Below are 71,075 nucleotides of genomic sequence, written 5' to 3'. Positions count from 1 at the left end.
TGTCACTGACAGTCATGGCCTGGTGCCCTGGAGTGTTTCTTGGCAATGCCAGTCATTTCCCACTGGACTCACTTGGCCCCATTTCCTACTCCTGAAACAAATCATCCCCAATTACTGCCTCAGCTGAATGGAGTATCTGAGTTGGTCAAGACAATTTGACTATATCTAGAGCCAAAAGCACAGAGCCTAATGACTCATCTCCAATTTTTTAAGTCCAATAATAAAAGATACTCTGATTAAAGAGTTTATTATAGGTTAAGTTTAGTGCAATATTAATTAATGCACTAAAGTTCTGTGCTCCCACTTCTCTCTGCCTATAAAGAGCTGTTGCTGTACATTCCTCAGAGAGATTTTATTTTGATATGATACAGAAAAGAATAACCATAAGAATTTGAAAGGAACTTAGAGGTCATATTGTCTCTCCTCGTTCACACTGCATTTTATTTGTATTTTACAGTTGATGAAACTGAGGCTCAGAGAAGCAAAGTTATATTTTCCAGACTCTATAACAGGCTTGTAGAAGAGCTAGAAACCAGTTCTTCTGACGCAGTGGTTTGAAGCTCTACAATATTTACTACAGGATAATTAAATGATCCTATTTGACAACATAACTTTCAAGTACAATAGTTTGTAAATTTCAGAAGAAATGTCCAGAGAATGTGTATCAGAAGGAGCTTTCAGAAGCGTCCAGTCCCACTTCCCAGTATGTCAGGAATCCCACTAGAGCTCACAGAGAGAGGATATTAGAGTAATGCAGCTGTTGCGACTGTGACCCCAGTCATTGAACAATCCTGACTGGCGGCAGCTTCCATATGGTGACTCAGGAACTCAGCCTCCTTTTATCTGTGGCCTCCTCTTCCCAGGGTTTTCACCCTTTACATGCAGGAGGAGCATAGGGAAAAAACAAATGGAGAAAGAGTCTTAATCTTGGTCTTGAGAGAATACATCTCAATTGTTCTCAGTGAGAAATATTCACACGGCCCTATCGAGTTGCAAGAGAGGCTGGCAAGTGTAGTCCACGGCTGGACAGCTGCCTCTGTAGACTGTGGAAGGAGGCTTGATCTCTGACTTAGGCAGCTCCCATCAGCCAAATGCAACCTCCTGGGGAAAAGTGCAGGTGTAATTAGAATCCAACACCGGTACTCCAGTTTGTAAAGGGGATTTCATGCATGCTCAGTTGCTTAGTTATGTAACTCTTTGCCACCCCATGGACTGTAGCCCACCCAGCTCCTCTGTCCATGGAATTTCACAGGCAAGAATATTGGAGTGGGTTGCCATTTCCTCCAGGGGATCTTCCCCTCCCAGGGATCAAAGCCACGTCTCTTGTGTCTCCTGAATTGGCAGGTGGATTCTTTACCCCTGAGCCACCTGGAAGGCACCAATAGCATCTGCTACAATTTACCCTTTGTACCACTCAGAGCCAGTTGTTTCTCATGTTATTGTCATTCCATCTGGTTGCAGGTCTTCCGGCATTCTGGTTGGTGCAATTTCTGGTACTTATAAGAGGAGAATTGTTGGAACAAATTACAACTTTGGTGTTGCAGGCTGTCCTCAGTTTAAAAGTAGTAGTTGTTCTGATCTACTTGTTTGCACAGCTTTGTTATGCTTTGGGGAACTGCTTGAGCCTAGTTTCAGAAGCACTGTCTCCATCTTCTGATGGATGCTGCTGGTGTACCCAATCTTATGATTTGGTAGGTCTGACCAAACTCAGCTTGTGGTGGGCAGCTCTTGTTTCATAGTGATTTGATGTCTCATAATCAGATAGTTACTTCTAGGTTGCAATAATGTGTCAGACGCTGTTTTGTGAATGGTGTATAGTTGTCTGCTACAGGTAACACAGCCTTCCCAAGGACCCTAGAGATCTGCACTGCAATTCTCACATCTAGGGTTCTCAAGTATATTACACAGCATCTTTATCTACCACAGATACATCAAATACCCTAGAATTTTGGGGGTCATGTGGCCCCAAAGGCAGTGTTTCTTATACCATAACCTAGATCCACTACAGAGTCCTTTTGTATTCTAAGTCCCACTTAAACTGGTAGACTTCACGTTGCAAGCTCAGTTGCTCAGTCATGTCCAACTCTTTGCAACCTCATGGACTGTAGCCCACCCTGCTCCTCTGCCCAAAGGATTTTCCAGGCAAGGATAGTAGAATGGGTTGCCATTTCCTCCTCTAGGGGATCTTTCCGACCCAGGGATCAAAACTGTCTCCCGCATTGGCAAGCCGATTCTTTACCACTGAGCCATCTGGGAAGCCCAGTAAACTTCCTCATCACCCATTAAATAGCTATCTGTTTTCATTTACAACTTTTGATTTTGAAATAACTACAGACTCCCAAGAAGTGGCAAAGACAGTACAAGCAAGCATTCCTGTGTACCAAGCTTCCCCCTGTTTTCCTCATGCATGTTAAATACCCAGAGCCATTGCAGAATTCAATTCAGCTTCTTATTCCTTTATTTTGTCCTGGTTCTCTGCAGGTAAAAACCTTAGCAATGGCACCACGCAGCAAGCCAAGCAGTAACGACAGTTCACTCACTACCGATGACGGGGTTCTCATTGCCATCTAGTGGATAAGCACTCCAACGCCAAACCTACATCCAGTTGGCTTCCTAGGACCATTCCTCTCACTAGCTGTCTTGAATCACTTTCTCTGTGAAAGGAATCTGAGGTGGGACTCCTTACTTAAAAGATCTTAAGGAGAAACCTTTTAGGGAGTGAAAAAAGTAGGAGACAGCAGGGGATGAAGTTCAGTAAAGATATGGCTTTAGGAAAAGTTAGTCTCAGCTTGATCCCATGGGAAGACCTGAATCATGAATTGCTCCACTCAGAGGCGTCATGTCATGCGTTAGTCGCTCAGTTGTGTCCAACTCTTTGTGATCTTGTGGACTGTAGCCCACCAGGCTCCTCTGTCCATGGGATTCTCCAGGTAAGAATACTGGAGTGGGTTGCCATTCCCTTCATCCAGGGGATCTTCCCAACCCAGGGAGCGAACTGGGGTTTCCGTCATTGCAGGCGAATTCTTTGCCATCTGAGCCATCAGAGGTGAAGGCTGCTAATCCTTTCATTACTCAGCCTTTGTCCACGGCCTTCCCTTGGGTGGGGAGGTGTAAGTTACCGCCATTATCTCCAGGTGAGGAGGCTCCTGCAAGCCAAGGGCAAGTCCACACGAAAGGACAAAGGCCTGAGCCAGGAGCAGCCAACACCCCCAGCACCTGGGGGATGGATGCACACCATGTGAAGGGGCATACGGGCAGGGCCTCTAACAGCATCTTCTGTCCCTCCCTGAGGCGATGATACAGGTTCAAAGCTGAGTGATGAGAAGGAGGCAGCCACGGGAAAATCTTGGGAAGATCATTCCAGGTAGTTCTGAGATGAGAACTAACTTGGCATGTTTGAAGTGCAGAAAGGCCATTGCCAGTGGAATGGGGTGACAGAGGCGAGGCTGGAGAGACTGAGCTTGTAAATTTGACAGAGCAGTGCGACACGGGCAGCAGCTGGGCTTTATTCTGACTTCCGCTTCCTCAAGACACTTTACATCTTTAAGGCATGTTAATAATGTTATTTGTTTTTGTACTGAGAAAATCTGAGCGGTGTGATTAGAAACATTATTCCTTACTACTCAGCCATAAAAAATAATTAAATAATGCTATGTGCAGCAATATGGATGGACCTAGAGATTATCGCACTAAGCAAAGTCAGAAAAAGAAAGTCAAATACCATAGGCTATCACTTATATGTGGAATCTAAAAATGACACGAATGAACTTATTTACGAAACAGAGTCACAGACATAAGGAGCAGACTTCTGGTTGCCAGAGGTGGAGGGGGCCTGGGGGAGGGATGGATTAGGAGTTTGGGGTTAGCAGTGCAAACTATTGTATAGAGAATGGATAAAAAGGTGCTACTGTACAGCACAGAGGCCTATATTCAATATTCTGTGATAAACCATAATGGAAAAGAATATGAAAAAGAATGTACATATATGGGGATATATATATAACTGAGTCACTTTGCTATATAGCAGAAATGAACACATTGTAAATCAGCTAATACTTCAATGAAATTTTTTTTAGAGAAATGTCATTCCTGCTTTTATTAAAAATACACACCCCCACATCAGCTCATAGCTCATTTCAAATGTATCAGATCTTAGATATGAATGTATGAGCTCTTAAATATCATTGCTTTCATGAATTTTTATAAGTCAACACAGCAGATCCAATCTTGACCTTGCGTGGCTTATTTATTCCTTCTAATCAGGCTATACTTAAATGAACTACCTTTGAAAGGGAAAGCAGATTAGTCACACTAAATGGTTTTCTTAAAATACTTCACCATAAAAAATAAAAAACAACTGCACCTCCTGGTACTCCTACACCACACACTGATTTCCTTTCTGCGTTATCACCTGTCTTTCTAGTAAAAGTGTTTTATAACTTTTCTTGGAGGTTAAAATGGCTCTAATAGGGACTTCCCTGGTGGTCCAGTGGTTAGGACTCAGTCCTTTCACTCCCAAGGGCTGGGATTTGATCCCTGGCTGAGGAGTTATCCCACAAGCTGTGCATGGAAAAAAAAAAAATAAGTTCTAATAGTGCCTTACTGACCTGATTTATAAAGGTAACTTACTAAGTGCAGCTAAACTCATTTCCAGGATAGGTTGACCACGTGCTCAAGCCTTGCTTGTGTGCTTCATTCACTTCAATATAAACCACCTCGATAGAGGTCCCTATTCCCCATCTGCATAGCTTTGATCCTAACTGGGGCTTCTTACCTGGATTTATGTTCAAACCGGTTTATTTCTCTCTTAATTCATTCAATTCATCCTTTGAACTATTGCCAGATTAGTTTTTCTCAAACTCTGTCATGATCATTAATAGTAATCTATTTCAACTACTGGTTTGGAATTTAAAGTCCTCAATAAGCTGGATCCTATTTCCTAAGATTACCTTTATTTCCCAGCAGGAAACTTTTCTCTGCCCAGGATATCCTCACATATTCTGTAAACATAGTGATTTTTCCTCATTGCCTCTGTTTCTGCTTTTCCCATGTGTGGAAAGTCCTTTCTAGTTCTCACTGGCTCACATCTGACCCATTGCTCAAATCCAGCATCCTGCTGGAACCTGCTCTGATTTCTCTGACACTCTAAAGCTTAACTCTTCTCTGGAGGGTAGCACCAGCTGAGGCCTGATCATCTAGTCATCACTTAGGATAAAATGCACCTGTGATTGCTTGAGAACCCCCCACCCCCCATGACCTTTGTCTCCTAATACCAGGAAGAAAATGAACCTTGCTGTACTTGCAAGATATTCTCTTAAATCCCCAGAAAAGACCAAAGAATGCACAAGTTAATTTTCCTGATCAAAGAAAGAACAGAGTTGCCACAGCTCATTGCTAGGGGTAATTAAATATATCTTGTGTGACTTCACTGAAAGAGGACTTTTGGAAATTAGTGCTTGTTGTCCCTTGGACTTCACCCCATGTGCCTTTTTGCTTTGCTGATTTTGCTCTGTATCTGTAACTGAGCAGAGAACCCTATGGGCCTTCCTGGAACAGACTCCTCACAACATGTCCTCTGCCTGCCTCTTGTCTGTAGAAAAAAATGTAGCCTCTGAGGCCTTTGAATTCCAAAGAAGCACTTTACCGATGGTTTTTAATTTGTCCCTAGAAAAAGACATGGTTTTCTGTCTAAATGTGTTATCCCTTAGTTTCTTTTTTTTTTTTTTTCAGTTTTCAAATTTTTACATATCAGGTGTAATTTCAATGCAAAGCCCTGAGGGTAGACCCAAAGGGTTTAAGGCTCCCTTTTGTGAATAAAATGCTCTATCTGTAAATTTGCTAGTTACAGAAGCATTGAAGAATTTCTACCTCTGATTTCTATAGTATCACAATATCTCTAATAGGCAATGACAAAGATTTCCTTTATTTAAAAAGTGCAAACCAACAAAACATTAAAAAAAAAAAAGCTTTTTTTTATTTTTTATTTTTGAGCAACACAGGAGAGACCTCTTCTGGTCAAGAAGCAGAAGGCTTAGGCAGAGACCCAACTTGGAAAAGGTTAAGGTGGAGAGAATTGGTGTTGGAGAAAAAAGAATATGAAATAGGTTTCATAGAAGAGTTGGCAGTTGTGTTGAATATGAAACTCTTGACAGCAGAATAGAAAGGAGTGCCTTCCACATGTGGGGAGCAGTGTCTGCAAAATACAGCAGTGTTAGCTGCAGATAATTTGCAAAGATATGAAGATGTAAATAAGAATCATAACTCCACCTTTCAGAACTCATATTGTAAACATTCTGATGTTCTGGCTTCCAGCACTGTTATCTGGTCATAGGCATTCTTCTTATCCACACAAATTGATACATCCTGACTTTTTAATCCAGCCTTCTATCCCACATATTTTGCCACATTCTCCTTTTTTTTCATTTTAACAGTTTTTCTGTTTTTGTGCAGCATGTGCAACCAGGGATCAAACCTGCACCCCCTACAGTGGAGGTGCAGATTCCTCACCACTGGACCACCAGGGCAGTCCCATTTTAACAGTTTTTAATGAAAGTTGCTAATGAGTCTTGCGTTTTCTCAATTGTTTCTTCCTTACGTCTGGCGAGATTTTGGATCGTTTTCCGTCTTTGTCCGGCTTTTGTCTAGTGACAAGCACCTTGCCGGGCTGAATGCCCTCGTGGACAGTTGTACCATTAGCTTCCTCTTGCTGCACTCAGTGTCGGTGACATACTTCTTCCCATAAGCTCGGGCTGTGTTGCCAGTTTGCTGCTCTTTGCAGGGCCCTCGCAAAATCTGAACTTTTTCATCCTTTCAGATAAGCACGGATCGAATACTGCTCTTCTGTCTCAGCTCTTTTGGAAAGAGGGGAAGACATAATCTTCCTGTGAACGTGGGGAAGTGCACTGATGTGACTTTTCTGGTTCTTGCTTTGATGAGAAGCCACAAAAGAATTGAACTTCATTTTGGCTGCTGGTGCTTCAGCAGCGGTCATTGTTTTGGGCACATTCTTAAAAGAAGAAAGACGCTTTCTGACAGGCAGTCTTCTAGTGGTAAATCACGTGAAAAGCCAGAGAAGTCGTAGTGAAGACTTTGGAACTGGCCCCTGTATTGCCAGGGCCCCAGTTGTGCACTGAGGTGCGCAGAGCTCGGGGAGTGCAGTGCTGGCCCCATTCCAGCCACTGCTCACCTTCTCTCCAGACACCCCTGTGTGGGACACACCTATTCACCTGCTCCTGGCGGCCCCTTCGCCTGCTGGAAGCTAATGAGCAATGGGCAAATATGATCACCTATATTCTCAATATGTGTAAAATATATCCCTTGGCATTTTTGACCATGGAAATCTCAGAGATTTACCAGTCACGGGGATTAACCCACCTGGGCCAAGATGCAGCATGATAATCTGCTCTCTTGGGGAGAAATCCAGAGTTTTAAATTAAACCACAGTGGAATAGGGAATCTTTTAAAGCATATTTATTTATTTGGCTGAGCCACGTTTTTTACTGAGGCATGTGGGCTCATAGTTGCAGCATGTGGGATCTAATTCCCTGACCAGGGATTGAACCAGGGGGCCCTCCTCATTAGGAGCTCAGAGTCTTAGCCACTGGGCCACCAGGGAAGTCCCTGGAATTTTTAAAGAAGGAAGCCATAGGCACAAATTACAGTTTACATTTAAGAGAGTGAAATTAGATGAGGAATAATCTGAAAGAGAAGCACTTACCAGGATGTAATTTAGAGGGTCACACAAAATTAGAGAAAATTAAGTAGAACAGAATAATTGATACTGTTGGGTGATGAGACTGTCACTGAGCCAGGTACCCTAAAGTGCCTAAAGGAATTTAGATAGAAGGCTTATTATAAGAATAGAGCTTTCGCCAGAGAGGTCTGCAAAAACATGAGCAAGGTATGGTGGGGGAAATGCTCGAGATCTCTATCCACTCTATGTCATATTGTTTCTGCATGGCCCAACAAACATTTACAGAACGTTTGCTTTTCTGTCTCCATGTCAATTACCTTCCTCCTCTTTGAAGCCCAGACCACTATTCTCAAATCCTCTTCTGTCTTTAGCTGAAGATGATATATAAAGTGAGGGTTTCAGTCATTTTGGTGAGTTACTCAGTTTTCCCGGGTCTCTCCCATGTACACATGTTATTTAACGTTTGTTTGATTTTCTCCTGTTAATCTGTCTCATGTCAATTCAATTCTTAAACCCACCAGAAGAACCTAGAAGAATAGAGGAAAATTTTTTCCTCCCCAACAAATGTTGATGGACATTTGTTTCTACCTTTTGGCTATAATAAATAATGCTGCTGTGAACATTGGTGTACAAATATTTGTTGAAGTCACTGCTTTTAATTCTTTGGGGCATATGACTAGAATTGAAATTGCTGGATCATAAGGTAATTCTGTGTGTAATTATTTGAGAAACCACTATACTGTCTTCCACAGCAGTGCATCATTTTTACACATAGTCATTCTTATTTCTTAAGTTATGTGAATCAATTCTTTGCTGTAGGATATTGATACTTGAATACACTGAACCAATATGGAAAGTATATCTCAGCTAAAATTATATGATGCATCATAAAGTTGTCTACCAAACACTTCTAATAACCATATTGGTTAGTTACCAGTCTCTTATAGCCTTAGGGGTATGTGTGTTGGTGAGGGAGGCAGAGAGAAAGGTGTTGGGGCAATCAGAAAAGTAGCAAAAATAATCCCACATCCTCCAACTCTATCTCAGTTTGGTTTACCTGACACTGAGTTCTGGAAGAGATGAATAATAAGGATGGAATGAGGAGGAAAAAAAGGTAGAGGAGTGTAGTGAAGATAGATGGTGGTTCTGGATCAGTCTGTTGTTTCTTAACTACTTTCTCTGAAATTAATTTCAGTGAGACAGTTTTCCTTGCTCCTCTACTTCATCTCAGGTGTTCTCAGAGACTATTTTCTTTCTAAGCTATAACAATGTAAAAAATTTTGCAGTTGCCTTATAGCCTTTGAATAAATTAAACCTGTAGGTGAAATATTTATGGAAGAGAGAGAGGGAGAGACTGAACTACTTGATTATTTTATTCTTCGATCAGATCAATCGCCTCCTGAAGCCATGGGAAATCACAGTGCTTTGGTACCTGGAGAGAGAGGAATGCAGAGGCATATCTGCAATTTTTATTTCTGGTGGGCCTTTCTTCAAGACAACTTTACGATCTTCCCCATGGCAAAGCCTTTCACTGTGATCCAAAAACAGAGAGTCTTCCAAAGGGCCAGCATGGATCCCACATGCTTCTGCGTGCTAGGAGGAAGAAAAAAATCTGCTGTATATCACACCAAAAATCACTTTATTAAGATGGAAGTTGCCCAGTAGTTTTTCTGTTACTGTCAAGAAGGAATCTCTAGTGCGCAGAGCAATAACCCTTTTTTAAAAAAAAGCAGTGCTAACTGGTGTCTTCCAACCAACAGGAAGAGCCAGTGGTATGGGCTGCAGACTCTAAACTTGGAGTCAGGTCACTGATCTTTAGCTTCACTACTTTTGTGTCCTTGTACAAGTCATTTATGCACTGTGGGACTCAGTTTTCTCAAATACAAAATGGGAATTATTAAACAATTCTTTGAGTGTTGAATAAAACATTATATGTGAATGAAAAATCTTTTGCTGACTTTCAAAGCTCTTTCTAGGGCTTCCCTGGTGGCTCAATGGTAAAGAATCTGCCTGCCAGTGCAGGAGACTTGGGTTCAATCCCTATGTCAGGAAGATCCCTGAGAAGGAAATGGCAACTCACTCAGGTATTCTTGCCTGGGAAATCCCATGCACAGGGGAGCCTGGTGGACTACTGTCCATGGGATTGCAAAGAGTCGGACACCACTGAGCAACGAAACAACAACACAAAGTAAAATAAGCTGCAGAGTATGCAGAGGCTGCTGCAACTGCGGTTGGATAGGTAACAGTTACTTATTATCTGTAGTAAGAGGTTATTATCTGAATTGTACATCTATTTCTGATTCTCTGATATTGCTGAATAAAGTCTGGCCTGGTCTTGGGGTGCAGCCCCCTCTCTCCTACGCTGTGCTCTTGTTTTTATGTTGTTAAATAGCTATTTCATCTCCTATAGGAAAAATCGTACAATGGAAGAAAAGCAAAGCTAGCATTTACTCAGCGCACATTCACTTCATTATAATTCTAGTTTAGTTTTCACTTTTACTCTGTAAGATAGATGCTCCATACACCAGTTGTTAATTACACTTTAAAACTCTTAGGAACACTGTCAACTAAATTGCAGAAGTGAAATAACAATGAAAAATTTATGCTAAATTATAGCTCTAAAGAGTAAGGTCAAGAATAATAGAAATGTTTCATATATAATATTCATATTTTATAATATCATCTGTTTTGGTAAAGTATATTCTTATTCAACATTAATTGCTTATTGATTAGAAATGTGGAAATTAGTTACATACACACATTTCTTCCTAGGAATCGTAACTTGAAACTTCTTGTTGTCTGATTATTACAGAATATTATATTCTCTTTTAAAGAAACAACTTACCTTTTCACAAGTGAATGGTCAATCTGAATTTGGAAAATGTTTTGAAACTGCTGAGTATTGAATAGAAGCACTGAGTGAACAAGGAGTCTTATCTATAAATCTAGCCAAATTGTTCACATAGCTTTCAACCTGAGTATGCAGTACAGCTGTAAAAACACTCTCTGTGAAGAACAGACTTGTGGTTGCCAAGGGGGAGGAGAAGTAGGGGAGAGTTGGATTGGGAGTTTGGGATTATCAGATGCAAACTATTAGAATATATAGATGGATAAACAAGGTCCTACAGTATGGCACAGAGAGATATATTCAATCTCCTGTAATAAACCATTAATGGAAAAGAATATAAAAAAGAATGTGGGTATATATATATATATATATACATAAAACTGAATCACTTTGCTGTACAGCAGAAATTAACACATTGAAAATGAAATATACTTCAATAAAAAAATACACACTCTGTACTACAGCCTTTAAATTAATGGTGCCTACGACTGATGAACTTAACAACTGTGAGTTGGCATTATGTAGAAAAAGTGTAGACATATATTTCTGATATCTTTTGGTTTATCTATTTTAAGTTTATAATTGGGGTATTCGAGTAAGGTATTGCTGTTTAACTTTTGTTTACAAGTTTATGTGGCAGGTGCACCAAACAACTTTTGCTAGAATGGTGGTTGTCAAGGCCTGGGAAGAGGAAGAAATGAGACAAAGGGTACAAACTTTCAGTTTTAGGAAGAGTAAGTTCTAAGGGCTAATGTTCAACACAGTGACTATAGTTAATAAAATGGTACTGTATACTTGAGAGCTGCTGAGAGTAGATCTGAGGCATTCTTACTACAAGGAAAAAAGTTAGCTAGGGGAGATGATGAATGTGTTAATTCTCTTGATCTTGGTAATCAGATCAGATCAGTCACTCAGTCATGTCCGACTCTTTGCGACCCCTTTGCCAGGACTCCCTGTCCATCACCACCTCCTGGAGTTCACCCAGACTCACTGTCCATCGAGTCAGTGATGCCATCCAGCCATCTCATCCTCTGTCGTCCCCTTCTCCTCCTGCCCCCAATCCCTCCCAGCATCAGAGTCTTTTCCAATGAGTCAACTCTTCGCATGAGGTGGCCAAAGTACTGGAGTTTCAGCTTCAGCATCATTCCTTCCAAAGAAATCCCAGGGCTGATCTCCTTCAGAATGGACTGGTTGGATCTCCTTGCAGTCCAAGGGACTCTCAAGAGTCTTCTCCAACACCACAGTTCAAAAGCATCAATTCTTCGGCGCTCAGCCTTCTTCACAGTCCAACTCTCATATCCATACATGACCACAGGAAAAACCATAGCCTTGACTAGATGAACCTTTGTTGGCAAAGTAATGTCTCTGCCTTTGAATATGCTATCTAGGTTGGTCATAACTTCCCTTCCAAGGAGTAAGTGTCTTATAATTTCATGGCTGCAGACACTATCTGTAGTGATTTTGGAGCCCAGAAAAATCAAGTCTGACACTGTTTCCCCATCTATTTCCCATGAAGTGGTGGGACCGGATGCCATGATCTTCATTTTCTGAATGTTGAGTTTTAAGCCAACTTTTTCACTCTCCACTTTCACCTTCATCAAGAGGCTTTTAGTTCCTCTTCACTTTCTGCCATAAGGGTGGTGTCATCTGCATATCTGAGGTTATTGATATTTCTCCCAGCAATCTTGATTCCAGCTTGTGTTTCTTCCAGCCCAGCGTTTCTCATGATGTACTCTGCATATAAGTTAAATAAACAGGATGACAATATACAGCCTTGACGAACTCCTTTTCCTATTTGGAACCAGTCTGTTGTTCCATGTCCAGTTCTAACTGTTGCTTCCTGACCTGCATACAAATTTCTCAAGAGGCAGATCAGGTGGTCTGGTATTCCCATCTCTTTCAGAATTTTCCACAGTTTATTGTGATCCACACAGTCAAAGGCTTTGGCATAGTCAATAAAGCAGAAATAGATGTTTTTCTGGAACTCTCTTGCTTTTTCCATGATCCAGAGGATGTTGGCAATTTGATCTCTGGTTCTTTTGCCTTTTCTAAAACCAGCTTGAACATCACGAAGTTCACGGTTCACATATTGCTGAAGCCTGGCTTGGAGAATTTTGAGCATTACTTTACTAGCATGTGAGATGAGTGCAATTGCGCGGTAGTTTGAGCATTCTTTGGCATTGCCTTTCCTTGGGATTGGAATGAAAACTGACCTTTTCCAGTCCTGTGGCCACTGCTGAATTTTCCAAATTTGCTGACATATTGAGTGCAGCACTTTCACAGCATCATCTTTCAGGATTTGGAATAGCTCAACTGGAATTCCATCACCTCCACTAGAAGCATCAGGCTGTACACCTAACAATTTTATTTATTTTTGGCAGCACTGGGTCTTCCTTGCTCATGTGGACTTTCTCCAGTTGCAGTGTGTGGACTTATTGTGGTGGCTTCTCTTGTTGCAGGTACTGGCTCTAGGTGCATGGGCTGAGCTGCCCCATGGCATATGGAATCATCTTGGACCGGTGATCCAACCTGTGTCCCATTCACAGGCAGGCAGATTCCTAACCACTAGAGGGAAGCTCCTATTTTTAGATTTTTTAAAATAAACTAGCCCTTTGCAATGGCAACCCACTCCAGTACTCTTGCCTGGAAATCCCATGGACGGAGGAGCCTGGTGGGCTGCAGTCCATGGGGTTGCAGAGTCGGACACGACTGAGCGACTTCACTTTCACTTTTCACTTTCATGCACTGGAGAAGGAAATGGCAACCCACTCTAGTGTTCTTGCCTGGAGAATCCTAGGGATGGCGGAGCCTGTGGGCTGCCGTCTATGGGGTCGCACAGAGTTGGACACGACTGAAGCAACTTAGCAGCAGCAGCAGCAGCCCTTTGCTGTATATGCTATAAATATTTCCCCGAGTTGCCCTCAAATTTTGTTGTTGTTGTTGAGGTATAGTTGATGTACAATATTACGTAAGTTTCTGCTGTACAACATAGTGATTCACAATTTTCCATAGTTTTTTTCGGCCACACCACACAGCATGAGGAACTTCCCCAACCAGGGATCAAACCCGTGCCTCTTGCGGTGGAAGTAAGACTCTTAACCACTAGACTACCAGGGAAGTCCTATGTTGTATACTTTAAATATACACAATCATATTTGTCTATTGTTCCTCAATAAAGCTGAACAAATGAAAAATAAATTTCAAAACACTGTAGAGCTGTATGCTTATTCACAGATATATTACATACTATAGTTTTTCTAAAAATTATGAATATTTATAGGAAAATACCTTCAGATTCACATTCCTGAATTTCATGTTCTGTTTCCAAGGCATTACATAATGTCTTGGGATCATCCCTTGCTTTAAGGAAAATCGTGGCAAATGAATCTCACACCTGAAGATTAAGAAAGCAAGAAGAAAGGGTGTCTTGTGAACTAAATACAATTGCTTTAGCATCATTTGAGGGAATGGAAGCAGTTGTGTCTGTGAGGTTTGGAGCCCTGCATCTGCAGGACGGAGCTCTCACTGCCTTGAGACTCACCTATTAACAGTAGATAACCGACCCATTAAATCCCCACGTGTCACCAAGAGTCCACTCTGGATAGCATTACTCTAACTGCATGCTGTCCTTTACAATTTGCTCATGTTCATTCTAGCCTTATTTTAAGGGGAAAAAACAGCACACCATGATTTAGCTCAGGCCTATGCTCCGGCTAAAGGGATCTCTGGCCAGTCACAAAAATCAGTAACTAATTTAGCTTCTGAATGTAGTACATGCTCTACACTCAGGACAGTCTTGCTTTCTCTAGCACACACAGTTTTGTTCTGGAACATAAAGTTTTCTATATAGATACCAAGGGGAAGCACAGAGTTGGCGTCCCCATGAATGTAACTCCCAGACTGAAAACAAACAAAACCACCGGAAAACCCCAAACCGTTAAGTCCTCACTTATTAGCAAGCTTATCTGAATTCTCATCAGAACAGTTGTTGGGGAGTCTAGGTAGGATCGGACAAGTGTCTTTGCCTGAAGCCATCACTTCCAGCAGTGACAGGAATCCTCATCTGGAACTTCACTAGCCTACTAATTCTGACGACAGCGCTGCCTCAGATGTCACAATGTTTTGCTACCTTCATAGCGACCCAGAGCAATTGCTTCCGCAGCTGATTAAGAATGTGGGGCTTAGAGCCATTTTCAGTGTTTTTTAAATACTCCTTGAGTGTATCATCATTCTTATCATGAGCACTTAAAAAATAAGTATGTTTGCAGACTTACTACAACTTTGACAAAGATACTAGGAAATATAGTGGACTAAGCAATTATTACTCACAAATAATCACTTCGTATTTTCCTCTTTATATATTGCACATAGCTGCTATTATTTAGATACCTGTGAGTGTAAATCAAACTTGCCTTAACCCAAACCAATCTAACCCATTTTATCTCCTAGGTTTTGAGTTGCGTCACAGAGTATTTTAGGTAAAAAAAAAAACTCATTCTAGTAAAGATTATGAGTGAGGATGAGCACCTAAATTACTAAGCCAGAGACACAGAGGGCTATTACTGTTAATCCTACTAGCCAGCAAGTAGAAGAATGTTCGGCTGAGCAGGAAGAATGACTGTAATGTACGCTGGTATGGTGACACTATTAAGGGAATACATTTCTAGCAAGTTTGTAACATTCCTAGATCTGGATAATCAGAAAGGTTTAGAGAAGAGTAATGTTAATAAACAAAACTTTAAACCTTAAAAACTGAAGCACTGGTTTCTATACCATTAGGATGTAATACAATCCAGAAATCTGTGTAGTCTGCAAATGTTAAGAAAATAAGGAAAACAAGCTAGGAAGCAGGGTGGGGGAGAAATGAACCATCCACTAAAGATGAAGTAGCCTGAGATGTTAATATCCTTCAAAAACTGTAACTTCCACTAGAAAACTTGGTAATATTTACAAGGATACATGACATTTAGATTTCTGAGTGTTATCTTACCTAATATACCAGACCTTTAAAATCACCTCACACAAAGTAATCCCAGGAACTGCGGTGATCATTTTACAATATATAAAAATACTGAACCACTATGCTGTACACCCGAAACTAATTTAATACTGTAAGTCAATTATACTTCAATTAGAAAAAAAATTCTTCAAATAAATAAATAGAAGGTTAAAAAAAACCTTTAGGGACAATATTTAAATACTTACCTATTTAAAATGCTTCTTTCCTTGGTTATGGCAATTTTATGAAAGAAAATTTGAGATTAAAAAATAAAATCACTCAAAACTCATTGACTTCCAGAATTCCAATTTTATTTCTGCATTCTTTATGAATAAAATGTAACCAATAACCATTTTCCTCTTCCTTCCCTGCTTAGATCCAAATTCAATGATTATGTGTTTCAAAAATTACTGAAAGAGGTCAAGTACATTATTGCAAAGAATAGATAATAACTGCTTCCTACATATTTTTGCTTACTCTGTAAACTGTAGTCAACTCTTGGGCCACCTTAAGTAAACTACCTTTATTTTCTTAAATAAAAATGAATAATTTTAAACATCATGCAGAAGAAACATTTTTAATACCTAACTTCCTTAACATAAGGTAAAACTGTCTTAGGCAGGCCACCACTGGGAATTTCTGAAATGTCACTGTAATTATGCATGTATGGATTATATTCAGTATTTAAATATATGACCAAAGTAACTAATAAGTCAAAAACAAAGTTAAAGTTACAAACTGATACTTCTTTGAAAAGCTTCTGATGTTTATTTACTTCGGAACAAACACATGAGTGGGAAGAGCCACTAGTATAAACCTATGTTTTGTTTCTATCATTAAAAGCCTAAGAGTTCTTAAAACACAGAAAAACTAAACTTGAATGCATTTGTAATAGCTTAACAATTTATGTCTTAATAGGATCTTTTAATGGAATGTTTTGAAACCAATCATAGTTCATTGCAAAGACAAATCAGAAAAACTTTTGAACGGCATGTTATAATGATCTGGACAAAATTGATTATCACCTAGTAATAATTAGCACATGCAATAGATTAAGAAATTAAATCTTCCACTATATACTTTTAAATATTTTGTCAGACATGAGAAAGTTTTAAATGTTCTTATCACATTCATCTCCCACATATTCAATTTTATTTAAAACAAGGTAACAGTTCTCTCCAGATTTTTGTGTTTATCAGTGCAAAGTAAAATAATCTCAGTAGAAATGGTTTATTACAATGTTATCTTAGAAAGGTCTATTCCTCAAAATGTACTAAAACATGTCCAAATCGTGAGAATGATCAACCTCAATGGCTTCCTCTGCATCCAACTTTGTTTCTCCATGTCCTTCCTGTGATTCATCAAGAGAGGCCAGGGCCTCGTTAGTGTCACTTGCAAACGTCTCTCGTGATGTATCATCATCTTCTTGAAAATTTAGGTTTTTAATGGCTTGTTTCATCTTTTTCCCCATCACTTGAATTCTTCTCTTCCTAGCAGCTTTTTTATTTTCATATTCCTTTTGATTTTCAAGGTAGAAAATGTCCTACAATAAAGGAACAACTTTAGTAAACAAGAACTACTGTTTATTAAAACTACCATATCCTTAAATCCTATTATGTTGCCTTCACAACAGTGTGAAAATTCACAATTTTTTCAAGTGTCTACTTACCTTTAAGTGGAGCATAGTAGCAGTATTTTCATTTTATATGAAAATACATCCAAACATCTTGATAAAAACAATTCTAACTAGTACAATGCCTGGCAATACTAAATTAAATTATGAAGTCTCCCCTTTCCCTCCAAATACAGCAAACCTTATTAAAGAGGAAATGTCATTCCCATGAGTTATATACTTAAATAAAACAAACCACGGTTTGGCCTAAAGAAATGTCTTTTTATCACATTGTTAATGTATTACAACAAATGCAGACAATAGATAATCTGAGAAGTTTTTCTTCTCCCATCCACAAGTTAAGAACCTAGTGCATACTACTTTAAGAGGGAGATCGTTATAGATGGACTTTAAAAAAATATAGCAAATTAACCTCTAACTATTCTTACTCTTTTTATCTTCACAAACTTTGTATTCTCTAGAAAAAAAATTATAAGGCCACAAACTAAAATAAAATCAAATGAGAAAAAGTTGAAAACAAGCCCACTCAGTTCAGTTCTGGCTTCCAAATTCTACAGACTGTGATTGTTAATAAGAGTGACTTAAAGAGTGACGATAAGAGTGACTAAAAGAAAAATTATAACACCATTATTTGAATGCAATATGAAATTACCTGCAATAAAATTATATTTACCTTCAGATTTTTCTTTCTAGTAACAAAGGTAGTCAATCCATATACAACAGAAAATTTGGAAAAAACAGAAAACAAAAAAATCTTAAAAGCCAAAACATTTCTAACCCCTCACAATAGACCAAAGCACTAGTAACATTTTGGTGTTTTAACTACCAATCTATTGTCCCATGACTCTTTTTCTTTAAAAATCTGTACTCTGCCTTTCAGCTATTATTTTATTTTCTAATTTTCTTAGAATTGCTTCACAAAAATAGAGGCTACACAATAGTTGTTTTAAGAATGTCCTTGTAAGTCAACATTTCCCTATTATTGGATACTATTAAAAATGTTTCCAGTGTTTATTATAATGCAATGTTTCTGACAGTTTACGATAAAAATCTACAAACATTAAATTCCCTTCTCCACGGCAAGTTAGAAAAACTGAATTTCAAAGACCGGTGATTCAGTGGAAACAACATGGGTCTGAAGGCAGAGTCCTCTGTGATCCCAGACCTGTCCTTTTCCTGCCTTCATCTGCAGAGCAGGGTGACACCCAATCGCAGGCTGTCAAGAGTAAGTCCTGTAAATACTGGCCTTAGTGCCAGGCTCACGGTACATAAATGTTCTTTTCTTCTCTCCTTCTGGAAACTGTTTGTCCAGATTTAGTTACCAAGAAAAAGCTTTTTTAGATATCATTTTATTTAACTCTTTTATAGTAATATTAAACAGGCAGGGCACATATTAAAATCCTCACTTTATAGATGAAAAAATCAAGGCTGGGGGAGACAGTAAGCAATCTTCTCACAGTCTACAATTGCTAAATGGCAAAATTAAGATTAAAACCTAGACTTTGAATCTTAGACTTTCCTTTTCATCACATCATACTTTATCTTTCAAAAGAGTGACATTTTGCTATCAAACAAAACTTGAGAAGAATGTTCCTTCTAAGTACACACTTCTGGCCAGGGGTAATATTAGGGGAGGAGGGAGAACATTAAGGTATTAATATAAGCTCTGTTCTATCACTCAAAAGTTGTGTTCCCAAGGAAATCCACTTTGTTACAAATTCATGTTATCAAAATAACTGTCCAATGAGGGAAAAAAGCACTTAAAGAATACAGATTCCAAATGTGCAACAACGGGAACATTTCTTGTAGGAATTTCAATAACATATTTTTTAAAAAATGACCAAAAGTGAATAGTGAGGGGAAAAAAAACTGAGCAGATGCAAAATATGCCCACATGGAGCATCAGCTAAAGAGAAAAGGTTTCTAATTTTGTGTCACCATTAGCCTTATATTAAAACAGTTAAAGCACATCTCTATGACCTTTATCACCCACTGGTATAATAAAGAGAATACAAAATTTCTCAAATACTGTAGCTGTGTTGCACGAGTACCACCTGCTTCCTATGTAAGAAGCCAGTTTTTTATTTTGATTAGATGTGCTAAATGCCAAGTCATGTTCTTTAATTAACAAATTAAAAGATACCAAATTCTGAGCTATGAAAAACCCACACTGTTTAGTTTTTTCCATATGACACTCTAGTAATACAAAAATGATTAAGAATACTAAAGTGCCCAGCTTCCTGTTTATCAGAAATATAGGAGATAGAGAAACAAACAAAACAAATATGCACGAGCGGACAATCACCAGAATGTGGTACACTCTGTAAGAGCAATCTTGGACTCATCAAAAGGTCTAATCATAGAGGAAAATGTAGGACTAAAAAGATATAACAAAAAGGATGTGGAAATCTGTTAGATAGGATCCTGGTTCGGGGGGAAAAAAGCTAGAAAATACATTCCTGGGACAATTCATTAAACCAGAATAAGTTCTACATAGATAATGGGATGATGCTATGAAATTATCATTTTTATTTCTCTTAGGTGTGGTTATGGAGGATATTGTAAAATCAGAGATATCAAAGGAACATTTCATGCAAAGATGGGCTCGATAAAGGACAGAAATGGTATGGACCTAACAGAAGCAGAAGATATTAAGAAGAGATGGCAAGAATACACAGAAGAACTGTACAAAAAAGATCTTCACCACCCAGATAATCACGATGGTGTGATCACTGACCTAGAGCCAGACATCCTGGAATGTGAAGTCAAGTGGGCCTTAGAAAGCATCACTACGAACAAAGCTAGTGGAGGTGATAGAATTCCAGTTGAGCTATTCCAAATCCTGAAAGATGATGCTGTGAAAGTGCTGCACTCAATATGCCAGCAAATTTGGAAAATTCAGCAGTGGCCACAGGACTGGAAAAGGTCAGTTTTCATTCCAATCCCAAAGAAAGGCGATGCCAAAGAATGCTCAAACTACCTGCACAATTGCACTCATCTCACATGCTAGTAAAGTAATGCTTAAAATTCTCCAAGCCAGGCTTCAGCAATATGTGAACTGTGAACTTCCTGATGTTCAAGCTGGTTTTAGAAAAGGCAGAGGAACCAGAGATCAAATTGCCAACATCCGCTGGATCATGGAAAAAGCAAGAGAGTTCCAGAAAAGCATCTATTTCTGCTTTATTGACTATGCCAAAGCCTTTGACTGTGTGGATCACAATAAACTGTGGAAAATTCTGAAAGAGATGGGAATACCAGACCACCTGATCTGCTTCTTGAGAAATTTGTATGCAGGTCAGGAAGCAACAGTTAGAACTGGACATGGAACAACAGACTGGTTCCAAATAGGAAAAGGAGTTCGTCAAGGCTGTATATTGTCACCCTGTTTATTTAACTTATATGCAGAGTACATCATGAGAAACGCTGGACTGGAAGAAACACAAGCTGGAATCAAGATTGCTGGGAGAAATATCAATAACCTCAGATATGCAGATGATACCACCCTTATGGCAGAAAGTGAAGAGGAACTAAAAAGCCTATTGATGAAGGTGAAAGTGGAGAGTGAAAAAGTTGGCTTAAAGCTCAACATTCAGAAAATGAAGATCATGGCATCCGGTCCCATCACTTCATGGGAAATAGATGGGGAAACAGTGGAAACAGTGTCAGACTTTATTTTTGGGGGCTCCAAAATCACTGCAGATGGTGACTGCAGCCATGAAATTAAAAGACGCTTACTTCCTTGGAAGGAAAGTTATGACCAACCTAGATAGCATATTCAAAAGCAGAGACATTACTTTGCCAACAAAGGTTCGTCTAGTCAAGGCTATGGTTTTTCCTGTGGTCATGTATGGATGTGAGAGTTGGACTGTGAAGAAGGCTGAGCGCCGAAGAATTGATGCTTTTGAACTGTGGTGTTGGAGAAGACTCTTGAGAGTCCTTTGGACTGCAAGGAGATCCAACCAGTCCATTCTGAAGGAGATCAGCCCTGGGATTTCTTTGGAAGGAATGATGCTAAAGCTGAAACTCCAGTACTTTGGCCACCTCATGTGAAGAGTTGACTCATTGGAAAAGACTCTGATGCTGGGAGGGATTGGGGGCAGGAGGAGAAGGGGACGCCAGAGGATGAGATGGCTGGATGGCATCACTGACTCGATGGACGTGAGTCTGAGTGAACTCTGGGAGTTGGTGATGGACAGGGAGGCCCGGTGTGCTGCGATGCATGGGGTCGCAAAGTGTCAGACGCGACTGAGCGACTGATCTGATCTGATTGCGAGATTCTTGTTGAAATAGTTAGGCCTGAATGTCATGTTTGCTTCTTATTTCTCAATGGTACAGAAGAAAAAAAAAAGTCAAAATAACTACCCCTAAAACTAGGTAAAGGATATATTGGTGTACATGCTGTTATTTTTTCATCTATTCTGCACATTTGAAATTTTCCGTTAATAAAAAGTTATAGAGGGAATTTCCTGGTGGTCCAGTGGTCAGGACTCCATGCTTCCAGTGCAGAGGGCCTAGGTTTGATCCCTGGTCAAGGAACTAGGATCCCGAAAGGCAAGCTATGTGTGTGTTAGTTGTTCAGTCATGTCTGACTCTCTGTGACTGCATGGACTACCGCCCGCCAGGCTCCTCTGTCCACGGGATTCTCCAGGCAGGAATACTGCCATTCCCTTCTCCAGGGGATCTTCCCGACCCGGGGATCGAACCCAAGTTTCCCGCATTGCAGGGCAGATTCTTTACTGTCTAAGCCACCAGGGAAGCCTTAAGATTCTGAAAGCCAAGTTATAGGAGAGTAGAAAAAAATAATTACATGCTAAGACACCAGGAAAAATTTCCATAAAAGGAAATCATGACCTTGGCTCTGAAAGGGGAGAAAAAGAGGAGGCAGAGCTTTATAAGAGGTTCAAGTTTTACTTAAAAAGAGCAACTAAAAAAATCAGTCAACGTAAGGCAGAGCAGGTAACAGAGATCAACAGAAAATGAAGCTAGAGGTTGAGTGGCAGTGAAATCATGATTGATCTTAAAAGTCAAGGACATATCATTTTTACCTTAATTTGTTCCTCACTGATACTAGGAGTGTTTTTCAGGAGATTCAGGAAAACTCCACCTGGTGTTCTTCTTCGACTACCATTCTACAAAAAGGAACAGAAAAATTATCCTGTGTAGACTCTTACCATGAATGCTCAGAGCAACTTTCAGAGACATTCCTAAGGAGCTATTAAGATTTACTATGCCATTCTGTTAAACTGCAGTGTCCTTCTGCCTCTCCAGACTTCCCATTTGCTCTATTTCTTTTCTCATAGCAGGTATCACTTTCTAGCATACTTGGAAGATACTACATTTATTCTTTAGACCGCTTCCTTCCCACCCCCTATTATAACATAAGCTTCCTGTGTCTAAAACAGTGCCTTAAACTACAACACAGATGGGGCACCACTACACTCATGATCATTACAGTTTGTTGTTAACTTCTATAATCTATGTTCACGGGCTGCCTCCTCACCCAGTGCTATCACTTCTAATTGGTTACTTTTCTCTCCATTTCCACAGCATAACATTGATGGAGTCTCTTGTGATGTTATTACTCAAATTCATGAGGAACAAATAAGAAGGAAACCATTCGACTTTCATCCTCACCCTGTGGTGAAAGCTCAATTAAATGAGATCTGCAAGACCACTCACTCCACAGCATAAACTGTTACTGCTTGTGATCTGGCCCCAGCAAGAGAACTGCTCTATCAGTCATTCTGGGACAATAAAGTGCTTTTTAACCATTATTTGTTTTTTTCCCTTCCTCAACCCCAGAAGCCTCTTTAGACATTTTGTTTCCTATTCACCCCTACCACCCATGAAATCCAGTTTCCAAGAATGTACGAATTAAATGAACCAAAAATAACACTTCTCTTCACCACTACTGAGTTCTGGGCACTATGATCAGCATTATATACACATTATCTTATTTAATCCTTACATTAGAGGATTAATCCCATTTTATAGCTGAGACTGAGGTCTCCAAAGTCAAATAATTTAGCCAAATGTCACATCTAGTATGCTGCACATCCAAAATTCAAAACAAGAAACCCCAAACTCCAAAACCCATACTCACTAAATTTGAGCTTCCAGGTCCTTTTGCCCTGACTTTTTTCTTAATTCAGCCCCAACCCTTAATGAAGCCTGTTAGAGATTTGTTGTGGACTACACACTAACAAGCTACAATTTAGATATATTTTTAATAAGAAAAGTACTAATTGTAAAAACTGACCATACTGATTGTTTAAATTCAATTTTCATTATTAATGAAGGTTTTTAAAAGTCTGAAACACACTGGTTATAATCCATAAATAAGAGAACCAACAATCAGAGACAAGGGCATTTTATTAGCCTTACCATTATAAAAAGGCCACCGTTTTGTTCAACTTCAGCAGTTTCCATCAGAAGTTCAATTGCCTTTTTGTTCCCAATTATTCTCACTACTCGGGCTATCAAATCTTTCTTTGGTTCCTGCAACCTGATAAGGAACAAATAAAGTAATATCAACCTCTTTATTTGTTGCATAACGTTGAGGAAATCTACCTTAGTCTCCAATTTAGTTCCCAGACAGAATTAACATCCCATTCTAGTAATATCTGCTTTCCGAAATCTTCAATATTTAACCTTGGAATCACTGACATGGAAACATTCTTATCTTGGGTCGTCCAAGCAGACAGTAATGTCAAGATTCCATCTCAAGTTACATACTGGCCTCTTCACTTTGCCTTATGGGACTACAGCAAATTTCAAAAGAAATACACACACACAGCATGAGGAATGCAAGTCTAAAAACAAACATGTATCACGATTTCTAAAATTTACTTCTCCTAACTCGAGATGTCTAGGAGATTTAAAATGGATTGGACTTTCCCCTCATGGGCTCCCTGTCTCAGAACAGAAGATATGGCTAATATTTACCAAAGGCTTATTATGAGATAAGCACAATCCTAAGAACTATATATGCACTATATTTCAGTTAATTCTCTCAACAATCTTACAAAGCAGATATAATTATTTTTACCACTGACAGGTAAAAATACAGGAAGCCTAAGTAAGTAGCAAACCTAACATGAGAGACCATACTCTGCAGAGATGAAGGAGGATTAATATTACAGAAGTCTTTCCAGTTCCCTACCAAGCTCTGGCTTCTTTTTTTTCTCTATTGTGGAAAGAGCACTAGACTAGGAATAAAGGGATTAGACTTCAGTTCCAGGTCTGACACATTAGTGACTTGGAGCAAACCACACAACTGCTAGGCCTCAATTTCCTATTTGTAAAGTGAAAGTACTGGTTTACAAAATCTCTAGGTTTCTTTCCAGCACTCAAATTCCAAACCACCTCAGTACTTAAAAAATCCAGTACTACTATTGACAGGCCTGCCTGGAAAGTAAATACTTGTTTTCCTACTAGTTATATTACCTTTGAACCAAACATGTTTTCAAACTTGTGACACTGTTCACTAGTGATTTAGAGCTAATAAAATGTAAACAAAATTTCAACTTTAAAAATTTCATGTTAAAAATACATGAAATGTAAATTCACCATACATCAAATAACTCTTCTCCTATCCAAAATAAATTAAAATATGTGTCCAAAGATGGAAGTTCATGGAAGTTCATAACAGAATTATTCATAATTGCCAAAAAGTATAATAGCCAATACAAATGTGTGTGTGTGTGTGAATATATAAGCTGTTGATGACTGCTACGACATGGATGAATAGCAAAAACACTGCACTATGTGAAAATAGCCAGGCACAAGAGACTACATATTGTGATTCTATTAACATGAAATTTCCAAAAAATGCAAATTGACAGCAATAGAATGATTAGCAGTTACCTGGGAATGGGAATAGGAGCTAACTTTAAATGGGCATATGGCATGAGGGATCTTATTGGGTGACGGAAATGTTTTAAAAGTGCTTTATGGTTGTACAACTGATAAATTTACCAAAAAAAAGTCAACACTTAAAGAGGACAAATTTTATTACATGTATAATAAGCCTCAATAAAGTTGTAAAAAACAAATAAACACTCCAAGAACCCCACATGATTTAAAAGGATCTGTTTTTATCTGAGGAGTTCTATAGCCCTCAATAGAAACAGTTGCTCAAAAGTTCACAAAAATCTACAAAATTCTTCTATCAGGTCTGCCCAAATTTAAGAACAGCCAACCATATTCATATTCATATAACCACATAAGCCCAGTTCTTGCCTTGGATTTAAAAATCTCAGAAAGGAACACCACCATCAATGTATTTGGACTCTATAGTATATCTTATAAATGGAAGATAATTGGTCAAGTGTTCACTTGTAGAAATATTTAAATGCTCACCTGAAAGAAATTTCATCAGCCACCCTCTCTTGAGAATCGTCCTCTGTGATCTCGTACCGGCCTTTATAGTTCATTTCTAGTCTGTCTCCTACTCTGTCTTTGACAGGTCGTTTCCTTTTGGGATGGCCTTGCCCATTTTCCTCCTCCTTTGGTCCCATTTTTTTGCCACCATGCATATATTCTTCTAGCTCTTTGTCTAATTCTTTTGTATGTTCTTGAGATTCTCTTTTAAGTTTCTTGGCAAGTAAATAATTGTAGGTCTCAGACTGTCGGCTTCTGTCAATAGTGCCCTCCATTCCCAGGATACCAAGTTCAGTGGCCACTGCATCTTGGTTCTGTTCTTGCAGCACAGCACTCCATATGTTGTTAACCTTCTTCCTTCCAGCTACAGGTGGTTTCTGGCTGCTCTGGTCAAACTGAAAAGGCTCTGGTTTGGGAGGGGTGTTAAAACATTTCTGTCGCTTGCGTTTCCAGACAGAGCTATCATCATCTGAATCTGAAAAGCTCTCTTCACTTGAATCCACACTTTTAACAGTCCGATAATGGGATGCCGGGGCACACGCTGCTGCAGTGCTCTGGAAGGGCCGCAGTGCACAGTCCCCACCTAGTGCTTTCTGCAAGTGAAGGAAAATTACAATCAGTTCCACAAAAGACATTACCCCCACACGCCCTGTACTATGTAAAAAAAATTATTTAGGGATTCAGCTGAACCATTTTAAAGCAGCAGTGATCTTTGAAAATCTCTGAAACCAATTCAGTGCCTGAATTTCTAAAGGTTTACATGGAACTTCCTTTTTTTTTTTTTTTTTTTTTGGCCACTTGCAGGATCCCTGCGAGTGTTAGCCTGAGAGTGTTAGTCACTCGGGGATCCTGCAAGTGGCCAAAAAAAAAAAAAGGAGAGAGAGAGAAAAATCCATGTAAGGGACTGAATTGGTTTCAGAGATCTTCCGAAGATTACTTCCTAACCAGGAACTGAATCTGGGCCCCCCACGGTGAATGTGGCCAATACTAACCACTAGACCACCAGGGAACTCCCTGGAATTTCCATTTTTAAAGCCACAAATTCTTATTTCTATATAGCTAATGCAGCACTTAGTGCTAAAACAGCTTTCCAAAAAATTACCAAAGCTCTTAATTCTCACCTTCAGAAGATTTTCAATCTTTTCAGTTGTCAGAACGTTTGAAAATCACATGTTGAACAACTGTTACAGGCAGTTAGAACTTGTTTTCCTCTTTTCCAAAGGCGCCTGTCATGCATGTGGATATATCAACTGCCTTTATAAGGTTTTGGGACTATGTTCCTTTTAGACTAGAGAGTAAAATCCTATGTGTAAGCATCACTGACAAATTACTTGTAAAACTGCAGAGTCCATGGCATTAAGTTTACTAAGTCAAGAGTCAATCTATGGAAAACTGAAAAAGATTGAAAACCAAAATATATTGGTACCGATTTCCCAAGACGCTTCTATGCAAAAGGAATCACCTTTGCTTTTTCAACTAAACATCAAAGTACTTGTTGAGCTCCTAATCCGTGCTAGAAATGGGGGAGGGGTATTTTAAAGCTAGACGGTAAGTCTTCGTATCTGTAAACAATAACGGCGCTAACACTTGTCAGCCATCATTTAGGCTCCACCGAATCCTTACAGCCACCCTATCACTGTGGTACTGTTATTCCCACTCTAAAGATGGGGCGCTAGGCTGAATACCTTGTCACCGATCACATAGTGGCGGCTCTGGAATTCCAACGCGGGCAGCCTGGCACTAAAGCCTTCTCAAAACAGCTTGCTACTTAGTAGGGCGGCCAAGACAAACGCCTATTTAGAAACCTGGGGAGCTAACATAAAACCCAGTGGCACATTATGGCACGACGAAGCTAGGTTCCATAGGAATATGGAAGAACAGGCCCCTGAGCAAGAGATCAACTTCATTCCCGATCCTCACTCCCTTTCTCCTCGGGACGCAAATGAGCGCCACTGACTGGTTGTGGGCCGACGTCCCCACGTTCTACATGTTCGGGAAAATTTGCCCTTCGAGGAGAACCCAGCGACGCCCAATGGGTAATTCCGTAGGTTTAGAAAACAAGGAGAGGAGCACGGGAGGCGGGAAAGAGACAACCGCACGCCCGCCTCTGGGAGCCGCACGCCTCGCGCACCCCGCCTCGCAGCTAAATGCCAGGCCAGGTTCGTAGGGCCCGCTGTCTCCCCGCCGCCTGCCGGGCTCCGCACGCCCGACAGGAGGACTCCTGGGCCCCGCGCTCCCGGCCCCGAGTCACCCGCCTGCCCTCCGCACTCACCGGCACCGGCAGCGGCCTGTCGCTGGGTGCCACCGTCATGTCGGAATCCGAGTCGGAAACCTGCCCATCGTCCATGTAGCCGGCCTCCTGCGCCATCTTCCCCCGGCGCGGCGCGGCGGGCCGGGAGAGCACTTCCGGCGGGGCGGCGGGCGGTGGGTGCTCGGGCGCCCCCGCGAGGGGGCCGCTCTCGCCCCGGCAGCCTGAGTCAAGACTCGCTGATGTTGCATCATCATTGCAAACTGCTCACTTGTGCTGCCCTAACACCCTGGCGCCTTTTCTTCTGACCTGCTCTCTTCAAACCTAAAGATGTGCACGCATGGCAGCCGTGAGGGATTCCTCCCTTGGTCTCACAGCCCTCGCCTGGTTGCTCCAGGCAGGCCTTTCTGCTTCCAGTCTTGCTCCTCTGTGATCCACTCTGCAAGTAGCTTCCTGGGGAGCCTTCCAGACGGAAGGTGAGGTCGCCGCCCGGCTCAGACCTCAGCACAGCCGACAGAGCTGGAGGTGTGTGCTTCAGGCTGGGGTCCCTCTCCTGCTCTCCAGCCACGCTGGCGCCTCTCACGTTGTTCCTCAGGCACCCTTGGTCCTTTCCCGGCCCAAGGGCGCTGCAGTTACTGTTCCCTCGGCCTGCAGACCCTCCAATACCCCACACCCCATTCTTCCAGAGATTATGCTCTCCCATGATTCAGAATTCTGATTAAATGCGCCCTTCCCACAAAGGTCTTCAAGCACTCTCACTAAAACAGGGTCCTTTCTTTACAGTCACTCTCACACCCTTTTTATTCCTTCAGGCTTCAATAGTCATATGCCTATTTTGTTTTATTTTTTTTTGTCTGAATTCCCCACCAAAATGTCTATTTTATTCACTTTTTTCTACCTGTGCCCAGTCCAGTGATTTCTTGTGTAAACATGGTGAAGAAATATTAATTGAATTTTTTTCGGCATAAAGGGGATCTTATTGTTTGTACCTTTTTACTATTCTGTACTCTCCTTTCAAAAAGAAACAATATAGCTGTTTATCCAGGACGCTTTTCTATACCAAAATATAAAGATCTAGCTCCTTTTTAATGACTTCCCAGTTTTTCCATTGCATGGAGGTAGCATCATTTATTTAGTTTCTGATGGCGTACATTTAAAGTGTAGCCAGTTTTGCAATGAACATGTCTTTTTACAAACATTTTATTATTTCCTTAGTATAGACTGTATGGGAAAAAATGAATTTATATTTTTGAAATATGAATTTAGTACCTATAAAGGAACTTAGAAGTCACTTGGCCCATTTTATTTTGGTAACTGAAGGGAGATTACATAGCTAAGCTATTGCAGACCTCTGTCTTGACTCCAGGTCTCCTAACAGACAGGTCTATTAGGTTGTCTAAGGTCTTCTCTTAGACAACTGATATTTTACTTCTTTTGCATAGAATTACAGGTCCCCTGAATGGGTTCTTGCGTGTAGTGTGAGGTAGGAGTACGTTTTCATGCTGTTATTAACATTATACTGTGTGGTATGGGATGCAGCTAAATATCATATAATGCATAGAACAGCCCCGCACACTAAAGATTTTCTCCAATGTTTTCCACTAGATGTTTTAGTTCTTACTTGTAAGTCTATGGTTCATATTAACTTAATTCTTGTATATAGCATGAAGTAGAAATCAAGGTTCTTTTTTTTTTGCACCTGAATATCCAAATAATATAGCACTCTTTGTTGAAAAGACTATTCTTTCTCTTTTGATTTCTTTGACACCTTCATTAAAAATTGACTATACATGTGAAAGTCTATTTTTGAGTACCCTATTTCTGATCCATTGATCTTTATTTCTGTCTTTATACCAGTGTGACATTTTCTTGATTATTGTAGCTTTGTAACAATTGTAAAATTGTTAAAATAATTGTTAAAGTCAGGTAACGTAGATTTGTTCTTTTTTTTCCTTAAAACTGTTTTGACTATTCTAGATCATTTGCCTTTCCATTTAAACTTTAAAATATGCTTGCCAATTTTGGTATTTTGATTGGGATTGCATTGAATCTAGAGGTTAATTTAGTAGCCTGATACCATTGAATGCTGGAATCAAATATTATTAATCAATAACTCTTCTTCTGACACTGGGCTCATTAAACCACTAGATAGGTAGAATGTATCCTGGGAGAGAACGCAGTATTTAGAGGATGTGAATGGTTGGTCCTTTCTGAGAATAATTTTTCCCATTAAATACTAAGCCAGCATGTTAGTTGCAAATCACATTTTGATATTTTGGTGAGCTTGATTAATCTGAGTTTGCCCAGGGCAATAGTTAGTGTCACTCACTCGTGTTCTGAAAAATCAGATGCTGACATTATATTCTGGGTGGTGGTGATTTCTCCAATTTACTGCTGCCTTGGGGCAAGCATGCATGTTTGTATCACTCTGCCTTCTGGCCAACTATCTTTGAAGAATAAAGACAGCTAGTATTCACAGAGGACTTCCCCAGCACAGGTCATTTGTACTTATGCTGTGACTCCAGAGTCTTTTAACCACTCTCTGAGGCCTTTGATAAGTCATTTGGAAAGTAGAATTTGGCATCTACTAACTCCTCCCCTTTTAATACAAAATTAGTTCAAGATATCCTGACATTTAAATTTCTGTAGGGTTTTGCAGTTTTTATATATGCTTCCGTGTATAATCCATTTAATTCTTTTTCAAGTGTGAAATGTGCCTTCATAGGATTCATTTACTTCTATATTTTCCCGCTTTGCCCCATCAAAATTCATTGTTGTTGATTTTTCCTGACCTCCTATTGACAGGCTAAATAAGTTTTGAAAAAAGAAGGTGGAAGAGAGATGCAATCCCTATTTTCCATATAGGCAGTTGCTAGTGTCTATCGTCCCAAAACTTGTTTAGAGGGAGACCACCATGAACCTCTCTTTTCGACTTAGTGAAGAGATGGAAGTTAACATTCCTTGAGAGCATCATGTGTTGCTTCTAAAATTTAGTGCATCTGTAAATGTCTTTTCATTTTTTGAATCAAATGGAGGGGAAGAGAATGGAAGGATGTGATGTTGGGATACATGTACAAAGAATCTTACTGGCAGCCAGAAAGCGAGGAGAATTAAATTCTCTATTAAAATGCCTGAGAATGGAAATGAAGGAAATTAGTGCATCAGTCCTAGGAGTGGATGGACAGAAGTAGCTGGGTTGTTGATATGGATCACCAATGCTGAACAGGGTATCCTTGCGTATTACTGCTGAGGTGTGTTCATAGGTTCATTTTTTTCCCAATGATGTAAATGAATGTGAGCCTGGTGGGATGCTGGGAATTGTGGAGTCATGCAAGGATGAGTCAGGGGCGGTCCTTGCCTTAATAGGGGAAAAGTATAACATTTTCAAGTGGAAACACCATTCAGATATCACCAGCACTTACCACAGTTTCTGGTAGATGCTTGATACCTGCCTATTTCAACATGATTTGTTGAAATCATTTATGTTCTAAGGGTTGAACAGATAAAGCTTGAATGCAGAGATGAAAGGAAAGGTTTTACACGTGGAGGGAACAGTAGGGCAAAGGCACCATGAGAGGAAAACACAGGCTTTGGAAAGAAATGTGTGACTCTCAACTGTCTGGTTGCCATGTGGAAGGCCACAAGGCAAGTACAGAGAAGTAATATTTTGGGAAAGTAGGTTTGGAATCACCTTATTTATGCAAGGATTTGAGAGTGTGTGTATATTTTAAAATCCTGCCCAAATCATGCTGATTGAGATGTTGCCATTTCCCTTAAATAGGATAGGCCTAGTTACTGGAATTAAGGGTGGCAGATGGGATGGTGGGGATGGCAAGAATATTGCAGGAAGAGAGAAGCGATGGAGAAAAAAGGAAATTGATCAAAACTGTCTTTGTTCTTCAAAAGCAAGAATATACCCACGCAGAATATTTGGAGGGAACTACCACAATTTACAATTTTTCATTAATTAGAAAACTCTAATTTGTAATGTAACAAAGGGGCGGAAACAATCCTCTCCTTTCCACCAGAACTGGTTAAAAATACCGACTCTCAGACCCTAGTCCAGACCTATAGAATCACAATGTGCATTTAACACGATAGCTAGGGGAGATCACATGCACATTACAGCCTGAGAGGCCTGGCTCTAACTCACTGTATTTTAGAGCCAATATTTTGCTGGAAAAAGTTCCTAGCTGGTGCCGCTGTTCCCGCCGTCTTTCACTAGATGGCAGTAGCCTGCGCACTTCCTCCGGGTTTCACCCTCATTGTTTTCCAGGCCCTGGTTGACCTCCAGGCTACAGCTCCCGGCTCCCGCGCAAGATCCAGCTAGGCAGGGCGACGGCGGGGGGCGTACTCGAGGGCGGGGCCGGGCCTACCCAATGGGCTCCTCCGGGTGGGGGGCGGGGCCCCACTTCAGTTGTTCCTCGGGCCGCAGGCGCTCTTCGCATCCCTGACTCAGTATGTGGCGCGTTCCCGGTCTGCTCTGCGTGCGCATTGCAAGGAAGAGCAAGTTCTCCGGATCTTGGAGCAGGCCTACCGCCTTCATGTCCACTCTGCTCATCAATCAGCCCCAGTATGCTTGGCTGAAGGAGCTGGGGCTCCGCGAGGAAAACGACGGCGTATATAATGGAAGCTGGGGAGGCCGGGGAGAGGTATGCATATCTTGGGCAAATCTCTGCGGCCTCTCTTCGCCCTAGGAGGCGGGACAGGCACTGCCCAGCCCTAATCCCCGCGGACGCTATCGGCTTATACTGGGTGGGAAGTTTTGAAGTCCATAGTAAACGTTTTCTCAAGTAGAACCATTAAAAGTACTACTAGATAATATTAGGTCCTGCGTGTTACTGAGAATCGAGTTCATTTTGGAGCAGAAAGGGGTTGAACTTCCCAAGCGTACTTAAAACCGCACAGCAGAGTTCTACACTCTAGTGCGAAATGCCACACACTTGGCGGTGGAAATCATCTGACTTTTCTACTTAACTGTGGCTCCTCACATGTGACGTGCGCCACAGGTAATGTTCTACAGTATTATATTATCTTTTGAAATCCTCTGGAATGCAAGCTCGAAGTTGCTGAAATCCTGTTTTTCAGTCATTGGGCTCAGAGCTTCCTTGAGGGCCAGATTTTCAGCATTTTTCTATTTCCAGACCCTAACAGCTTGACTCAGATAATGTTCAGTAAAATGTTTTATAGACTAGGATGGAAAGATAAGCTTGTTATTACTTGGATTTTTTTTTTTTTTTGAGGACTGCATACGAAAGAAAACTTGTAAGAAAACGTTATATAACATCCCAACAGTTTGTTGAATGAACCTGCTTTGTTAGAGGAAAGGCATCTTTTAGTTATCTGTGGGTGTAGGAAGTGCAGGTGGTTTTAATTGTTCCCAATCCCCCATTGGTGGGTTTATCCTGTTTTTCCTGTGGTATCCAATTATTAGGTTCATGGATAAAATACCCTTCCTGAAAGCCCTTTTAAAGCTATACCTAGGTTGTTTTTTTTCCTAATTTATCCCTCCACTTCATGTGGACACACACCTTTCCCATGGTTGTCTGCTGCTGCTGCTGCTGCTGCTAAGTCGCTTCAGTCGTATCCGACTCTGTGCGACCCCAGAGACGGCAGCCCACCAGGCTCCCCCGTCCCTGGGATTCTCCAGGCAAGAACACTGGAGCGGGTTGCCATTTCCTTCTCCGATGCATGAATGGTTGTCTAGCCTTGGCCTTTTCACCTCTGACCAGAGGCTGGGCAGAGTTATGGAGAGAGGGAATAAGCTAGACGTGTAACTGCGAGTGTGTTTGCTCAGTCGTATCCGACTCTTTTGCGACCCTACGGACTGTAGCTCGCCAGGGTCCACTGTCCATGAGATTCTCCACGTAAGAATACTGGAGCCGATTGCCATTCCCTCTCCAGGGGATCTTCCTGACCCACGTCTCCTGCATTGCAGGCAGATTCTTTACCATTTGAGCTATAGGGAAGTCCCTAAAACTTGTAACTTTGGTCTGTTAATGGAAGAAGAGGCAAAATAACATGTTACTTTTAGGCTTTTGTTTAAATGCCTAATATTTAGATAGCGAGGGTGGGTTTTGGCGAAAAGGTTGTTCTGAGTGTTCAGGTCAAAAGTGAAAACTCTAGTCTCCTGTTTGTAACAAGTTAATGGAGAAGGAAATGGCAACCCACTCCAGTATTCTCACCTGGAAAATCCCATGGACAGAGCATCCTGGCGGGCTACAGTCCATGGGTCGCAGGAGTCCGACACGACTTAGTGACCAAACCACCACCACCAACGTAAGGGTTCTGAGTTTGGTTATTGTATCTTAGTTCCCGCCCCCGCCCACCTTCCTTTTTACCTTCCTCCTTTTGGTCTGCTCCCCCATTTTCTATTTATGTAGATCATCTTTTTGCTTTAGGTTATCACCACCTATTGTCCTGCTAACAATGAGCCCATTGCAAGAGTCAGACAGGTAAGTGCTTTTTTTTTTTCTTTAAATGCAAAGTGCCCTTAGGGAGTTTGTGCCAGTGATCACTGAGTAATACAAATTTACAAAGTCAAAGAATGTTTCCTTTTTACATTTAGAAATGTCTGGGGGAGGGACTTTCCTGCAGGTTCAGTGGTTAAGATATTGGGCTTCAGTTGCTGGGAACAGGTGTTTGATCCTGGTCGGGGATCTTAGATCCTGCATGCTACACTGCCTGGCTCGAAAAAAAAAAAAACCATTCCCAGGGAGACCCTGTACTCTATGAGAATGTATGTGCCCTGGAAAAGGAGACCCTTAGAGAGGACTACCCACGAGGGATTCCACTGAGGTCTGTTTTTCTGGATCACCAGGGGACTTGGGTTAAGATGAATGTTCTGACCTCTTGACTCTACGCTGTAGCCTGAGGTTCTGAATTTCTAATATACTTCAGGTATTGCTCATGGATGGGACTCCTGGACCTTGCTTTGAAAGGCAAGGTTTTAAAAAGTACAGATTCTAACTTAGCAAATTCCAGCAAGTTTTGGGAAGTATAACCCGTGATAATCATTTTAAACCACAAATCTTAGGGTCACTGGGGATTTTACAGTTATTTTCCTAAAGTCTATGTTCTTAGGAGAAGATCGTCACTGCCCTTTCCTTTTCCCTTTGTCTCCCTCCAAATATTTATTTAGGCCAGCATGGCTGACTATGAAGAAACTGTAGAGAAAGCAAGAGAAGCATGGAGCATCTGGGCAGATGTAAGTAGAGTCCGGGACACAAACACCTACCGTAATGACAGACGGGAGGCAGCCAGCACCCCCTTGCTGAAACTGGAGCTTCTTGGGGACTGTGACTATCTCTAAGCTGTAGTCCTAAACTAGTACTCGTTTCCATATTTTGCCTTCAATAGCAGGGTAATTTTAAAGGGAAAAGAACTCTGTACTGTTGTAGCGTAAACAATCTATGAACACTTTGGTCTCCAACTGATCTATGAACAGCCAAGTCTCCAAAAATTAAGCAAAGAGAAAGGAATATCTATGCTAAAAATAAACCATATGCTCCTCCCCCACCTCCAAGTTTTTTTTAGGGACAGGGAGGGGATGTTAGCAGTAGGTCGGCATTCTTGGTTCAGAGGGAGTGGTGTCAGCAGCAGCTCTCATAGGGCCTAGGCTCCAGTTCCTCGGCAGTCTGATGAGGCTTTGAGGCTAATTCTGCCTCCCCCGTCTCTGTCTCAACTAGTTCTGTGAGCAGGTGTAGGAACTGACTGGAGCTGGGCTGGACCACCCTGAGTTGTCGATAGATGAGGGCCAGGCTCTGGAGGAGGGGAGAGTCAAGAACTGGCTTAGTCTGGATCTCCCGGTTTACCCTGAACATCCCTTTTGGTTTTCTGCCTGAGATACTTGGCCTGAAGCTATAGGAATATCCTGAAAGGTTAACCCAGCTCTGCCAGGTAGTTATTCCGCCTTAGTGTGCTTTGTCTTTTGTAGAAAGGGGAGGCCAGGTGTACTTACCTCTTGGGTTATCATAAGGGTTGAATGAGTTAATCATTTAGCATGCCTACACACAGGGGTAGACCTTAGTATCTGTTTGATTTTTAGAACCATCTGCTGCTGAGTTTGGAACTGCTGAGCCTCAGTGGGGTTTTTTTTTTTCCTCCGGAATCAGTGGTCGCTCTGGGGACTTGGGGAAGGGCAGACTCTCCAGGAGAGCCCTGAATTGGATGCAGGGTTACTGTTAGCCAAGAGACTGCCTCTGTGCAAAGCAGGAAGAACGTTTCCTTTTAACTAATTTTGGCTATAAGTTAGGCTCAGGGTTTATTGTATACAAGCAAAAACTGAACTGAAAAAATCCTTGAACAAAGAAAATACTGCTTCCAAAAGTAGTGTGCTAAGTGAAGTTCACCCTAGCAGTGTAGAGAATAGTGACCGATGCCATGTCAACTTATTTTAAATCAGCTCATTCCCCATCTGCGGGGCTCACATCTGCAGGGCTCACATCTGCAGGTATGGAGTGCTGACTCTTCTCCACCACTCTGTTTAAGGTGCTTGAGCATCCATAGGTTTTGGAATCCGTGGGGGTCCTGAATCAATCTCTCATGGATACTGAGGGACAGCTGTATTGCTTTTGTTTTTTTCAATTAATAGACTATGTTTTAGAAAAGTTTTAGGGTGAAACTGTAGGGGAGGAAAATTTTTTATTCTTCTCTTCTATGTTCTTTGGCTGGTCTAATACTTAACCAATATACAACAGATTAGCAGGAGAAAAACAAATTTTAATTTTTTATGAGGGGGAGACATAAAGATATGAGACCCAAAGGCAGCCAGGCAGTTGAGGCTTATACACCATCCTGAGCTAAGTAAAGGGGTAGGAGCCCAGGGCTTCAAAGAGGAGGACAGTTGCTAGGAATGTGAGCAGAGCAAGTGTTCGGTAAGCAGATGTTTTCCCTCTCATGCAGATAAGTCAGATATAAAAAAGTTTTCACTGGTGATAACTCCTCGTACAGGTCCCTTTCTAATTTCTTTTGGGCTGTTAAGGGGAGTTAGAAATCTTTTCCTGAGTCTCCTGGGCCTTAATTATCTGTAGCTCAAAGTAAAGCCAAAGAACTTGTCGGACTGGCCCATTCTGGGGTGGCTTATTCTGAACTCCTAAGTTTCCTATATAAATACCCTGTCTTAGTGTGGTACCTCTTATAATTGGTGAGCCAATATAGACACATCAGTAGTAACTGAAGTCCATAAGTTGCATTAAGATTCACTCTTTGCATGTGCTGTTTTGAATGCTAGCGGAACTTTTGATTAGAAACTTCCAATATATGTGTGTATGTACCCACAGTAAATACAGTCTTGTTTGAAAAAAGATTTGTGTGAATTCAGGGTCTTCTCTTTCCCTGAACTGACTTTTAGGTCAGTCTTGGCTTTGCCCAGGGGGGTGGCAGTTGGCACTGTGATGTCTTTAATATTGTGCTGTACTTTGCTATTGCTGTTTTTGAATTCAGGTTCTGATTTGAAGTCTGCTCTTCCACAGTCATGCCAGCCTCCGCACCTAGTGTTCTTTCTTTTTCTGCTCTTCAGTTTTATTGCTCTCCGTAGAGTGGGGCTGCTAAGTGGGAACGAGTGGCTTTTCTGGGTGATGGGAATCCCACTTGTTGGAATTTGAGTTAAGCAACTGAGTCCAGAGTTTAGGGAGGAAGCAGAGCATTTCTTCAGTGTGCCTCTAAGACTCCTCAAACATGAACAGAACAAAGCTTGGCCCCCTCCTGGTGTACACACTTTTCCTCTTGGCTCTTTACTTGCATGGGGCTACTTCTGCTTGGCCCTGACCCTTCTGGGTGCCTCGCCTGTGAGGACACACCACAGTTCCATTTAGTTCATTTGTATTTGACCTGGAATTTTTCAAAGGGAACTTTTTTTTTTTTAAAGGAAAAAGGAGACAGAGTATGACAATATGAAAAGGCAGTTTATAAAAATGTTTCTCTTAACTAAAACTAACCACCAAGAACCTGGTTGGGAATTCTTGCTCTGCTGCTTTCTTTCATGAGCTGATTTAGTCCAAATGCCACCTGTTTCTGCCCGTCTGCATCCCCTGTGGGTATCATCACTTTCCTTCTGGATTCCTGGTGAGGAGGAAAGCCAGAGTCTCTTCTCTTGATGACAGGAACTTGAATGGGCCTTCTCCAGCTGCATAATGGGATTCCAGATACCTGTAGCTCTCTCTTTTTTTTTTTTCAGTTAATTTTTAACTGAAAGATAATTGCTTTGTAGAATTTTGTTGTTTTCTGCCAAATATTAACATGACTCAGCCATAGGTATACATATGTCTCTGTAGCCCTTTAACACAGTTGTCTTTGCAATACTTCCCGAAGGGCTCAGCAGATAACGAACTCAGTGCTCTTAGTTCCCTGTTCATGGCTGCCTCTGATGCTCGCTGTAAACCTGACTTCAGAGTGAAGTGTGCAGGGACGAGGACCCTCGGTGGCTGTCTCAGGAGGGTCTAAGGTCATTGATGTGCTGTTGTGCTGGGCTGGTCAAACCCACACTGGCAATGGGACTGTCTTCCTAGGTTCCTGCTCACCCTCATCCCTCACCTCATACTTAACCCTGACATTCTTTTTGTCTCTTGCTGCTCCTACCCATCATTTTGGAAACGGGAAGAAAGAAAGAAAAAAAGTCAAGTTTGAGTGGTCTGAGAGGGAATGTAGTTTAAACCTTGGGTGGTGGGTTCTAATGTGTACCCAGGGTTGAGACTTGATCAGTTGCCGGGTCTGAACAGTTTGTTTATCTCTGTTGCTGTTTTTGTGGTCCAGACAGCCACCATCTCTTGTCTGGCTTCATAATTTCCTGCCTGAATCTTTCCTCCCTCTGGTAACATTTTCTATACCACATCTAGAATGGTATTTTAAAATGCACTGTGAGGGACTTTCTTGGTGGGCCAGTGGTTAAGACTGTGCTTCCACTGCAGTGGGCCTGGATTTGGTCCTTGATCGGGGAGCTAAGTCCCTGCCTGCTGTGGGATGCAGCTAAAAAATTAAAATGCACTGTGATTTTTCTCCCCACAGTCCAGAACCCTCTAGTGATTTCCCCACTGCTCTTCGGATCCTTTACCTGGTCCTTTGCAGTGTGGCCCCTACTTTCCACTCCTACTTCTTTGAAGTCTTTATAGTTTCCTGAAATTATCATATTCTCTTGCCTTTTAGCCTTTGCATATGTTATCTTCTCTGTCCCCCATAATTTCCCTCTACTTTATCTACCTCTTCAGATGGCAAACACCAAACATGCTTTAAGGCCTCAACTCTCTAAAAAGCCCCGTTCTTTCCCACCTCCTTGCCCCCAAGTAACGATGGGTTAATAGTCAAAGGTGGTCCACTTGTGTAGTCTAGCTTCATCATGGCGCTTACCACGTGAGATTATAATCTCCTGTTTTGTGTCTGCCATCCCCATTGGAGTTGATTCTAGCTGCCTTGTTTCCCTTGAATCCTGGGGAATAGCATACTGTCTGGCACATAAAATGTATGCAGTAAGTGGTGGTTCAAAGACTGATAGAATAAATAAGCTCAGAATAGTCATGTGTACTGAATTAGCCATTCTGAGTTGAAATTAACCAATTTGCTAAGGCTATAAATGTGTGGGCTAAATTTGGTTCAGCTCATTTCAATGCCTTAGAAAATACAGAGGATCTTTGCTGTTTCATTTAACGTTACAATTTTTGTTTACTGTTTCCAAAAGTGTGCATGTATCATAAAAATAGCAAATGTTGCAGACATACAAAATGCAGAGAATCAAAATGTTATGATTCCATTTCCTGGAAATTGCAACTATTAACCTCTTGTTGTATATTCCATCAAATTTAAGCAAAAGTTTACTTACCGTATGCATTATCTTGCTTTTTTTTGTTGTTGTCTTGTTATGGCTCTTAGAAGTTTTTCCTTATAATAAATCTTCTTTATTCTTTTTAGAAAGTGTCCAGACATTTTATGTGCTGTTCTGTGCTTAGTCACTCAGTCCTGTCCAACTCTTTGTAAACCTGTGGACTGCAGCCCACCAGGCTCCTCTGTCCATGGGGATTCTCCAAGCAAGAATACTGGAGTGGGTTCCCATGCTCTCCTCCAGGGGATTTTCACAACCCAGGGATCGAACCCCAGTCTCCTGCATTGCAGACTGATTCTTAACCATCTGAGCTACCAGGGAAGCCCTCCATTTTATGGCTATTCCATAATTAACCAATCATGTGCTGATGGGCATTTGGATGGTTTCTGTTTATCTACTGGAAGCAGCACTGCAGTAAATGCTGTTGTAACCTATCCTTTTGCACACTTATGTTCAATTTCCAGAAGTAGAACTGCCTGTTCAAAGTAGTGGGGGCGCAGGATGCATTTTAAATGTTATAGAAAGCCAGGCTACCCTTAGATTAGAAAAACTATACGAGGATATTTGGTGTACATTTGGGGAAGAGAGAGAGAGAAGAAGAGCCCTGAGCTCCAGGAGTGCCTCAATTATTTTAGATCCAGTGCCTAGTACTGCTGATGTCACACAGTAAGTGCTCAGAAAGTATTTCGTGAGGGAGTGGTATGATTTGAATGGATTTTGGACACCAGCCTAAGTAAGCTGAATTTAGGGTTTGGGTTTGCAATCAGTTTGAGCCATATGAAAACATCACTGGGAATCATACAGGGTTACAGGTTATGTAAGGTATTTAGAGGAGAAGGCAATGGCAACCCACTCCAGTGTTCTTGCCTGGAGAATCCCAGGGACGGGGGAGCCTGGTGGGCTGCAGTCCATGGGGTCGCAAAGAGTTGGACACGACTGAGCGACTTCACTTTTACTTTTCACTTTCATGCATTGGAGAAGGAAATGGCAACCCACTCCAGTGTTCTTGCCTGGAGAATCCCAGGGACGGGGGAGCCTGGTGGGCTGCTGTCTCTGGGGTCGCACAGAGTCGGACACGACTGAAGCAACGCAGCAGCAGCAGTCATCCCACCACTCCAGTACTCTTGCCTGGAGAATCCCATGGACAGAGGAGACTGGCAGGCCATGGCCCATAGGGTCGCAGAGAGTTGGACGCGGCTGAAGGAACAAACAACTAAGCATGCAGAGTCATCCCAAAAAGTTGTGTTCAATCTGAATTTCTCTCTGTACTTGGCACAGCCCTTGCTCACCAAGAATGTCTCATTTGTATATTTTCTCGGTCTCTGGAATGGGTTTTAAGGCCTGTCATGTCAGACACTGATGAGATCAAAACAGATGTTTTTGATGTGGTTGTGCTTTGTTCTATTACAGCACATTAGTACTGTGATAATAGACATGAGCTTACACTTTTCAGCAGACACTAAAATGCCATTCCTTCCTTAGATTCCTGCTCCAAAGCGAGGAGAAGTAGTGAGACAGATTGGTGATGCCTTGCGGGAGAAGATCCAAGTACTAGGAAGCTTGGTAAAGTATTTTTGTAGTAAATATATAGTACGTTGAGTGAAGAATAAGGCTGTTTTGTACTTTTGTGTATAAGATTGTGATTTTTTTAAGGTCATAATTTATGTACTTCAAAAATATGTATATAAATTCGTAACTTATATATTTCAAAAATCTTTTCTTTAGAGGAAGGATTAACAAGATGGACAGGAAAATGTGAAGACAATTCTTGGGCTTTAAAATTCTTCAGAAAAATAAGAATAGACTGTGGTTTATAACCCTCACAAAGCAGAAACAAAATGTTTTGCTTTCCCCACCTCAAATTTAATGTTTAAAGCAGGAATTCTGTTGGAAAAATGCTTCTTGGTCTTTTGTATTTTTAGGTGTCTCTGGAGATGGGGAAGATCTTGGTGGAAGGTGTGGGAGAAGTTCAGGAATACGTGGATGTTTGTGATTATGCTGTTGGCTTATCTCGGATGATTGGGGGACCCATCCTGCCTTCTGAAAGTAAGCAGTGAAGTCAGTTCTGTGAAGTATTGCACTCCAAGACAGAGAACTCCCCAAGATTCTCTGGTTGTGAGCAGTTTCCATAAAATACTTGTATATGAAAATGTGTTTAATCTCTTTACTAAGAAAGTCAGGTTGTGAGCAGTTTCCACAAAATACTTGTATATGAAAATGTCAAATTAAAACAGGTGAGAATAATCAGATCAAGATGCTTAAACTTTTTAAATTTTTTAAGATAAAGCTCAGTGTTGGTAAATTCATGGGTGAGACTGACACTTTTTTATGGAGACTTTGAAGTGAATCACCCATCTTATCTGGAAAACGGTTTGGAAAAATATCTATCCCCAAAATATTTAATGCAAGTTTCCCTTAAATCCATTAAATATTTAATGCAAGTTTGCAGAATCTTGATTTAAGTAAATAATCTGAAATGCAACCGAGGTTCAAGTGTTAGGGCGTGCATTGTCCCATTAACAGGAAACAATGGGAATGGCCTAAATGTCCAATCATGACAAAGCCTGAGCAAATAATTTTGGCAGTCTATTAGCAGATATTGTCAAGAGATCATAAAGATTGCCTTCCCCAACCGCAAACTTTATAGGAAAGTTGTACTTATTTTTACTTCTTTTGTCTTCTTTTTTTTATATATACTTAACTTATTTTTAGATTATTTTGATTTTTTTTTGAAAAGATAGTATTTTTCGTTTCACAGAATTAAAGACTAAAAAGGTGAAGGAAGAAATATTTTCCTCCTCCCAGTGGGATACTCCATAGTATTCCCATGAATGTATCAAATGTTTCTGGTTTCTTGAGTGTATCTTTCTGGAGCTTTTTCAGGTGCAAACAGATATGTAGCAAACCATGTGTTCCTTTCCTACTTATTGTATCTTAGAAATTGTTTCATATTGTTCCAATAAGGTGCTTCCTTCATCTTTTTTTTTTTTTAATGGCTGTTTTGTTGCAAGGATGACCAGTTCCCAAGTAATACATATTTAGGTGTTTTCAGTCTTTGGCAGTTAAACTGTGCTGCAGCCTGTACTCAGTGATGGGGACAAGGGCTTTCACAGTTTGTGTGTTTGCCATGTCAGTGGAGCAAAGCAGGTGAATTCACGTGACTGTATTGAAAGCACAGAGGTGGAAACCTCCTGAAGTAGTAATGCTGGTTATCTGGCAAGGCAGAATTATTAATGGTTGGTATTGTCTGCCTGCTATATTTTCCAAAGTTTCCACACTGGGAATTAGGTTACATTTATAATCAGGAAAAGACATTAAAAAAATCACGTTTTCCTGTTTCCTCTTGGAATATTGGGCAAATTCCCTGCTGGTAGAAAGAGGGAGTTCTTTTCAAATGTACAGTTATTGTCCATAATTTGCTATGTAACAGTGAGTCCCATTAGCCAAGGTTAATTTTAGAGTGAACACTTTCAGAGGTTTTTCAGAGTTAAGAAAGGAAACTGCCAATTTGGGGAGGTATATATGTGCAAGCAACTAACTTTGATTTTTGCCTGCTCTAATGTCTGACTCACCAATTAAAATCCTTTTCAATTGCTTACACATTAAAAAAATAGATTATTCATTTACACAGAAGCTCTTGGGTAACTGACTTCATTAATTCAATTAATGCTTGTTGAGTGTCTGCCAAGTGATCTAATAGGTAATACTTGGTTGAAAAAGTGTAGTCCTTTCCCTCAAGAAATGTATAAAGCTGTAGATTCCTTGCATTTTAATTTTGTTTATTTTTACTTATTGGCCACACGGCATGCAGGATCTTAACTTAGTTCCTCAACCAGGAATCATACCTGTGCCCTGTGGTGGAAGCATGAAATCTTAACCACTGGACTGCCAGGGTATTCCCAAGGGTGGTTTTAAACGGGGAAGAAGCCTGTGTGAAAGCTTAAGATGGGAGAACTTGGCTTATTTGGGGAACTGTGTTACTTCAGCCCTGCCTGAGGGCGCAGTATGAAGGGAGAGATGGGTGGAGGAAGAACCTTGGAAGGAACTTTTCCTGGAGTTTGGACTTTATCCTGAGGGCCGCTCCAGTAGTGATGGGGTTGCTGGAGTGTGGCAAGTGGGGGGCATCATGTCATCAGAGCTATGCTGTCTCCCTGGAGAGAAGGATACGGACGGGAGGGGCAGAGAGGAGGAGACAGGCTCTGTGAGGAAGAGACTGTACCAGCACATCACCTCCAGGGAGAATAGGGTTCCCGGACTAAGGGAGGGCCTGGGAGTGAGGTGGAACAAGTCCTGGGTTCCCTGTTCTTGCTGACAGGCTGAGCATGGCCAGAAAGGTAGATGGTTGGGAGTGCAGCCTTCCTAATGCTTTTAGCCAGGTTTCATGAACCTTCGCACTCCTTGCTCTGGTTCTTCACTGCTTCAGCTGCCTTTGATTAAATAAGGCTCTTGTGGGGTGAGATGGTTGATTGGCATCACCAACTCAATGGATGTGAGTTTGAGCAAACCCGGGAGATGGTGAAGGACAGGGAAGCCTGGGCTGCTGCAGTCCCCAGGGTTGCAAAGAGTCAGGCACAACTGAGCGACTGAACAACAACAACTTGTGGGATTATGGTGACTTAAGTTGGTCTATAAGATACAACTGTTTTAATTTATATTTTCAGTTTTCGTATATGTATGTAAAGATGTGTACAGTTAATTCATTCAACGTTTATGTAGTTAGTAAAACTTTTTTCCCGCTGTACATGAGTCACCTTGTCCTGAATTTAGAGAGGTGAGCTGAGGGCTTCATCCAGCACCGTCAGGAACATGGCCCTGAGAGTCGTGACTCCTGTATTGTGGTTGTGCCCTGCCGTTGGCGATCACATCACCGAGGACATGTCTCGTTTACCCTCTGAAGTTTCCTTGTCTCCCAGATGGGACTGGCACTGCCCTGATCCACTGAGTTCCTTTGAGGAGTAGAGGCTTAATGGATATCCTTATGGTTTATAAGATAGTCTGGTAATAACAGCATTTATTGTATGCTGATGAATGTACCAGTGTTCCCCAGCTGTGTAAGGTGATCTGCTCAAAGCATCTGTAGTCCCCACATGATCTGGTGCATCTTTGTTCTGAAACTGAAATATTGCAGACTTTGTTCTTGTGACCTCGGCAGGCATTAAATTAATGTGTTTAAGCATGTTGCATGCCTTCTTCGTCGTCAGGACCTGGCCATGCTCTCATTGAGCAGTGGAATCCTGTAGGCCTGGTTGGAATCATCACTGCTTTCAACTTCCCTGTGGCCGTGTATGGCTGGAACAATGCCATTGCCATGATCTGTGGGAATGCTTGTCTTTGGTAAGAACGGTTCATTTTTTTATCCACTAGTTAGATGGTAAAAGTCTCCGTTTTCAGGTACTACTGAAAGTATTGCAAATGTAGTACTTTGCATATGGAAATGTTTTCTGCTAGTTGAAATTTTTTCTACTAGTCTTTCTGTTAACACAGCAAGTGACAGCTGCTAGTTGTGAAATGTTGGGTTTTAGTTCTTTACATGTTTTACCATTGGTAAAATTTATATTTTTTGACTTAACTTTTGGACACAACCTTATACCCTCTTCCTTCTAATTATTTCTTCCCCAAGCAAGTATACTGTAATTCGATTTTGACATTAATTGCTTGGGCTCAGTGTCAGACTCCACCTGTTTAAGGGCTCAATCTTCCATGAGACTCCTCCTTCTTAAGATGCTAGCTGCAAATGTTCCCCGTCCTCAGGACATCTGCAGTTCTCACTGGCTGTCTACAGATTTGGAGGTTACCACTGGCTTCAGTAGAGCTTCCCTGGTGGCTCAGATGATGAAGAATCTGCCTCCGATGCGGGAGACCTGGGTTTGATCCCTTGGTTGGGAAGATCCCCTGGAGGAGAGCATGGCATCCCATTCCAGTATTCTTGCCTGGAGAATCCCCATGGACAGAGGAACCTGACAGGCCACAGTCCGTGGGGTCACAAAGAGTCGGACACGACTGAGTGACTAAGCACTGCACATACATTGGTTTCAGTAATTCATTAGAATGGCCCACAGAACTCAAGAAAGTGCAGTATTTAATGGTTGCACTTTTGTTGTAAAGGGTATATTTAGGGCCTGGTTTAGAAGGGTTTCAAACACAGAGCATCCCTGCCCTCTCCCTGTGAGGTCAGGACTTATCACTCTCATAACCAGAAGGCATCAATGAGCTTCGGCGTCCAGAATTTTTATGGGGTTTTTATGACATTGGCATGATTGAGTACATCACTGTACATGTGACTGAACTCAAGTCTTCCTCCTTCCCTCCCCATGATTGATCTTTCTCATCACCACCTCCCATCCTGAATATCTTGTGGGGAGGGGCACTAGTTACTTCAGTAGCATAACAAAGGCCCTTCTGTCATTCAGACAGTTCTGAGGTTGTTGATACTGGGTGTGCAAGAAACTGGGAGCCAAATCCCTGAGAAGCTCCAGCAGTTGGTGATGGACAGGGAACCCTGGCATGCTGTAGTCCATGGGGTGGCAGAGTTGGATACGACTGAGCGGCCGACTAACTGAACTGAACACCAGATACAGTCTTCATTATGCTACATTTCACAAGCAGAAAACTGAATAAACAATTAGGAGGGAAAAGAGAACTCGTGATAAGTCACAACTTTCTTTTAGAAACACGATTCTTTTTTTTTTAATTCAGTAAAAATTTAATAGTGAATTCCCAAGTGATTTTGAGGCACTTGGCCAGTATTCTCATTGCTGTGTTAAATGTTACATCGCTATAAAATATGCAGTAGTAAAAGTTAGCTGGGGAAATGTCAGTGTTTATAGATGACAAAACAGTTGCTTGCTTTTAGCGTTCATGTTCAATGGAGCAACTTACATCAGGAGAACCAGGAGAATTGTCTTTGCCCATTTTGTGTCTGCCCCACTAGTCTGTACTGATCTTAGTGTTGTTCTCGGTACTCAAAGGCTATATAAGCAAGGCATAGTTGGAAGGCTTAATGATTTGGCATCATGTTACCAAAGGCTAGCAGTATGGTTTTCCGAAGCCCCCTGAGTCTTCTAGGGAAAGCTCATGTTGATTGATCTCTGTTTTACTCAGTTTGCACAATAGGCAGAGGTTAATGTAAAGTTCCTGTGATCAGTGCAGCAAGCAGGTTCATAACTGCTCAGGGCCATTTTTGTACTTATGAAAGTGTTCTAGTCCCTGGGACCCCAGAGGCACCAAACCGAAGGACTGATTTCTCTTTCAGTTATTAGGCTGTGTTATTTACTTAGAACTTTTTCTCACAAAGACTGTTGCTTCTGCTTAAAAATAAAAGGTATTTATGATTGTCACCAAATGAAGCTGATTTTTTGTTCTTATTTTTTACTCTTACAAGGAAAGGAGCTCCTACAACTTCCCTCATCAGTGTTGCAGTCACAAGGTAAGTATGTGTGGCTTTCTTTTTCCTGGGTCTGGGAGAATCGTAAAAGGGTGATTGATAGCACTGAATTTTTAATCTGACATGAAAGTGTCATATTTATTTTAGCATAGAATCTGGATAAACTCTGTTCTTTGATTGTGATAACATTTTTATATCATTGTGTAGTTTACAGATCCTTTTCAGGGCCATGTCATTTAAGTCGTGGGAAACATGCCAGATACTGATATAAATGTTGAACTTGAACTCTTAAAACTTTTTTTTTTTTTTTTTTTTGGTCACTTGCAAAATAAAAACAAATCCAGTGGAGAAGAAATAATCTTGCAATTTAGGGGCTATATGCTGTAACTATGCAGCATGTTAATGGTCTTAATTTCTACTCAGGCTGATACTTTTATTGCTCTTGTTTAATAGACCTTAGCAAAACAAAGAAAGGGTTATACTATTCAACTGATGCTTCTGACGCTGTCTAAAATGTATTTCATCTTTTGGTTAAAAATTACTGTTTTATTTATTCCTAAAATCCATGTTACTAATTTATCATTCCAGAATTAGAGAACGTATAGAGGAAAATGGCTGCCTGTGTGGGTGATGATGGGCCCTTGACGATGCCTTGTTTTCATGGCCTGCATTCTCTGATTTAAGAATTATTGGCAGAGAGCTTGTGATGGAGTCTATTCATAAGAGAGTCCTTAATATTAGAAGATCATTTAGGAACACTGGCTTAGGAAGCAAAAAGTCGGCTAAGAGAGTAGTGTGTGTCAGTATTAAAAGGAATGTGTGATATTGAGGAAACAATATCTTTCAAGGTAAGGGTTCAAATTAAATATGAAAAAGAACCCATATACAAAACACGTAAAAATGGTGAGATTCCCCTAGGCAATTTTAAAAAATAATCCTTAAAAACAAAAAACAAAACAAGCAAACAATTAATATGAACATGGTGAACTGACTTGCCAGTTGTTATAAAATAGCTGATTAAATTATTATTTTGGTGTTTTCAGTTATTGCTTTGGTATTCTAAAGCATGAAGTTAATTGTGCTTTTAAATATTTGTTTGGTTAAACCTTTGAAAGGTTTGAGGTGTTCACATAGGAACATGGCTGATTTTTTTTTTAGATGATTGAGAATATCATCTGATTTTTGTGATAGAAGACAGTAAGTTAAATGATAGATTGTGCTGGAGTTAACCAAAGGTATCATACCATCCACTGGGAGTTTTTATTTATTTATTTTTTTCCACGGGGAGTTTTTAAATTCAGCTGCTGTTCAGACTCATAAGATGACTACATATTGTACCTGTCTGTTCAGAAGGATATAGACAGGAACATAGTTTTCTGGGAGGATAGCATCAGGTACAGGTATTTCTCTTCATTCGTTGTTTTTGGAGCAGTTTATCTGGGGCAAAGGAGCTGAGATCTACACTGGACAGGGGTTACCTTGGCTTAGAAGCTCAATGCCCCACAGAAACCAAAGAGTCTTGTAACAATTCTTGTATGTGTGGCTTTCAGCCACTCACGAGGGGCATGTAGTTACAGAAGCCACAGCGCTCAGAGAAGAGCAAAAGCATGAGGTTCCAGTCATAGTTCACGGGTCCTTATTCCAGTTTAGATGGGGGTGATAAGTCAGGGGTTGCCTTTACCATGAGCCATGTTGTCTAGATAGCATTGTTGACATTGGCGTTTATCAGGTAAGCTGAGGAACAAAACTGAAGAGTTAACCCAAGGTCAGATTCTCATGAATTAGGGAAAGAGGGTTTGATTAACTTTTACCCGCAGGTGCAAAGCAAAATGCCTGCCCTTCAGGCGCAGTCAGCTGCTTGTGCAGACAGCAGATACACCCTGAGTCCCTGGAGAGAATCATACAACCTGATCCTTAGTCTCAGACATGACAACTAGAGCGTGTGACCCTTGATGGGTGGAGGAAAGAAAACAGCTGTAAAGGACATTTGGGGGCCAAGTGGAGAATTTACTTGGGTATGATAATGGTATCTTTTTTATGGAAGTGGGTATAGGATTTAGATCTTTATGAAATACCAGGTAGAAAGTAGCCAGTAGCTTGGGGTGATGGATCAAAAGAATTTTTGCCCCATTGAGGCACCTACTCCTGAGGAAGCTCAAAATCAATGAAAGAACCCTGTTTCAGAGAAATCGAAATTACTGGAGCCATATTTTACAACTTAACATCAGATTTAAATAGCATCGAACTGTGTTTCTCGTTTTGACTCTAACAGCCTCAGTTGTAAGCATAGACTTAAGAAAGGACTGTGCTTGTCCACCTTACTTTAGTCTGGTGGGTGGGGCACTGTTTCCTGACTGAGAGGTTGGTGGGAGGCCAGTAGACACTAGTCCTGAACTTCTCTGGGGTTCTGCAGCAGGTCCTGAGTCCTCTGCTGTTTCCTCCACATCCCCTCTTGGTTTGGGGAACCTTTTTCCTGTCTCATCCTTTACCCTTTCTCTAGCTGGCTCTGGTTGGAAGAGATGCAGCAAAACCTCTCATGGCTAATGGAAACTATCCTTCATTTTCTTCATCTTTCTGGGTTTTATTCCATATATCCCTTTTTATTTCTTTAACATTATTTTAATGGATTTGTGGTGAGAAAGGGCTCCCCCAACCTGCCCCCCAAAAGCCCTGCAATCAGTTTACCACTTTGAACTGGATGTCTTCATAGTTGGGCAGAAGGTATTTGAGAACAGTGATCACTTGGACTTCCTGACCAGTGCTTTAGGTCTTTTGTGTATTTCGCCTGTCTTCTTCTGAAGTTTTTTTTAGGGGAAAAAAAAAAGTTCTGCATTTAAGTGTTTGAAAACCTCCTCTAGTATGTGAGGCCTAGATATTTGAGGGACAGGAGTGAACGTTGAAAAAGGAAAGCCAAATGGTTGGAATTTATTATTTTTCAAAATATGGTAAGAAATTAAATCAGTCCCTTCCTTAAAATCGCCTTTTCTTTTCTAGGATAATAGCCAAAGTTCTGGAGGACAACAAGCTGCCTGGTGCAATTTGTTCCTTGACTTGCGGTGGAGCAGATATCGGGTGAGTCAGCAGGCCCCGAGTGTCCTTCTGCTGAAGGACCTGGGATGATCACCTAGAATCATCTTTACTAGAATTTCAAAACCCAGTATAGTGGAGGAGGTGAGAGTGGTGTTTTGAAATCTTTACTATTACAGATCTCACCGGGCTTTAGTTCATTAATGTGTAGCTGTTGTTGGAGGGTGAGTGAGAATTGTCTTTTTCATTGCCCAGAGCCACTCTTGTAAGGTGTTCGTGTTACACATTGCTGTGCCAGCGTGCAGCCTGTGGTTTCCTGGCGCTTGATTTATCAATGTGCTCACTTACAAAGCAGAGCTTTGGAGCTGTGCTCTGCCGTCTCACTCCCCACCGAGGACACGTAGAATATTCTCTGGGTTCCTCCGTGACCAAAGACGGGAACCCTGGAGACCCAACTTCTGATTTGTTGTTTTTCAAAAGTTGCCATGTAATTCACATACCATAAAGTTCTCTCTTTAAAAATATACAGCTCAGTGGTTTTTAGAATAGTCACAGTGTTGTGCAGCCATCCTCATTACCTTATTCCAGAACATTTTTGTTACCCGCCCCTCAAAAGAGCCTGAGACACAGAGCAGTCACTTCCCCTCCCTCTTCCCCTGGCAGCCCCTCTTCTACTTCCTGTCTCTGTATTTGCCTGTCTGGGATATTTCTTATAAATGGAATCATACAACACGTTGCCTTTGCGTTTGGCTTTTTTCACTTGGCAGAAAGTCACAACCTCCTTTTTCAGCTGGAACGGACTATACTTTCTCTGAACCATGGTAAAAGCTGGTTCTACTGGCCTGGACTTTTTATTAGGTAATGTTTCCTAGGAGTCAGGTCTTAGAACCCTTACTGGTATGGTGAAAGTCTTACTCTTGTCTCCATCTATCGAACTTAATGGGCAGTCTAAAAAAGGAGTAGTAAAGACTTTTTTTTTTTTTAGATAAGTGAGAACATTTTAGAAATTTTATTTAGAAAATACAACTCCTATATAAAGAGTGCATATAGTGAAGTATTATCTAAATGTCATTTAAAACATGACATTCAAAACATGTCTATCCTTTGACCCACTCTGTTCTTGTACTTAGGACGTGCAGTCCTTCAAGTTGGCCTTGGTATAGCTCAGATGATAACAGTAGTGTGTGCAAGAGGGCTTTAAGCACAACCCCCTCGAGTGTCAGTGCCCATGTGTTCTGGGCTGACCTGGGGAAGCCCACGTGCACAGTGTCATCAAGCATTTCCAGCCCTGCATTGGTCTGAATCTTCGTCTGTCTTGCTTGGCACACAGCACACCCTTTGAAGCACTGAGCTATAAGCAAGGAGGTTCAGATTGACAGTGTCTGGTCTACCTTCCTTAGAAACTGGAAATCCTAGCACAGACTTTCTAAGTCAGCTTCCATGAGGGATGATTAGGATATTTTTCTACAGTCTTTGCACTTTTAATTCTTTTTCAAAATATTTTTTAACTATTTTATTTTGAAGAGTTTATTTGTTTTTAGTCAAGCCATGCAGCATGCGGGATCTCGGTTCCCTGACCAGGGATTGAACCCGTGCATCCTGCATTGGGAGCATGGAGCCTTAACCACTGGACCACCAGGGAAGTCCCTAAACTTTTAATTCTTGAAAGAATCAGTTTTAAGAGACTTCAAAATAACTGAGATGCTCATCGAGGAAATGCTCCAGTTGAAATGTCCAGTCACCCATCAGTACAAGAAGGAATATCTTCCTTAACAACATCCTTGAGGCGATTTTGGTTTATGGAGAGCTCCCAGAATGGGTCAGGCACTGTCCGATGCCAGTGTTGCTGGGCTTCTCTGCTTGGATGACCGTGTCTGTTCCCCTGCAGCACAGCGATGGCCAAGGATGAGCGAGTGGACCTGCTGTCCTTCACCGGGAGCACTCAGGTGGGAAAACAGGTGGCCCTCATGGTACAGGAGAGGTTTGGTAAGTGTTGGCTTTATAATGAGCATTTTAATACCCTCAACTATGGATGTGCAATCTAAAGATTGGTTTTTTCCCATGGATTATTTGACTGACTGTCCAAGTAAAAGAAAAGATATAGTTAATAGTGGGTTAATATTAACAGCAGATATAATACCATAATTTGGAAAAGGATGTCATTCCCTCCCTAACTGACTGTAGTAGAATCATATCAAATGTATTTATTAATCTGTATCAGACCAGTTTAGCAAGTAAAAAAAGAAAACTCGTGATTTAAACAGGACTATTCAGAGTACAGGACCTAGAGTGAATGTAGTATAGAAGACTTGCGTCTGTTCTTCTCTCATTTATGATGTAGCTCTTGGTGGCTTTGGTAATAACAGCCCCATCCCTATGTAATGTAATATCCACTTGATGCTTAGGCTTCCCTGGTGGCTCAGTGGTAAAGAATCTACCTGCCACTGCAGGTGACATGGGTTTGATCCCTGATCCAGGAAGATCCTACATGCCTTGAAGCAGCTAAGCTGTGCACAACTATCCAGCTGGTGCTCTTGAGCCTAGAAGCCACAACTACTGAAGCCTACATGCCCAAGAGCCCCGTGCTCTGCAACAAAAGAAGCCACCTCAGTGAGAAGCCCACACTAGAGAGTAGCCCCCTCAGTCTAACTAGAGAAAAGCCCACGCAGCAAAAGACCCAAGAGAGCCAAAAATAAATTAATTTTTAAAAATCCTTTAAAAATAAAAATTCATTTGATGCTTAACTGTTTCAGAGTAGTGGAGGTGAGAACATATTCTCCTGTTGTTACATATGCTGCTATTACCACAAGTAAATAAAAGTTACTTACATGGAAGCTGATTTTGAAGCGCAGTTAAGAAAAAATAAATATATATTTAAAAGGTCAGTAGTAAACACAGCTCTAAGTTGGGGCAAACAGATCTCAAATCTCGGTGCTCAGGAGTGTAAAATGAGAATGGTGTACATAACTTCCTGTATACCTTCCTGGGATGTAAGTTGGCACCGTGTATCAGGAGCTGTAATATTCATACCCTTTGCCCCTGACCTAAGTAGATAATCAAGAGGTAGGTAATCAGCATCTAATATATGCAACACTAGAGAAGTTGTTAAACAAAAGTTGGCTTGTATCATGGTGATGGGATGCTATATTGTGATGTTTAAAAAATACAGCTCTTAATAATTTAGAGAAAAACTGAATTGATAGGCTTTTATTAAGAAAATAAAGCAAAATTGATTATTATGATCTCAACTGAATATAGATGTATAGGAAAGAGATTGGAAGGCACTGTATCAAATTATGAGGAGAGATTTCATGGTAACTTGTGCCATGCCTTTGGCTTATTTGATTCTTTTTTGCCTTTTTTTTTTCCCCCCAAATAATTTTCTACAATGAGCACATAATTTTTAAACTCTTTTATTGTGGTAATGTGTGTGTGTGTGTGTGTGTATATATATATAATAACAAAACTTAACATTTGGTTTATATATATATATTTTTTTTTAACTGTACAATTCAGTTGCATTAAGTACATTTGCACTTACATTGTTGTGAAACTGTCACCATCATCCATTTCCAGAACTTTTTTTGTCTTCCCAACTCTCTACCCATTAAAAACCAATTTCCCATTTCTTCCTTCTCCTAGCCCTTGGGAACAAGCATTCTGTTTTCTGTCTCAGACTTGACTATTCTAAGAGCCTCCTCTTACAAGTAGAATCATACAGTAGATGTCTTTCTGTGTCTCAGTTATTTCGCTTAGCTTAGTATCTTCACGGTTTATCCATGTTGTAGCATGTGTCAGAACTTCCTTTTTAAGACTGAGTAACACTCCATTGTATGGATATACCACTGTTTATCTATCTGTGCATTTGTCTGTAGATACTTGGGTTGATTCTACCTCTTAGCTATTGTGAAAAATGCTGTTGCAAATACTACTTAGGCCCCTGTTTACTTCTTATGGTTAAGTACCCAGAGGTGGAATTGTTAGATCTTATGGTAGTACTGTGTTTAACTTCTTGGGAAATTGTCATATAATTTTCCTCGGTGACTGTACCATTTTACACTAACTGGAGTTTAAGGGGATATAATTTCAAGCTTAGAGAAATTCCAAGACTAACACAAAGAATCCCTTATACTCTTTAATAAGTTTTACCAGTCACTTGCCCCATTTTTAAAATCACTTTCTCTTCAGCAGCACACACACACATACACACACAAAAACACATACATATTGTGAGAGTATATTGTTTTTGAACCTTTTGAGAAAGTTGAAGACATTGTATTCCTTTAAATATGTTTGTGTATTTCCTAAGAACAAGGACTTTCTGTCATATAACCATCATACAGTTATTAAAATCAGTCATCTTGACATTAGTGCAATGCTCATTCTTTTTTCTTTTCCTTAAGGTACAACTGATTTATGCTCATGCTATATTTTAAATCTGAAAGTAAAGCAAATGGGATAGGCTGTGGTTTGCAGGTGTGTGCAATAAACTGAAATAGGCATTAATTTGTGTTTATATATTTCTAAAGGGAGAAGTTTATTAGAACTTGGAGGAAACAATGCCATTATAGGTAAGGCTGCCTTTTTTGTTTGTTTGTTTTCTGGTTGACATAGCTTTAGTAGTCGTCCTGAATGTGTAGAACTCGTGTGAGAACTCATCTGTTGTGTGTTGTTTGAGATCTAACTCCCGTGCGTGGGAACTTTTCCTTATGAGACAGAGCACAGTGTGTTCATGTTTGGAAAATGTTCCCTGGGGCTTAGAACCTGTGTGTGAGACTTTCTAATGTGGCGTGTTTCTTGTTCTCCTATTTTTTTTTTTTAACTGGCCACATGTTTCTCTAGAATAAATAAGTCACTCTTATATGATCTGCTTCCAGAAATACTAGTTTGTCATCAGGGGAATGTTGAGTGCTTTCACATTGGGAAGCAACACTTCCTTAAGGTCTTTTATCACTTAGCTATAGTCTTAGAGATTATTTAATTCTCTTTTTCACTTGTTTGACACAAAAGGAAATAGTCCACCAGCATAACTTCTGGATAATATAATGAATATCAGTTGGTTGAGACTTCATAGAATCATGAATTTTATGATAAAAAGACTTCCTAATTGTACATTGCTGTCATTATTGTGTTCAGTACTTTTGTGTTTGTGGGGGACACCAGAAATAGAAAAAGTGTATGATGAAGGATTTGTTCTGGATGAATGTCTAATCTTGTAAAAGAGAGCTGATTAAAAAATACAGTTAGCATTTATTGATCACTAGGCATTTGACAAGTACTGTGATAACCTGTTTCATATGCCATATGTCATTTAATCCCCACAGTAGTCCCATGAGGCAGATACCTTTATTAATCTCATTTGAAGGTTACACTGAGGCTTAAAATGATATGTGCCTAAAGTGACCGAGTCAGCATTTGTATCCTGGCAATCAGACGCCAGAGCACAGCTCTCTTTCTAAAACTCCTTCCTATCGTCCATTAGTACCCCAGATAATAGTATTCCATTTTATGGGTGAGGAAACTGAGGCTTGAAAAGGTAAAAATAACACAACTAAAAAGGGATGGGGATGGATAAGAACTTTGGTCTGTTTGGTTGTTACAAACTACCTTCTTAACCATCACATTAGTCTGAGAATGCTATTAGACTGGGCAGGGGAAAATTGAGGATGTAAAAGGCAATTGGGACTGTAAGTTTATGGAAGGAGTGGAAAGGAAAGAGTTATAAGTAATACAGTGTATCACTGGAAGGGTTAATCTTGTAAAGACAATGCTCGTTTTTTCTTCAGAGGGCAGAAGAGTAGGAGGAAGGAATATAGACAAAAGGGGAGAGGAATCTGGAGGTGATTTTGCGTTGATCTCTTCAGAGTTGCAGAGGAAGCAGGAAAGGGCTTATCCAAGATTTTTTGCAAGTGCAGGGTAAGGTCATCTGGTGAGGGAGTAAAGGGCACGAGGGATTTGAGAGATTTTAAAAAACTTCTATAGAGGGGGGAATAAGTGGCATTTAAGGGAACAGACTGATGCAGGTGAGGGTGTAGATATTGTTAGAGAGCTTGGTTTGATGTTGGTAATAAATCAGAAGGGTCCCAATGGGCTCTCTATGGCCCATGGAAGCTGCCATTGTAATCGGCTGTGGGGTTGAGGGTGGAGGCAAGTAAAACTGACAAAGACAACCGTGTCTTATAGAAGAGATCATGTGCGAGTGCAGACAAGGCTTAGTCAGCACCAGGAACTCCCGAGAGGTGAAAGATAAAACAGGTCGGAAGAGGATGAACTCATCGCTCTATTCTCGTATCATTTTCCCTGGGAGAGAAGTTGCCTCTGCAGTGAGAACCTGCTCATCTTAGAGAAATAGTTCTGATGTTCTCTTCCTGTGCTTTCTAAAGGCATCATCTTACACCACTTAGTGTCAAGGACCTTGTCTGCCTACTTCACGACACTAATGGGTGTGTTTTGTTTCCCTAAGCTTTTGAGGACGCGGACCTCAGCTTAGTCGTCCCCTCAGCTCTCTTTGCAGCCGTGGGGACAGCCGGCCAGAGGTGCACCACCGCGAGGCGCCTGGTGAGTGTCTGCGTGGGCATGTGAGGGTGTCCCGCTTTTCCATTGCCATTTTTTAACACACTGTACCATTCAGGCAGTGTGATAGAAGCGCTGCTAGAAACCTGCGGTTTCTGAACATGGTTGATGCTCCTGCTCTGTTCTGTGCTCATGGCACATTGTGCTGGTCAGCGGGGGTCCCTGCCTCAGCTCTGCCCCAAGCTGGATGTGGTCCAGCCCTCCCTGGAGTTGGACTTGGGATAGACCTGCTTTCAATCCTGCACCTAGCAATGTGGACAGAGTCCCATGTCACTTGGAGAATAAAACAACCTTAACACCCTATGGGCTTGCAAAGAGTTGGACACGACTTAGAGCCTGAACAATAACAACAAAACATTTGAAAAATTCAAAACTGTTTGCTAAAAGATAGACAATTTTGGCTTTTTTATAAAGACATTTTAAATAGTAAAATATTTTAAAAATTAAAACAATTTTGGCCTGTAAGTCAAGTCTTGGATTTGACTTGATGTGACATAATTCTCTGGAAAGTAAATGTATGTGTATTCTCTCTTTAGAAATGTCTAAGTCTGTACACATAGTGTATAGAGCACATAAATATTAAGTGAATATGATGAGAGTGGTTTCCCTTCAGTATTTGGGGCTTGGGAAGTTTAATATCTACCCTTAGTTTTGGGCTGGATTTTAAAATGTTTTTTTATGGGATACAGCCTTGATTTTCATGACTCATGCTACTGAAAACTTGTGCCAAACAAGTTTTGATTAGGCAGAAAATTTTTAAAAAGGCTACATTTGCCTTTTTAAAAATAATTATTGTTGATTTTTCTTCCTGTCATTAAAAAAAAAATCGAATTATGGAGGAATTCAGTTCAGTTCAGTTCAGTCGCTCAGTCGTGTCCAACTCTTTGCCGCTCCATGAATTGCAGCACGCCAGGCCTCCCTGTCCCTCACCAACTCCCAGAGTTCACCCAAACGCATGTGCATCGAGTCAGTGATGCCATCCAGCCGTGTCATCCTCTGTCGTCCCCTTCTCCTCCTGCCCCCAATCCCTCCCAGCATCAAGGTCTTTTCCAATGAGCCAACTCTTCTGAGGTGGCCATAGCTTTGAGTTTTTCCTCTCGGCCACAATGAATGTGAACAAATTCTTTATAAGATTAGCATAATCTAAATTAGTTTTAGAATAAGATAATAGGGAAATTAAGTCTTTACTTTTGCCATGACTTCTCATTTTCACTTTTCCTATATTGTACAGTGAATGAATATCAATCTTTTCTTTGTTTTTGCATTATTCAGTTGAAGTTCTCAAAAACATTTAATAAGCTACAATTTTCATAAAGTATTTATAATTTATTAAATTTGTTCACCTTAAGCATTTATTACATTAAAGCTTAGAAGGAAACAGTCATACTCCAAAATATTATAGTCTTAATTACATGGCAAACTATGAAATGATGTAAATGTCAAGTATTTTTTTATTTGGTTAACTTTTGTTTTTCTATTGTGTCCTGGAGCAAATATGCATAGCTATGCTTTCTATTAAGTGTCAAATATTAAAGGATACTATTTGGGTCAAATATCAAAGGATACTATTGTATCCTTTCTATTAAGTGTCAAATATTAATGGATACTATTTGGGTCATAACCCAAATCAATTTCTATAGGGACAGTAGTAGTCTTTAGAAAAATCCACTCCAGTACTACACACCTCTGTATGATTTATCATTGGCCCTCTGTATTCAAAATCTTCTGTTTCAACCAACTGTGAACCATGTAGTCCTGAAGCATTTATTCTAGAAAAATATTTTTATACAGGGGGACTTGAGCAGTTCAAACCCATGTTGTTCCAGGGTCATCTGTATAAATCAGTACTATTAAGAAAAGTTGGGAGAACTTCCCTGGTGGTCCAGTGGTTAAGACTATGAGCTTCCAAGGCAGGGGGCCCAGGTTCGATCCCTGGTTGGGGAACTAGATCCCACATGCTGCAACTAAGACCTAGCCCAGCCAAATAAATAGGTAAACCTTTAAAAAAAAAAAAAGAAAAAGAAAAATTGGAAGAATTCCCTGGCAGTCTAGTGGTTAGGGCTCTGAGATTTCACTGCTGAAGACATGGGTTCAATCCCTGGCCAGGGAACTAAGATCCCACAGCTTCACAGTGTGGCCAAAAAAAAAAAAAATGCTGCAGGAAAAAAAGAAAATTGTACATTGTTAGCAATTTTGTGCATTTATATGTACTATTAATAGTGCATTTATATTTCCTAATCCCTTGAATGTTTCTTCATTTAGTTCTTACATGAAAGCATCCACGATGAAGTTGTCAATAGACTTAAAAAGGCCTACGCACAGATCCGTGTTGGGAACCCCTGGGACTGTGAGTATCTGGTTGAGTTCAGAGATTTTCTTTTTAACTGCTGATGTTATAAGAGTTTCTGATTTTCTACATATATATTTTCCCTTTCCGAGAGGCCCAAGGGACTCTGAAGCAGGTTATTATTGGGCAGTTGGAGTGACAAGTCTGCTCCGAGTTAGGATCTGAGTGTTTCTTGTGAGCTAGTGCATGAGCTTGGGAAATGATCTTGAGGTGGGGAGAGTTAGAGGAGCTGCTCCTTCTCTGTTTCCCTCTTTGGAGTTACCACCATCTTCCCTCAGGCAAGGTGGCGAGAGGCACCTACCTGACTTCTCTGCTTCCATTTCTGCCTTCCAGCATAACCAAAGCAGATTTTAAAATGTAATCAGATAATTCACTCTCTTGCTTAACACATTCATTGCTTTTGGACTAAAACTTCGATGCCTTTGGAGCCCCATTTTAGCAAGTTTATAGTCTTGCGTGGTCTGACCTCATCGCCTCCCCCGACCCCCTGTGCGCCCTTAACTTGTTCACGACTGCTGGGCCTATGAAGTTCTTAGAGAATAGTCACCCTGTAATGAAGAAGCAGAGCCTATATTTTGACTGCAGTGCTCTGATGAATTGATAGCTCTTTGCCTAGATTTGACCCTCCATGTTTCTCTATAGAAAGCTTATGAGGACTCACTCACTCACACCTGCTATTTTGCAAGTCTTCTGTGGCTGCTTTTGCACTGCATTGGTGGAGTTGAGTGGTCATGGCAGAGACCACGTGTCACACCAAGCATTAAATAGTTACTGTCTGGCTCTTGGCAGAGAAAGATTGCTGAAACCTCCTGCTCTAAACCAAAGTGATACATGAAGGGATTGGTCTGCTCATTGGAATAGCTGTTAGAATAATAAAATGATGCCTTTTAGGGTGAAATGAAGAGCATTCTTTTTTTCTCTTCAGCTAACGTTCTGTATGGGCCACTCCACACCAAACAGGCAGTAAGCATGTTTCTTGGAGCAGTGGAAGAAGCAAAGAAAGAAGGTGGCACCGTTGTCTATGGTGGCAAGGTAAGGACCACTTGAGATCAGGACTTTGTTTTCCTTTTGCGCACAAGTAGGCTCTGGGTAAATTGATGAAATGTGCCTGACTGCTGGCTTTCTTTCCTGCATTCCTTTTGTAACAGGGGAGTAAGTACATATTTTAAAGAATGACAGTGTAACATGCATGGAACATTTCTGAAAAGACACAACTCAGAGCCAAGGTTATCTTTGAATTGAGTGCCTGGCAATTTGTATGGAAGGAAGATGAAGACCTCTTTTTCATGGTACAGGGGAAGACTGTATTCAGTACAGTTTAAATCTGCATTTAGTCATGATTTTTAAGTCATTTAAGGCAGAGAATCAAAAAATACACACTACAAGCACTTTAATTTGACACATATTACTGTTGTCAGTGGAAAATTAATTAGTTGGTTTAAGAAAGAAATGGAAAATTTTATTTGAGCCAAGTTGAGGATTATAAACCAGGAACAGCATCTTGGAACGTTTCGAGAACCATTCTGCCTGTTAGAAGTCAAGGCAGTTATAAAAGTATTTTAGACAGAGGGCTGTATATTAAATGAGAGTTTACACAGTCTAGAGAAATGTCATCGTGGCTCCTTACAAGATAATGAAGGAGTGTTACATTTTAGGAATTGTATTATTGGTGCTTGGAGAATGTTTGCTCTTTATGGTTGAGCAGGTGTTTCTGCTTATGGGGAGGTTTGGTTGATGCATAATACAGATACACAATGCACAGTAGAGGGGAGAGAGGAGGCCATAGGGCAGAGAAAGCTTTTGATGGTTAAATTTTTCTTGTCTTGCTGTAAAATATGAATTTCATTTCACACTCTATTTGTTTGATTCTTGAGATGTAGATCCAAGGCATTTTCTTCATGTACGATAGAAATTTGTCTTCATCCTTGAATAAGCTATAAGTATCATTTATTATCTACAATGTATTTTCAGTTCTTTAAAAATCACAGTGAACTGAGTCTCTTGCAAAGCTCTCTGAGAGCAGAATCCTTCTCTTAACATTGACACACCTACATTTCACCTGATAGACATGTGTATACATATTTGTATTTTTGTTACTTATTTACCTTGAGTTTGTTTTTTTTTTAAGCATATAACTTAGTCTTTTTAGAAGTAACTTTTCCCCCCCTTGGGTAATATTTGCTTAAGTTACATAATGCAATATAGGATTACAGTAACAAATACAGCGGCTGCATACAGAACTGGGGGTGAATACAGATGACTGTTGGTAAACATACAGCTCAGAACGGTGAGAACAGAATTGTACAGGCACACCGGAGAACTGACCACTGGCTAAGCAGCTTGCTGCCGGCATCAGAGTATTTTATAGAAGTTAACGTGGAGATGAACTAGTGATTTTGTTATGTGGAGCTTAGTTAGGAGCGTGTCTACAGTATGCCCTTTTGGAGCTTCAGGTTTCTTTGTTCCTGTGTGTCAGTTTGCTAGGGCTGACATAACAAAGCATGACAGACTGGGTGGCTTAAGCAACACGTTTATTGTCTCACAGTTCTGGAGGCTGAATCCAAAATCAAGGTGCTGGCAAGTTTGGTTCTTCCTGATGAGGCCTCCGGATTGCAGGTGGCCACCTTCTCTCAGTGTCTTCACATGGTCTGCCTGGAGAGAGGAGGTCCTTGGTGTCTCTTCTTATGAGCAATTAGTTCTATCTAAGGGCCTCGCCCACATGACCGCATTTAACTTTGCCTCCTTGAAGGTCCTGTCTTCAAATTTAGTCACAGTGGAGAAGGTGAGGTTTAAGGCTTCAACATAAGAATTGGGGAAGCGGTAGAGGGTGGGGTACGTTGTAACAGGATGGATATAGATTACCTCTTTAAAAATTATGTGGAGTTAAAAATAGCCACCTGTAGCTGGGTTTATTCACTGTAACTTGGTCATGATGCATAGCCTGGCTCTCTGTCCTTGACCCTTTTTTCTTTTCTTTTTCTGACCTACTAAGTTAGAACCAATAGGTGGCAGAGAAATTTTCATTCATGATGGGAAGTTATTTTGGAGAAATAATTCACTTATAAATGATATTTATTTTTTTTCCCAAAAGTATAGGCATGGAACTTCTCTGGCAGTCCACTGGTTAAGACTTTGCATTCCAATGCAGGGAGTGTGGGTTCGATCCTTGGTTGGGGAACTGAGAATCCCACATGCCCCACTGAAAAAACCAAAACAGAACAGAAGCAATAATGTGACAGATTCAATAAAGACTTTAAAAATGGTCCATATAAAAAAAACAAAAACAAAACACAAAAAAACCTTAAAGTATAGGCAAAGATGGTATCTGCTGAACCGAAGAACCGAAAACAAATGTTTTTGGTTTTATTTCTGTTCTCTGCTGCAGGTTATGGATCGCCCTGGAAATTACGTAGAACCGACGATCGTGACTGGTCTTGACCATGACGCATCCATTGTACACACAGAGACTTTTGCCCCAATTCTTTATGTCTTTAAATTCAAGGTAAAATGTGGATTCCTTCTCTCTTTTCTCTAGTTTAATGTTGAAACAAATGAGAAGACCAGGAGAAAATAAAGGCATATTAAATTTCACTCAGTTAGCCTTTTGGGGAGGTTTTATAAAATGACTCTGATTAGTGGAGATTTGAAAGTTAAGGACAAAATATGATGATCCGAACACTTGAAACAATAAAGCATGTTAAGCTAGATGCCAGGGGAATTGAGACAAGCCAAGGGCCAATGTTGAAATTAATGGAGAATGTGACCCACATTGTCTGTATCTCCTGATTCTGAGCTGTGTATGCTACGCAATCATCTTGTGCACAAAAGGGACCAGGTAGTTTGATAGTCTGAGTGTTCAATATCAATGGACAAAATGAGAAGCTATAAGCATACAGTTACAACCTGTATCAGAGGACAGGCTGCAGAGGCTTCAGCAGACATAGGTATCTAGAGGGTCTCCTTCCTGACGTGCAGCAGGCCCTACTCTGCCAGCAGAAGCTTAGAGATTGAATCGAAGCTTGGCTACTATGATTAACAGTTAAAGGGTAATGAGACATGCCTTGTTGCAATTATGTGATTGCGTGAATTAAAATCGTGCTTTAAATTGTCTATTGTTATTTCACATAATGTGACTATAAATTATAGTTTCATGTTTTGTCATGTGTCTACATGTTTGAGTTCCTGAGCATATCATTTAGCCCCTCTTGCCTAATCTGTAAATTTGGGATAACATTGAGCCTATGTCATTGGCTGAGAATTAAATATATAAATGTATGTTCAATGCCCGGGTCAGTGTGTTTATGCTGCATGTAGTAAGAGCTTAGTAAATCATAGGTCTTATATGTAGTGGCATGAACGGAAGAATGTACTTGTGTGTGTGTGTATGTGTGTGTGTTTTATATTTATTTGGCTGTGCTGGGTCTTCATATGGAAACTCTTAGTTGCAGCATATGGGATGTAGTTCCCTGATGAGGGATGGAACCCAGATCCCCAGTGTTGGGAACACTTGAGTCTTAGCCGCTGGACAGCCAAGCAAGCCCCCTTATATGTTTTTCTCAAAGTTCATTTGAGGGGAAGATCCCACAAAGCACTGTATTAGGAAGATGTTGACTCCTTAGTTCCCCTACGATTACACTGGTAAATTTTATGGAATGAGTTTACCATTAGTGGTTGGACCTGACACTGTATCATCTAACAGCTTTCAATGTCTGTCCTTTTAGAATGAAGATGAGGTCTTTGCATGGAACAATGAAGTCAAACAGGGACTTTCAAGTAGCATCTTTACCAAGGATATGGGCAGAATCTTTCGCTGGCTTGGGTATAACTGTCTATTTTGAAAATGTATATAAGTCTGATTTGTGTGGTGAATGGACTTTACAAAAAAGAAAATGACACCATCATAGGTGAAAATCTGTTTTTCAGCATTGAGAATCTTAGAAGTTTTGTTTGGCTTATTTATTTATTCATTTGTGTGTGTGTGTGTGTGTGTATATATATATATAATTTTTTTTTTTTAAACTTCCCTATATTTTGCTTTCACTGTGCCTCCCTTTTTATATACGCAGACCAAAAGGATCAGACTGTGGCATTGTAAACGTCAACATTCCGACGAGTGGGGCTGAGATTGGAGGTGCATTTGGTACGTGGAGAATCCTTTTTCTTTTACCATGTTGGACAACATGTGTGAAACATTGTCTGCCAGGAAAGCATAGAGACTGGGTACCCAAAGCTTTTATTGGGAGTTGGTCACGCAGGCATGCAAGGACTAACACGCCCCCAGATTTCAGACTCTCAGAAGGAAAACTGGTATTAAACATAAAACTGCATTGATTGCCCAGTGAGACCGTATGGGGAGCTGGTGAGCCTGTAAATTTCCAGATGCTAGCGGCATTGTAAACAGATCTGCTGTGTATTTTCTGCACAGATTGTAACTTTTCTCAGACTTTGAAGTTATGTATTACTTGTCTTCTGGTTTCCATTACTGTAGCTGAAAAGCCCAATCTACTTTGATTTCTGATCTTTCCCCTCACTTCAAAAGTTTGGGGTCTGTTACTTACGTCTGATGTTCTGAAATTCTTCAGTAATATGCCTCAGTAGAGGTCTTGGTAAAATTCTTGTTGCACAGTCAGTGGGCTAGTAATTGGCCTTAGCATTGGAACTCACAGATTTTAGTTGTGGAAAGTTTTTGATAGTTTTATTTTGTTTTGGTGGTGTTTTTTTCCCCTTTGATTTTTTTTTTTTTTTTCTGTTTTAATTTCTAGAACTCCTATTATTTGAATGTTATCTCTTGAAGAATTATCTAATTTTTTTTTCCCTTTATCTCATTAGTCTTTTTGAGAGATTTCTTCAAACTTTTCTTCTAATCCTTCTCTCAAGTTTTTTCTCCTCTGCTCTTACCAAAAAACAATATTAACTGTACTTTGATAGCATACTTTTAAATGTAGCCTTTCCTTGTTTTGTGGAATCATTATCTGTTTATAATATCTTTAAAAATATTAATATAACATTTAAGCATTTTATTATTATAAGATTAGTTTATGTATATTTTAGAAAATTATATAGAGATAAGTGTAAATGGGAAAATAAATTATATTTCCCTTGTCTAGAGGTTTCTACTCTTAACACCTTGGTCTAAGGTTTTTTTAAGGTTGCCTTCTGCTGCTTGATATTTCTATTTTTTGTTAATTCCTTTAACTTTATTTTCCACAGTAGTTCCCTTTTTTGTGTTTGTTTTGGTCTCTGTCTTTTATTTATTTGTTTGCAGAGGAGCTACTCTGGCCACAGGTAAGGTAACTGGTCAGGTAGCTCTGGTCCCCTGGTGTCTTTATTTCCATGATGCTGAGTAGGAGCCCACACAGGCGCTGCTCACGAGTCATGAGCTGTTTTGTGCACTTCTCTAGGAGGAGAGAAGCACACTGGCGGTGGCAGGGAGTCGGGCAGTGATGCCTGGAAGCAGTACATGAGAAGATCTACTTGGTAAGAGAAGGCTTTGGGGAAGCAGTTTGGCCTTACATCCTCTGGAACATGCTTTACACATTTCTGCTTTCTGCTCTGTGTTTGTGTAATTTCTCTTGATTTTGTGTTTCTAACATTCCACAGCTCTCGCCTCCCAGATCATCCACTTGGTACTGTTATTTTCCTAGCTGTCCTCAGCTAGTGCCCAGCGCCTGACTCTGAAACCAGTGCTTTCTGTCTAGCGACAGGACCGTAGCAAGACACTTGAGGTCATCCCGCAGGATAAAGCGGAAGAGGCTGTCCTTTGAGTTTTTTCCCTGGGTGTGGTTAACCTACCCCTGCAATCTTCCAGGGTAGAAGGACATGGAGATGGGCGGGCTGCCTGCAGGCTTGGCTAGTGAGTGGGGGAGATCCTGCTCTCTGGGAATAGCGAGCATGAACCTTGAAAGTAGAACAGCGCAAGGGTAGCCGGTGAGGGAACCTGTTGTTGGGAGATTTTGATTAGGACTTTTTACTTGTTTTCTATTTTCCCTCCCCTTTAAATAGAAATTGCTCCACCCAAGTGCAATAAGATGGTATGTGAGGTGAGGCCCGTGTGGTTTTAGGTGTTAAAGGAGCACGGGTGAGGAACCGGGACACTGTCTTGGTCTCATTTACTGTTTCTCCCTGGCTCTAGAACCTCAGAAGGAGCAGGTGGGGGGTTCTGTAGCAACTTCATGTAGGTCAGGAATTTTTTTCCCCCTCCAGCTTTACTGAGGTATATAATTGAGAAAATCGCAATATATTTAAAATGTATAACATGATGATTTACGTACGCATACATTGTGAAAAGATTCCCACGGTCAGGTTAGCACATCCTTAGCCTCACATCATTGTGTGTGTGTGCACGCACGTGCATGCATGCTTAAGATCTACTCTTAGCAAATTTTTGAATGTATGTCAGGAGTTTCTGAGGTGCTTTGGCTATGGCTTGTTTAGTCTCAGACATATGCATGCTCTTTGTCTGATTCCCTTTTGTTGAAGACAGTCTTGTTCCTTTTATTTGTCTTGTGTACTTGGGATCTAGGGGACCAAGCATGTATTAATAGCTGCAGCCTTTTTGGAACCCATTTAATGGGGACACTCTGTGTCAGGAGTAAAGCCAGATGGCTAAAAGGGAACCTTTTATTTTCCAAATTATTATAGTTCTTATCTTATCAAATGTGAATCCCTGTGTTTTTCCTGCTAATTCACTGCATGTTATTGAGAGACATAAAGAAGATGAAGTTATATTCTCCATATTCTTTACACCCTGAAAACTACGACTAACAGATATGCTGTGTCTTTTCAGACTTTTGTGTTTCTCCTTTTTTTTTTCTTTTATAAAACTGGATCTGTACTAACATTTTGTATACTAATTTTTTTCACCATCTTATAACTTGAACATTTGCCCTTGTTGACATATTGCAGATCGGCTACATTTTTTTCATGACATAAAATTTCCTCTATTACGTGTGTACTGTTCTTCATTTAATTTTGTTCATTTTTTAACCCCCCTTAGTACCATCAACTACAGTAAGGACCTTCCTCTGGCCCAAGGAATCAAGTTTCAGTAAAAAGTGCTTTAAATTGACATTTCAAGTCTTTCACGCATTGTTACAAGTCTTTTTTCTGAAGAAGACAAAGAAAACGAGTATTTGCTTTGAATAAATATATCGTTTTGAATATGACGGTGGCTAATCCCTTATGCGTCTGAGGCCTAAATCAAGAGACTCATTTTTTAAAAAATAAAAGTTTTCATGACATCATCTCAAGTAATAAAAAGTAGAGTAGGTGAATTTTTATGTTACTAGTAGTTACTGATTTTTTATAATTCAGAAAAAATAATAGTACATGTCATGGTTTGAATTTGGAAAAAATCAGAACATAATAGAGAAGAAAATAGAAGTCTTGTCAGTAGATGCAGGAACATCTCCTAAGCAAATAAAGAAATCCGTGGCGAGCTTGATTCACGTCACCCTCACACCCTGGAAAGGGTGTGATTGAAGAGAGCGTCCCTTGTTGATGGAGGACCATAGAACAGTTGCGCTTGTGCATCGACTTGGTGTTTAAGATGACTGAGGACATTCATCTCCATCCAGCTTCTCTCGCTCAGGATAACCTGTGTCACCACAGAAGCAATTTGCGAGACAGACGGAGATTTGCCCCTGCCCCACCTAGAACCTGCACCTGTGGATGACTGGACTTCTATGCAAAGCACCTCTGGATTTCTTAGGCAACCTCAGACCATCCTTTTTAGCCGTTAGGCTTCTGTGATTGCCTTTAGGTTTGCTCTTAGAGAATACCAAGTGTGTAGCAGCGTGTGTTTGCAGTGACCTCGGCGTAGTTCACTTTCTCTTTGCTGAGCATCTGCCTCCTCCTCTTGAGAATCTGCCCAGGAGCCCCTGGAGTGGTTCAGCCAAGGGCCCTGCCAAGCACACACTGGCTCCTGCAGTTCCATCTTCCTGGCAGCCTTCGCTCCCCTCATGGGTAGCAGCTACCCAGCACCTTGACTCCTGCCAGAGTGGATTGGGCAGAAGCCTTGGAAGAAGATGACGTTTGTACAGGACCTGATGTGTCAGGATGTATTGGAGAGATTTAGACAATGGGCAAAGAGTTTGGGGCTGAGTTATGACAGAGAAGCAAGCAAATGAAATGACCAACCAATTTAAAATTTGTCAGGGAAGGAATGGTATTCATAGCATATTCTATGGCCCAGCTGTGACTAGTGTTCACCTAGGTAAAGCTGTGGTCAACCTTGAATATTAAGCCAAACATGGTGATAAACCTTTTTAGAGCATGTTGGCAGGAGTTCAGGGTATGAGAGTAGGTTAGAAAGGCAGGCAGTTATGTTCTGTGGTGGAGAATCAATAATGTCCAAAATTACAAAACAGGAAATACCAACATAGGCTTATAAAGATAGGGAGGAAATTCTGAAAAAATCTTTGCTTTAGGAGAAGGTAAATTGGTTGAATTGGTTGGGGGGGGGAGGGACATGGAGAAGGAGGCATTACTGTTTTCCATAACAGGTCTTATAGAGCTGTTTCTGTCTTTAAATCAAGAGGATGTATAAGTTTGATTAAAAATTAAAGCCAATGAAAAAGAAAATGATCTTGGAGAATCAGGTGCTTGAAATCCTCCACTTCTTGATCCCATTTCCACCACCCCCACTCCCTAGCACACATACACGCACACTGTCTGTTTCCCATTTTTTTTCCTGAACCAGGGATTCCTTTTAAACATCTCATGAAATGATTGTGCCGAAAGCCAAGTTTTCTTCCATGTTTTGAAGTTCAGAATAGACAAAATCACCTTGTATTGATATATACATACTTTTTAATACAAGCTGATGCTTGAGAAAATTGCTCTCTTTGGGCATTTGTTTTTTTAAAAAAAAACCTCACCATGGTTTTGCTTTATAAGTTACAGTGCTAGGTCTTACAGCCCTGTCTATAGAATATAACCTGAAGAAAATAAAACACTATTTTAAAACATTTTTAGGAACCATGTAGTAACTGGCTGTTTTCATTTTGTGAAATTATGAGATTAATAGTGAAATATTTTTTTATACCCAGTTTTTTTCCAAGCATTTTACTTTTTAATGAGTATTCTGAAACACAAGCTGTGTTAGTGTTTTAATTAAAAAATTTTTACATTTATAATTTCTCTCTAATCAGATATTTAAGGAGGTTCTCCATCTTCCTGTGTATCTCCTGAAGCCATGCCATGCTATAGCCAATTTGAAATAATAATCTCCAATACACTGGTGAGAGGGGTACCAACAGCTCTAATCTTAGGTTATAAAAGTCAAATTAAACTGATTCCAGAAGTTTTCTCTGAAACTAATTCAGTTTTCTACATCTTTCTAGCAACAAGGACATTTTTTGCTGTGACATTTATTAAAAATTTTTGCCTTTAAATGGCCCTCTTTATTACTGGTTTAATAAAAGTTACTCATATTAGCCATAGAAGTTAAAATATACATTTGTATGCATTATTTCTGGCCGTGTGATTTAAGGTGTTGGGAGTCCTAGTCCTGTGCTGCTGGATGCTGGTTACACTGAATCGCCTTGTGACTGTCTGACCCTCTGTGAGTGTTGTAGCCATAGGGCGAGAGTTCCACTTCCACAGTGGACCTGAGCAGCTGTGGTTAGCATTTCCACTCTACAGGACAGTAACAATTACAAAGATTTAAAAAAAATATTACAAAGTAACATAGTGCCTGTCAATGGTAAGAGCTCAGTAAATGTTTATTAGGGTGTGTTCTGTATTTTGCATTTGAAAAATAATTGTTTTAATGTGTTTTCCTGAAAGAAATTTAGAAGCATTGGTTTTTGAAAAGTGAAGTTCTTTGAAATGTTTACTGGAATCACAAATTTATAAGTAGGAAAGAACCAATTTGTAATACTCATTTTAAAAACTTAAGTATACGGTATCTGTTGAATTCAAATATTTATCATTCTTAGGAAAGTTTATTCCTATATAATTTACGATTTTAGTTGTCAGTTGGATTTTTCCTCTTTCCTTATGTGTAAATTTTTGCAGAGGCAGTTTTCTTCCCTGGGTAGATTAGGTGTGAAAATAGGAGGACAGATTCAGTAACTCCTCAGCGTTTGCGATTTTTTGGTCTTTCCACTGGCAGTTCTAGGGTTTTCTATTAGAGAATTCTGGCCAGGAATCAAGTACTATCAAATAGCCTTCACAGTGTTGCCCTGCAGGTGGCGCTGTTGATCAGAGAAAGCGCCTCAGTTTGGCAGGGGAGTGATTCGCTCGGATTTGAAGGTATCCAGGAAGTCACCATGGAAAAGGTTTTGCGTTAAACTCAATGTGCTAAACCTAAGGCTGGGCTTTTCTGAGCTGCTTTTCATTCCAGCATCGTTGGTTACTTCCCTACCTCCATCTGATAACTACACAGATCATCTTTGCTGCAGTTGAGTATTGTGCTTAGGTAAAACATAAAGCCCGAAGTGTCAGAGGAAAAACAATGGCTATAATCACAGAATAGTGTCTTTTACATTTAAAAAAGTATTACTTTTCTTCCTTCCCCTGCTCCCTGTAGTGAGCATATGTGTGAGTTTACTCCATTTTTAACAACTCCAGGGGACATTGTGTTTTACTTAAACTGTGATCTGGGCACTTTTCAAAGCACTTAAATATAAACCCATTTAATTCTCAACAGTTCTACAAATTAGGTATTATGATCCTCATTTTACTGATGAGGTACAGAGAGGGGGTAAGCAACATTCCCCAAGTCTCACTGCTGATAAATCATGGGACTAAAGTTTGCACCCAAGCATTTTGGTCCCAGAGTTAGTGTCTGGTGACAGGAGTTGCAGCCCCTGAAACTGGAGCTCTAGCAATGCCTCCTTCCCTGCCTGTTTCTCAATCGCTAATCTTTTTTGTAATGTTCTTTATTTTTTATATAATCATGAACTTAAAATAGAAGTACTTTCCCCCCTGTAAACCCTGAGAGTGTGGTGTTGACCTGATTCCACATCAGCTCCAAGTACTTCAGCGTTTTTTTCCCACAAACTACATTTTACTATGTAACCATATACAATTGATACGTTACTAATACTCTGATTCCATTCATCCTTTCATTTGAGCCAGTTGAGTCTTTTATAGCAAAGGGAGTCATGTCATATATACTTAGTT

The 71,075-nt window shown here is 40.5% G+C and overlaps 3 protein-coding genes across 4 annotated transcripts; 1 reads left to right on the top strand and 2 right to left on the bottom strand.

Moving 5' to 3' along the window:
* Positions 1 to 8,773: 8,773 nt before the first annotated feature.
* TEX43 (testis expressed 43) lies at positions 8,774 to 15,696 on the bottom strand. Its single transcript, XM_006056368.4, has 3 exons — positions 14,491 to 15,696; positions 13,830 to 13,935; positions 8,774 to 9,286 (listed from the first exon to the last, which is right to left on the bottom strand). The coding sequence occupies exons 1-3, from the start codon at positions 14,574 to 14,576 to the stop codon at positions 9,077 to 9,079; spliced, it is 402 nt and encodes a 133-aa protein (XP_006056430.2). The 5' UTR covers positions 14,577 to 15,696; the 3' UTR covers positions 8,774 to 9,076.
* A 133-nt stretch (positions 15,697 to 15,829) lies between these two features.
* Positions 15,830 to 27,985, bottom strand: PHAX (phosphorylated adaptor for RNA export). The gene is made up of 5 exons (XM_006056367.4): positions 27,828 to 27,985; positions 25,535 to 26,148; positions 23,558 to 23,678; positions 22,219 to 22,302; positions 15,830 to 17,083 (listed from the first exon to the last, which is right to left on the bottom strand). The coding sequence occupies exons 1-5, from the start codon at positions 27,921 to 27,923 to the stop codon at positions 16,814 to 16,816; spliced, it is 1,185 nt and encodes a 394-aa protein (XP_006056429.3). The 5' UTR covers positions 27,924 to 27,985; the 3' UTR covers positions 15,830 to 16,813.
* A 4,229-nt stretch (positions 27,986 to 32,214) lies between these two features.
* ALDH7A1 (aldehyde dehydrogenase 7 family member A1) lies at positions 32,215 to 67,111 on the top strand. Of its 2 annotated transcripts, none has more exons than XM_044947836.2 (18): positions 32,215 to 32,455; positions 34,205 to 34,258; positions 34,945 to 35,010; positions 41,098 to 41,178; positions 41,538 to 41,661; positions 44,817 to 44,949; positions 46,997 to 47,041; positions 49,994 to 50,071; positions 51,915 to 52,012; positions 54,556 to 54,597; positions 56,490 to 56,584; positions 58,862 to 58,946; positions 59,872 to 59,978; positions 62,332 to 62,448; positions 63,668 to 63,765; positions 64,013 to 64,086; positions 65,348 to 65,423; positions 65,949 to 66,979. In XM_044947836.2, coding segments are annotated over exons 1-18 (1,566 nt in total). In that variant the 5' UTR covers positions 32,215 to 32,263; the 3' UTR covers positions 65,950 to 66,979. The 2 variants fall into 2 exon arrangements, with proteins under 2 accessions (XP_044803771.1, XP_006056425.3); XM_006056363.4 differs by having other exon boundaries at positions 32,216 to 32,455; positions 66,943 to 67,111.
* Positions 67,112 to 71,075: the final 3,964 nt, after the last annotated feature.

The sequence above is a fragment of the Bubalus bubalis genome, chromosome 9 (assembly GCF_019923935.1).
Source record: "Bubalus bubalis isolate 160015118507 breed Murrah chromosome 9, NDDB_SH_1, whole genome shotgun sequence".
Classification (NCBI taxonomy): Eukaryota; Metazoa; Chordata; class Mammalia; order Artiodactyla; family Bovidae; genus Bubalus; species Bubalus bubalis.
Note: the sequence above shows the minus strand (reverse complement) of the source record. Positions and strands in the feature narration are given on the sequence as shown.

What these genes read in the sequence shown, in the direction of transcription:
- TEX43 (XM_006056368.4), bottom strand. Translation starts at nt 14,576, where the DNA reads ATGGCTTCAGGCAAAGACACTTGTCCGATCCTACCTAGACTCCCCAAC. An exon ending in TCAGATAAGCTTGCTAATAA is followed by an intron (nt 13,936 to 14,490) that starts GTGAGGACTTAA and finishes CTTAATCTTCAG; the next exon opens with GTGTGAGATTCATTTGCCAC. An exon ending in TCAGGAATGTGAATCTGAAG is followed by an intron (nt 9,287 to 13,829) that starts GTATTTTCCTAT and finishes TCTTCCTCCTAG; the next exon opens with CACGCAGAAGCATGTGGGAT.
- PHAX (XM_006056367.4), bottom strand. Translation starts at nt 27,923, where the DNA reads ATGGCGCAGGAGGCCGGCTACATGGACGATGGGCAGGTTTCCGACTCG. An exon ending in ACAGGCCGCTGCCGGTGCCG is followed by an intron (nt 26,149 to 27,827) that starts GTGAGTGCGGAG and finishes CTTCACTTGCAG; the next exon opens with AAAGCACTAGGTGGGGACTG. An exon ending in GCTGATGAAATTTCTTTCAG is followed by an intron (nt 23,679 to 25,534) that starts GTGAGCATTTAA and finishes GTTCCTTATCAG; the next exon opens with GTTGCAGGAACCAAAGAAAG.
- ALDH7A1 (XM_006056363.4), top strand. Translation starts at nt 32,264, where the DNA reads ATGTGGCGCGTTCCCGGTCTGCTCTGCGTGCGCATTGCAAGGAAGAGC. An exon ending in TGTGGGAATGCTTGTCTTTG is followed by an intron (nt 44,950 to 46,996) that starts GTAAGAACGGTT and finishes TACTCTTACAAG; the next exon opens with GAAAGGAGCTCCTACAACTT. An exon ending in TGAGATTGGAGGTGCATTTG is followed by an intron (nt 64,087 to 65,347) that starts GTACGTGGAGAA and finishes GCACTTCTCTAG; the next exon opens with GAGGAGAGAAGCACACTGGC.